This window comes from Aquarana catesbeiana, linkage group LG01, assembly GCF_042186555.1.
Source record: "Aquarana catesbeiana isolate 2022-GZ linkage group LG01, ASM4218655v1, whole genome shotgun sequence".
Taxonomy (NCBI): Eukaryota; Metazoa; Chordata; class Amphibia; order Anura; family Ranidae; genus Aquarana; species Aquarana catesbeiana.
In genome coordinates, this window is record NC_133324.1 from 17,859,814 (window position 1) to 17,931,902 (window position 72,089).

General features: G+C 48.1%; 1 protein-coding gene across 1 annotated transcript; it reads left to right on the top strand.

Moving 5' to 3' along the window:
• Positions 1–26,356: 26,356 nt before the first annotated feature.
• LOC141130358 (uncharacterized) lies at positions 26,357–39,036 on the top strand. The gene is made up of 2 exons (XM_073618130.1): positions 26,357–27,637; positions 38,593–39,036. The coding sequence occupies exon 1, from the start codon at positions 26,502–26,504 to the stop codon at positions 27,630–27,632; it is 1,131 nt and encodes a 376-aa protein (XP_073474231.1). The 5' UTR covers positions 26,357–26,501; the 3' UTR covers positions 27,633–27,637; positions 38,593–39,036.
• Positions 39,037–72,089: the final 33,053 nt, after the last annotated feature.

Genomic DNA, 72,089 nt, shown 5'->3' on the forward strand with positions numbered 1-72,089 from the left:
GCAAGTGACAATCCGCAACATGTGGCAGGTGATGTGGCGAGTGACAATCCGCAACATGTGGCAGGTGACGCGGCGAGTGACAATCCGCAACATGTGGCAGGTGACGCGCCGAGTGACAATCCGCAACATGTGGAAGGTGACGTGGCAAGTAACAATCCACAAGGTTTGGCAGGTGACATGGCGAATGACAATCCGCAACATGTGGCAGGTGAGGTGGCAAGTGACAATCCACAAGGTGTGGAAGATGACGTGGCATATAACAATCCACAAGGTGTGGCAGGTGACGTGGCAAGTGACAATCCGCAACGTGTGGCAGGTGACGTGGCAAGTGACAATCCGCAACATGTGGCAGGTGACATGGTGAGTGACAATCCGCAACATGTGGCAGATGACGTGGCATATGACAATCCGCAAGGTGTGGCAGGTGACGTGGCAAGTGACAATCCGCAAGGTGTGGCAGGTAACGTGGCAAGTGAAAATTCGAAGGTGTGGCAGATGACGTGGCAAGTGCCAATCTGCAACATGTGGCAGGTAATGTGGCGAGTGACAATCCGCAACATGTGGCAGGTGACGCGGCGAGTAACAATCTGCAACATGTGGCAGGTGACGTGGCAAGTGACAATCTACAAGGTGTGGCAGGTGACGTGGCAAGTGACAATCTGCAAGGTGTGGCAGGTGACGTGGCAAGTAAAAATTCGAAGGTGTGGCAGATGACGTGGCAAGTGACAATCCGCTACATGTGGCAGGTGACGCGCCGAGTGACAATCCGCAACATGTGGCAAGTAACAATCCACAAGGTTTGGCAGGTGACATGGCGAATGACAATCCGCAACATGTGGCAGGTGACGTGGCAAGTGACAATCCACAAGGTGTGGCAGATGACGTGGCATATGACAATCCACAAGGTGTGGCAGGTGACGTGGCAAGTGACAATCCGCAACGTGTGGCAGGTGACGTGGCAAGTGACAATCTGCAACATGTGGCAGGTGACGTGGCGAGTGACAATCCGCAACATGTGGCAGGTGACGTGGCGAGTGGCAATCCGCAAGGTGTGGCAGGTGACGTGGCAATTGACAATCTGCAAGGTGTGGCAGGTGACGTGGCAAGTGACAATCCGCAAGGTGTGGCAGGTGACGTGGCAAGTGAAAATTCGCAAGGTGTGCTAGATGACGTGGCAAGTGACAATCCGCAACATGTGACAGGTGACGCAGCGAGTCACAATCTGCAACATGTGGCAGGTGACGTGGCAAGTGACAATCCACAAGGTGTGGCAGGTGATGTGGCAAGTGACAATCCGCAACATGTGGCAGGTGACGTGGCAAGTGACAATCCACAAGGTGTGGCAGGTGACGTGGCAAGTGAAAATTCGAAGGTGTGGCAGATGACGTGGCAAGTGACAATCCGCAACATGTGGCAGGTGATGTGGTGAGTGACATTCCGCAACATGTGGCAGGTGACGCGGCGAGTGACAATCTGCAACATGTGGCAGGTGATGTGGCAAGTGACAATCCACAAGGTTTGGCAGGTGACATGGCGAATGACAATCCGCAACATGTGGCAGGTGACGTGGCAAGTAACAATCCGCAAGGTGTGGCAGGTGACGTGGCAAGTGACAATCCACAAGGTGTGGCAGGTGACGTGGCAAGTGACAATCCGCAAGGTGTGGCAGGTGACGTGGCAAGTGAAAATTCGAAGGTGTGGCAGATGACGTGGCAAGTGACAATCCGCAACATGTGGCAGGTGATGTGGCGAGTGACAATCCGCAACATGTGGCAGGTGACGCGGCGAGTGACAATCCGCAACATGTGGCAGGTGACGTGGCAAATGACAATCCACAAGGTTTGGCAGGTGACATGGCGAATGACAATCCGCAACATGTGGCAGGTGACGTGGCAAGTGACAATCCACAAGGTGTGGCAGATGACATGGCATATGACAATACACCAGGTGTGGCAGGTGACGTGGCAAGTGACAATCCGCAACGTGTGGCAGGTGACGTGGCAAGTGACAATCAGCAACATGTGGCAGGTGACGTGGCGAGTGACAATCCGCAACATGTGGCAGGTGACATGATAAGTGGCAATCCACAAGGTGTGGCAGGTGACGTGGCAAGTGACAATCCGCAGGGTGTGGCAGGTGACGTGGCAAGTGAAAATTCGCAAGGTGTGCTAGATGACGTGGCAAATGACAATCCGCAACATGTGACAGGTGACATGGTGAGTGAAAATCCGCAACATGTGGCAGATGACGAGGCATATGACAATTCACAAGGTGTGGCAGGTGACGTGGCAAGTGACAATCCACAAGGTGTGGCAGGTGACATGGCAAGTGACAATCCGCAAGGTGTGGCAGGTGACGTGGCAAGTGACAATCCGCAAGGTGTGGCAGGTAACGTGGCAAGTGAAAATTCAAAGGTGTGGCAGATGACGTGGCAAGTGACAATCTGCAACATGTGGCAGGTGATGTGGTGAGTGACAATCCGCAACATGTGGCAGGTGACGTGGCAAGTGACAATCCACAAGGTGTGGCAGGTGACGTGGCAAGTGACAATCCGCAACGTGTGGCAGGTGACGTGGCAAGTGACAATCTGCAACATGTGGCAGGTGACGTGGCGAGTGACAATCCGCAACATGTGGCAGGTGACGTGGCGAGTGGCAATCCGCAAGGTGTGGCAGGTGACGTGGCAAGTGACAATCCGCAAGGTGTGGCAGGTGACGTGGCAAGTGACAATCCGCAAGGTGTGGCAGGTGACGTGGCAAGTGAAAATTCGCAAGGTGTGCCAGCGAGTGACAATCTGCAACATGTGGCAGGTGACGTGGCAAGTGACAATCCACAAGGTGTGGCAGGTGACGTGGCAAGTGACAATCCGCAACATGTGGCAGGTGACGTGGCAAGTGACAATCCACAAGGCGTGGCAGGTGACGTGGCAAGTGAAAATTCGAAGGTGTGGCAGATGACGTGGCAAGTGACAATCCGCAACATGTGGCAGGTGATGTGGCGAGTGACAATCCGCAACATGTGGCAGGTGACGCGGCGAGTGACAATCTGCAACATGTGGCAGGTGATGTGGCAAGTGACAATCCACAAGGTTTGGCAGGTGACATGGCGAATGACAATCCGCAACATGTGGCAGGTGACGTGGCAAGTAACAATCCGCAACATGTGGCAGGTGACGTGGCAAGTAACAATCCGCAAGGTGTGGCAGGTGACGTGGCAAGTGACAATCCACAAGGTGTGGCAGGTGACGTGGCAAGTGACAATCCGCAAGGTGTGGCAGGTGACGTGGCAAGTGAAAATTTGAAGGTGTGGCAGATGACGTGGCAAGTGACAATCCGCAACATGTGGCAGGTGATGTGGCGAGTGACAATCGACAACATGTGGCAGGTGACGCGGCAAGTGACAATCCGCAACATGTGGCAGGTGACGTGGCAAGTGACAATCCACAAGGTTTGGCAGGTGACATGGCGAATGACAATCCGCAACATGTGGCAGGTGACGTGGCAAGTGACAATCCACAAGGTGTGGCAGATGACGTGGCATATGACAATACACAAGGTGTGGCAGGTGACGTGGCAAGTGACAATCCGCAACGTGTGGCAGGTGACGTGGCAAGTGACAATCGGCAACATGTGGCAGGTGACGTGGCGAGTGACAATCCGCAACATGTGGCAGGTGACATGATAAGTGGCAACCCACAAGGTGTGGCAGGTGACGTGGCAAGTGACAATCCGCAGGGTGTGGCAGGTGACGTGGCAAGTGAAAATTCGCAAGGTGTGCTAGATGACGTGGCAAATGACAATCCGCAACATGTGACAGGTGACATGGTGAGTGAAAATCCGCAACATGTGGCAGATGACGAGGCATATGACAATTCACAAGGTGTGGCAGGTGACGTGGCAAGTGACAATCCACAAGGTGTGGCAGGTGACATGGCAAGTGACAATCCGCAAGGTGTGGCAGGTGACGTGGCAAGTGACAATACGCAAGGTGTGGCAGGTAACGTGGCAAGTGAAAATTCAAAGGTGTGGCAGATGACGTGGCAAGTGACAATCTGCAACATGTGGCAGGTGATGTGGTGAGTGACAATCCGCAACATGTGGCAGGTGACGTGGCAAGTGACAATCCACAAGGTGTGGCAGGTGACGTGGCAAGTGACAATCCGCAACGTGTGGCAGGTGACGTGGCAAGTGACAATCTGCAACATGTGGCAGGTGACGTGGCGAGTGACAATCCGCAACATGTGGCAGGTGACGTGGCGAGTGGCAATCCGCAAGGTGTGGCAGGTGACGTGGCAAGTGACAATCCGCAAGGTGTGGCAGGTGACGTGGCAAGTGACAATCCGCAAGGTGTGGCAGGTGACGTGGCAAGTGACAATCCGCAAGGTGTGGCAGGTGACGTGGCAAGTGAAAATTCGCAAGGTGTGCTAGATGACGTGGCAAGTGACAATCCGCAACATGTGACAGGTGACGCAGCGAGTGACAATCTGCAACATGTGGCAGGTGACGTGGCAAGTGACAATCCACAAGGTGTGGCAGGTGACGTGGCAAGTGACAATCCGCAACATGTGGCAGGTGACGTGGCAAGTGACAATCCACAAGGTGTGGCAGGTGACGTGGCAAGTGAAAATTCGAAGGTGTGGCAGATGACGTGGCAAGTGACAATCCGCAACATGTGGCAGGTGATGTGGCGAGTGACAATCCGCAACATGTGGCAGGTGACGCGGCGAGTGACAATCTGCAACATGTGGCAGGTGATGTGGCAAGTGACAATCCACAAGGTTTGGCAGGTGACATGGCGAATGACAATCCGCAACATGTGGCAGGTGACGTGGCAAGTAACAATCCGCAACATGTGGCAGGTGACGTGGCAAGTAACAATCCGCAAGGTGTGGCAGGTGACGTGGCAAGTGACAATCCACAAGGTGTGGCAGGTGACGTGGCAAGTGACAATCCGCAAGGTGTGGCAGGTGACGTGGCAAGTGAAAATTTGAAGGTGTGGCAGATGACGTGGCAAGTGACAATCCGCAACATGTGGCAGGTGATGTGGCGAGTGACAATCGACAACATGTGGCAGGTGACGCGGCGAGTGACAATCCGCAACATGTGGCAGGTGACGTGGCAAGTGACAATCCACAAGGTTTGGCAGGTGACATGGCGAATGACAATCCGCAACATGTGGCAGGTGACGTGGCAAGTGACAATCCACAAGGTGTGGCAGATGACGTGGCATATGACAATACACAAGGTGTGGCAGGTGACGTGGCAAGTGACAATCCGCAACGTGTGGCAGATGACGTGGCAAGTGACAATCGGCAACATGTGGCAGGTGACGTGGCAAGTGACAATCCACAAGGTGAGGCAGGTCACGTGGCGAGTGACAATCCGCATCATGTGGCAGGTGACATGATAAGTGGCAATCCACAAGGTGTGGCAGGTGACGTGGCAAGTGACAATCTGCAAGGTGTGGCAGGTGACGTGGCAAGTGACAATCCGCAGGGTGTGGCAGGTGATGTGGCAAGTGAAAATTCGCAAGGTGTGCTAGATGACGTGGCAAGTGACAATCCGCAACATGTGACAGGTGACGCAGCGTGTGACAATCTGCAACATGTGGCAGGTGACGTGGCAAGTGACAATCCACAAGGTTTGGCAGGTGACATGGTGAGTGACAATCCGCAACATGTGGCAGATGACGTGGCATATGACAATTCACAAGGTGTGGCAGGTGACGTGGCAAGTGACAATCCACAAGGTGTGGCAGGTGACGTGGCAAGTGACAATCCGCAAGGTGTGGCAGGTGACGTGGCAAGTGACAATCCGCAAGGTGTGGCAGGTGACGTGGCAAGTGGCAATCCGCAAGGTGTGGCAGGTAATGTGGCGAGTGACAATCCGCAACATGTGGCAGGTGACGCGGCGAGTGACAATCTGCAACATGTGGCAGGTAATGTGGCGAGTGACAATCCGCAACATGTGGCAGGTGACGCGGCGAGTGACAATCTGCAACATGTGGCAGGTGACGTGGCAAGTGACAATCCACAAGGTTTGGCAGGTGACATGGCGAGTGACAATCCGCAACATGTGGCAGGTGACGTGGCAAGTGACAATCCACAAGGTGTGGCAGGTGATGTGGCAAGTGACAATCCGCAAGGTGTGGCAGGTGACGTGGCAAGTGAAAATTCGAAGGTGTGGCAGATGACGTGGCAAGTGACAATCCGCAACATGTGGCAGGTGATGTGGCGAGTGACAATCCGCAACATGTGGCAGGTGACGCGGCGAGTGACAATCTGCAACATGTGGCAGGTGATGTGGCAAGTGACAATCCACAAGGTTTGGCAGGTGACATGGCGAATGACAATCCGCAACATGTGGCAGGTGACGTGGCAAGTAACAATCCGCAACATGTGGCAGGTGACGTGGCAAGTAACAATCCGCAAGGTGTGGCAGGTGACGTGGCAAGTGACAATCCACAAGGTGTGGCAGGTGACGTGGCAAGTGACAATCCGCAAGGTGTGGCAGGTGACGTGGCAAGTGAAAATTTGAAGGTGTGGCAGATGACGTGGCAAGTGACAATCCGCAACATGTGGCAGGTGATGTGGCGAGTGACAATCGACAACATGTGGCAGGTGACGCGGCGAGTGACAATCCGCAACATGTGGCAGGTGACGTGGCAAGTGACAATCCACAAGGTTTGGCAGGTGACATGGCGAATGACAATCCGCAACATGTGGCAGGTGACGTGGCAAGTGACAATCCACAAGGTGTGGCAGATGGCGTGGCATATGACAATACACAAGGTGTGGCAGGTGACGTGGCAAGTGACAATCCGCAACGTGTGGCAGATGACGTGGCAAGTGACAATCGGCAACATGTGGCAGGTGACGTGGCAAGTGACAATCCACAAGGTGAGGCAGGTCACGTGGCGAGTGACAATCCGCATCATGTGGCAGGTGACATGATAAGTGGCAATCCACAAGGTGTGGCAGGTGACGTGGCAAGTGAGAATCTGCAAGGTGTGGCAGGTGACGTGGCAAGTGACAATCCGCAGGGTGTGGCAGGTGATGTGGCAAGTGAAAATTCGCAAGGTGTGCTAGATGACGTGGCAAGTGACAATCCGCAACATGTGACAGGTGACGCAGCGTGTGACAATCTGCAACATGTGGCAGGTGACGTGGCAAGTGACAATCCACAAGGTTTGGCAGGTGACATGGTGAGTGACAATCCGCAACATGTGGCAGATGACGTGGCATATGACAATTCACAAGGTGTGGCAGGTGACGTGGCAAGTGACAATCCACAAGGTGTGGCAGGTGACGTGGCAAGTGACAATCCGCAAGGTGTGGCAGGTGACGTGGCAAGTGACAATCCGCAAGGTGTGGCAGGTGACGTGGCAAGTGACAATCCGCAAGGTGTGGCAGGTAATGTGGCGAGTGACAATCCGCAACATGTGGCAGGTGACGCGGCGAGTGACAATCTGCAACATGTGGCAGGTAATGTGGCGAGTGACAATCCGCAACATGTGGCAGGTGACGCGGCGAGTGACAATCTGCAACATGTGGCAGGTGACGTGGCAAGTGACAATCCACAAGGTTTGGCAGGTGACATGGCGAGTGACAATCCGCAACATGTGGCAGGTGACGTGGCAAGTGACAATCCACAAGGTGTGGCAGGTGATGTGGCAAGTGACAATCCGCAAGGTGTGGCAGGTGACGTGGCAAGTGAAAATTCAAAGGTGTGGCAGATGACGTGGCAAGTGACAATCCGCAACATGTGGCAGGTGATGTGGTGAGTGACAATCTGCAACATGTGGCAGGTGACGCGCCGAGTGACAATCCGCAACATGTGGCAGGTGACGTGGCAAGTAACAATCCACAAGGTTTGGCAGGTGACATGGCGAATGACAATCTGCAACATGTGGCAGGTGACGTGGCAAGTGACAATCCACAAGGTGTGGCAGATGACGTGGCATATGACAATCCACAAGGTGTGGCAGGTGACGTGGCAAGTGACAATCCGCAACGTGTGGCAGGTGACGTGGCAAGTGACAATCCACAACATGTGGCAGGTGACGTGGGAAGTGACAATCCGCAACATGTGGCAGGTGACGTGGCGAGTGGCAATCCGCAAGGTGTGGCAGGTGACGTGGCAAGTGACAATCTGCAAGGTGTGGCAGGTGACGTGGCAAGTGACAATCCGCAAGGTGTGGCAGGTGACGTGGCAAGTGACAATCCGCAAGGTGTGGCAGGTGACGTGGCAAGTGAAAATTCGCAAGGTGTGCTAGATGACGTGGCAAGTGACAATCCGCAACATGTGACAGGTGACGTAGTGAGTGACAATCTGTAACATGTGGCAGGTGACATGGCAAGTGACAATCCACAAGGTTTGGCAGGTGACATGGTGAGTGACAATCCGCAACATGTGGCAGGTGACGTGGCAAGTGACAATCCACAAGGTGTGGCAGATGATGTGGCATATGACAATCCACAAGGTGTGGCATGTGACGTGGCAAGTGACAATCCACAAGGTGTGGCAGGTGACGTGGCAAGTGACAATCCGCAAGGTGTGGCAGGTGTTGTGGCAAGTAAAAATTCGAAGGTGTGGCAGATGACGTGGCAAGTGACAATCTGCAACATGTGGCAGGTAATGTGGCGAGTGACAATCCGCAACATGTGGCAGGTGACGCGGCGAGTGACAATCTGCAACATGTGGCAGGTGACGTGGCAAGTGACAATCCACAAGGTGTGGCAGATGACGTGGCATATGACAATCCACAAGGTGTGGCAGGTGACGTGGCAAGAGACAATCCGCAACGTGTGGCAGGTGACGTGGCGAGTGGCAATCCGCAAGGTGTGGCAGGTGACGTGGCAAGTGACAATCTGCAAGGTGTGGCAGGTGACGTGGCAAGTGACAATCCGCAAGGTGTGGCAGGTGACGTGGCAAGTGACAATCCGCAAGGTGTGGCAGGTGACGTGGCAAGTGAAAATTCGCAAGGTGTGCTAGATGACGTGGCAAGTGACAATCCGCAACATGTGACAGGTGACGTAGTGAGTGACAATCTGCAACATGTGGCAGGTGACATGGCAAGTGACAATCCACAAGGTTTGGCAGGTGACATGGTGAGTGACAATCCGCAACATGTGGCAGTTGACGTGGCAAGTGATAATCCACAAGGTGTGGCAGATGATGTGGCATATGACAACCCACAAGGTGTGGCATGTGACGTGGCAAGTGACAATCCACAAGGTGTGGCAGGTGACGTGGCAAGTGACAATCCGCAAGGTGTGGCAGGTGTTGTGGCAAGTAAAAATTCGAAGGTGTGGCAGATGACGTGGCAAGTGACAATCTGCAACATGTGGCAGGTAATGTGGCGAGTGACAATCTGCAACATGTGGCAGGTGACGCGGCGAGTGACAATCTGCAACATGTGGCAGGTGACGTGGCAAGTGACAATCCACAAGGTTTGGCAGGTGACATGGCGAATGACAATCCGCAACATGTGGCAGGTGAGGTGGCAAGTGACAATCCACAAGGTGTGGCAGATGACGTGGCATATGACAATCCACAAGGTGTGGCAGGTGACGTGGCAAGTGACAATCCGCAACGTGTGGCAGGTGACGTGGCAAGTGACAATCCGCAACATGTGGCAGGTGACATGGTGAGTGACAAACCGCAACATGTGGCAGGTGACGTGGTGAGTGACAATCCGCAAGGTGTGGCAGGTGACGTGGAAAGTGGCAATCCGCAAGGTGTGGCAGGTGACGTGGCAAGTGGCAATCTGCAAGGTGTGGCAGGTGACGTGGCAAGTGACAATCCGCAAAGTGTGGCAGGTGACGTGGCAAGTGACAATCCGCAACATGTGGCAGGTGACGTGGCAAGTGACAATCCACAAGGTGTGGCAGGTCACGTGGCAAGTGACAATCCGCAATATGTGGCAGGTGACGTGGCAAGTGACAATCCGTAATGTGTGGCAGATGACATGGCGAGTGACAATCCGCAATATGTGGCAGGTGACGTGGCAAGTGACAATCCGCAAGGTGTAGTAGGTGACATGGCAAATGACAATCCGCAAGGTGTGGCAGGTGACATGGCAAGTGACAATCCGCAAAGTGTGGCAGGTGACGTGGCAAGTGACAATCCGCAAGGTGTGGCAGGTGACATGGCAAGTCACAATCTACATCTGGTGGCAGACAAGTGACAATCCACAAGGTGTAGCAGATGACGTGGCATATGACAATCCACAAGGTGTGGCAGGTGACGTGGCAAGTGACAATCCGCAACGTGTGGCGGGTGACGTGGCAAGTGACAATCCGCAACATGTGGCAGGTGACGTGGCGAGTGACAATCCGCAACATGTGGCAGGTGACGTGGTGAGTGACAATCTGCAAGGTGTGGCAGGTGACGTGGAAAGTGGCAATCCGCAAGGTGTGGCAGGTGACGTGGCAAGTGGCAATCTGCAAGGTGTGGCAGGTGACGTGGCAAGTGACAATCCGTAAAGTGTGGCAGGTGACGTGGCAAGTGACAATCCGCAACATGTGGCAGGTGATGTGGCAAGTGACAATCCACAAGGTGTGGCAGGTCACGTGGCAAGTGACAATCCACAACATGTGGCAGGTGACGTGGCAAGTGACAATCCGCAATGTGTGGCAGATGACATGGCGAGTGACAATCCGCAATATGTGGCAGGTGTCATTGCAAGTGACAATCCGCAAGGTGTAGTAGGTGACATGGCAAATGACAATCCGCAAGGTGTGGCAGGTGACGTGGCAAGTGACAATCCGCAAAGTGTGGCAGGTGACGTGGCAAGTGACAATCCACAAGGTGTGGCAGGTGACATGGCAAGTCACAATCTACATCTGGTGGCAGACAAGTGACAATCCACAACGTGTGGCAGGTGATGTGGCAAGTGACAATCCACATTTGGTGGCAGGCAACGGTGGCAAGTGACACGCTCAGGGCTCCCATTGATTCTGCATTATGGTGAGTTGAACTATTTCATCTTATATTACAATGTAATAATAGAAATAATGCGCTTCAATCATCCTGACACCATAACAACCATGGTGCCTTGATGATTGATGCGCCAACAACAGCCATTTCCCTGATAAAGTGCCCCCAAAAAACATATTTTCTGGCAGGGACTAGACTCTGGATCCACATCTGGGTGAGCGGCTACACCTACACAAATGCACATTAGTACATGGAGAGATCCACATTGTTCTCTCCTACATGACAATGGAGAGTCAGAAATACCCAACTTGTTTCAAACTGTATTATTTTCTCTTCTCTTCTTCAGAGGTAAATAATTTCCTATTGTATATAATGGAAAAATCTCATTAACCTGTTCCCGACCAGCCGCCACAGTTTTATTGCCACGTGATGGCACAGGCAGGCGAATCAACGTTATGTTACATAGCTTCCTTAGGCGGCCACTAGGGACGCGCCCGCTGCTCTCCCCCCGGAGCCGTTGGGAGTGCCTGGCGGTCTCGATGACCGCCGTGCTCCCTCGATCGCTTGTGACACGGCGAGAACCGGGATCTGTGTGTGGAAACACACAGATCCCGGTTCTCTGAGGGGAGAAGTGACATATTGTTTGTTCATACAAAGTATGAACAGCGATCTGTCATCTCCCCTAGTCAGTCCCCTCACCCCTTCAGTTAGAACACACACTAGGGAACACAATTAACCCCTTGATCGCCCCCTAGAGTTAACCCCTTCCCCACCAGTGACATTTTTACAATAATGAATGCATTTTTATAGCACTGATCGCTGTATTAATGACAATGGTCCCAAAAATGTGTCAAAATTGTCCGATGTGTCCGCCATAATGTCGCAGTCCCGATAAAAATCGCAGATCGCCGCCATTACTATTAAAAAAGAAAAAATGATAATAAAAATGCCATAAATCTATCCCCTATTTTGAAGACGCTATAACTTTTGCGCAAATCAATCAATATACGCTTATTGTGATTTTTATTACCAACAATATGTAGAAGAATACGTATCGGCCTAAACTGAGAAAAATTAGCTCTTTTTTTTAAAAAAAAGGGGGATATTTATTATAGCAAGAAGTACAAAATATTGTGTTTTTTTTTCAAAATTGTCGCTCTTTTTTTGTTTATAGCGCAAAAAATAAAAACCGCAGAGGTGATCAAATACCACCAAAAGAAAGCTCTATTTGTGGGAAAAAAAGGACGTCAATTTTGTTCGGGTACAACGTCGCAGGACTGCGCAATTGTCAGTTAAAATGACGCAGTGCCGAATCACAAAAAGTGTTCTGGTCAAGAAGAGGGGGAAATTCTTCAGTGGCTGAAGGGGTTAAATACCATGTTGGTACATATAATACAAAACATAAACAATATGCATTACTAAACCTTATGTCTGTAGTGTGTTACATGAGGAGCCACATAGCTTTAAAACTAACGGGAATCCTAAAATCCAACAGGAATCCACAAGGCCATGGGTCACAAGAAAGATTGACCAAAAAATGCAACTACAGAACAACCGATTTCCTCTGTTTCCAACGGTGTTTCCTATCCGGTGGCAGATAACACACAGGGTGGTGATGGGCTCTCTTTTTCTTTTGCTCCTTCTGTGGGCGATCCTTCTACTCCCAAGTCCACTAACATTGAATGCAATAAAATTGCACAAATGCAAATTAACCCCCAGAAAAAGATTTTTTTTACACCTCTGCTGTTTTTATTTTTTGCGCTATAAACAAAAAAAAACAGACAGTTTTGAAAAAAAAAAAAAAAAAAACTATAATTTTTACTTTCTGCTATAAAACATCCAATAAAAGAAAACTTTAAAAATACAATTTCTTCATCAGTTTAGACCAATATGTATTCTGCTATATATTTGCGGTGAAAAAAATCCCAATAAGCGTATATTGATTGGTTTGCACAAACATTATAGCATCCAAAAACTATGGGATATTTTTGTGGACTTTTTACTATTTTTACTAGTAATGGCGGCGATCAGCGATTTTTAGCGGGATTGCGGCAGACAAATCTGACACTTATGCCCCGTACACATGATCACACATTGCGACAACAAAATCCATCATTTTTTTTCCGACGGATGTTGACTCAAATTTGTCTAGCATACACACGGTCACACAAATCTTGTTGGAAATTCGGAACGTCAAGAAAGCGGTGACGTACAACACGTCCGACGAGCCAAAAAAGAATTAGCCAGTGCTGCTCTTCTGCTTGATTCTGAGCATGCGTGGAACTTTGTGCGTCGGAATTGTGTACACACGATCGGAATTTCCAACAACAAAATCCGATTGTTGTTGGAAAATTTGAGATCCAGATCTCAAATTTTGTGTGACAGAAATTCCGATGGAAGATGTCTGATGGAGCCTACACACGGTCGGAATTTCCGACAACAAGCTCCCGTCGAACATTTTCTGTCGGAAAATCCCACCGTGTGTACAGGGGATAAGTGACACTTTTTGGGGACCAGTGACACCAATACAGGGCTAAAAAAAAAAAATGCACCTTCACTGGGGTTAACTACAGGGGCGATCAAAGTGTTAAGTGTGCTCCTAGGGAGTGCTTTCTAGCTTTGGGGAGGGGGGGGGGAATGAATGCACTGGATGAAAAGAGAGATTTGTGTTTCTGCTCAGAAGAAACACAAGATCACTCTTTTGCTCCCTGACAGAATAGTGGTCTGCCTTGTTTACATAGGCAGATCGCCATTCTGAATTTCTTTCAAATGATCGGCGGATCCGCTGTGTCCAACCACAGTGGGGGCAGCGCTTCGGTGGCATGCGGGCATGCACAAAATGACGTACAGGTATGTGATCTTGCTCAGCCAGGTCACCCAGCCACAGTATATATGCAATGCCTTTGTCATGGATAACAACAAATATATTGATATGTGCAATATGATTTTGAACAATAAACAATGGTACCGTCACAAATCCAGTACTATAATCAATACATTTCAGGAAGAATTCTATAGATTAGTTGATTCTGCATATTCAGATGGTGTGATCTCTAAACCCGATTGGGAGTTTGTCTGTATAACTTTTCCTCACACACCTATCTTCTACTCATTACCCAAATTGCACAAAAGCATCCATCATCCATCCAGAAGACCCATCATCTCCGGTAATGGCTCCCTGACAGAACATTTAGTCAAATTTGTAGATATCATTTAGGACCGCAGGTTTTCAGCCTCCCAAGTTACACCTACTAAACACCTACTAAACACCTACTAAAAATGATCGATGGCCTGTACATTCCAACCACCGCTTCTTCAATCACGACTGACGTTGAAGCACTACATAGTTCAATTCCGCATGGCAAAGGCTTGACAGGAATGGCAACTCAATAAATTTGTAATCACGGCGCTTGATTTCATTTTACATCACAACGATTTTGTTTTCAAGGATTCCCACTTCCTCCAGATACAAGGCGTCCTACGCCAATCTATACCCGGGGGAATGGGAACATATGATCAGGAGTACAGATGAACAGCAGAGTCACATTTTCCTCTGGTATCATTACATTGACAATATTTTTTATTTTTCATATTTTTTATGGTATGATGTGGCACTGTTTGTTCTGTCCACCAGATATCTGTGCTGATTTGTATCCGTGTTGTTAAAATTACAAGTACAGGTTTGTAATTTACATACGACTATCATATGTGGAGTGTTGGCTCCATCTAGCGTTCTTTTTTTAGTATTGCTGCAGTTCTGTTTAATTGATTTACTGTATGTGTAGTTAAGAAAGTTGTTAGTAAGCAGGGAATTCTGGGTAGAATCTTCACAGGAAGTGAAGCAGCCACCATTCTTTGAGAAGGTACTCAGGAAGCAAGACATGTATTTCTCAATCTATCGCCATCACCTCTTAGAGAACTTAAAAAGTAAGTTTTTACTCTCTCATCCTATATTGTAGATTGTTGTTTCTGTAATGTATGCAATATTGTACTTATTGGGGTCTATTTCTGTTATTTTGTAGTTTCACCTGGCTTGTTCTAATAAAACTGAGATCAAAGAAATATGGTATCAGAAGTTAATGGGACAAGAAGGTTTAGCTATCTGTCCTTGAGACAGAACACTATTGATCAGCTTCATGACTATATGAGATTCATTTTTAATAACAAATTTAATCTCCATTTCACCGTGACACATGACCTGGAACTCATTACCAAGTTTATGGACAGGAGAAATCGGGCTTATACTGCTGGCTGGAAGGGCCGATTTTAAGGCAGGGGCCTGGAGCTGCAGCTCCAACAGCCCCTATGTTAATCCGGCCCTGGGTGTCTGGCAGCAGGAAAAGGGTTGTTGTAAGCTGACTGAGGCCGAGTGCAATATATCTTACCATGCTTGTAGTAATGGCTGAACAAAATTCAGTTTACATGCTGCCTGTCTAACAAGAGACTGTACTGCCTTAACACACTCCACTAGAACCTGTTGGGGACATGCTGAATAGAGCTCAAAGAAATACGCCAAAACATCCTCCAAGAGCCACACTAATGATTCTACCTGAGCCATACTGAAGGGGGAGAAAAATCATCATTGCCTTTAGGAGTACTGGACAAAGCTATCTCCGCACACACCTGAATCAAAGGCTGAACGTTTTTAAACAGCATACTGCCCTGATCAACTAGAGAATGGGCCGGACAGATACACTCTAAAAGTTAATCTCTGGCCCACTCCTTCAATATCTGAAGGCAATAATTATTATCCATCCGTCACCAGTGAAGAAAGATAAACAACCACTTCTGAATGCATTTTAGCAAAAACAACAGAACCACGATGGCTCCTCTGTGCAGCCACATCTGGTCAGGGATAGCCTTGGTATCATGTCATAAACCAGTGCAACCAGAACTGTGTGGACTGCAACAGAGTGAACCAAACGCATGTAAAGTAAAAAGTAATCTAATTTATTATAAGAAAAGTAAATAAACAAAAGTAAATGCACCTCCAATATGACAAACAGTGATTAAACAGCAACCAACCCCAGTGACACACAACAAGTAACTGCCTAAACCAAAAGTATATACAGGAGTAAGATGTAATCGTAAACAAGCCAGGGTCATGGGAGATCAAGCAGATTGGGCTGGGAACAAGACAGGACAGGGAGAGGGTAACAGGAGACAGGGGGAACAAGCAGGAGGGATCAGGATGTAGGGCAGGGGTTCAGGAACGGATACTGGATCAGCAAACACAGGTCAGGGCTCACGGAAAATACCAAGGCAAATGTGTGAGCATCTGCCGGGTAGAAATACACCTCCTGCAATCAGTCTCAGGTGACGCCAGACTGCAGGGATTGCTGGTGGACACCAGTACTGCGGGCCAAAGATCTGACAGTGCCACCAGCAGGTGAAACCTTTTCTGATAGTACACCCCCTCGAAGTAGCGACCTCCAGACGCTCCAACTAGTCGCAGCTGTAAAAAGTCTATGGCATCAAGCCGAGCAGCAGGCAGAGGCACATCAAGCTGGGCATCGGGCAGAGGCGCATCAAGCTGGGCAGTGGGCAGAGGCACATCAAGCTGGGCAGCGGCACATCAAGCTGGGCAGCAGGCAGAGGAACATCAAGCTGGGCAATGGCACATCAAGCTGGGCAGCGGGCAGGGGCATATCAAGCTAGACAGTGGGAATCGGATCATCCGACTGGAGAGCAGGTGCTGGAACATCAGGCCAAACAGCAGACACTGGAACATCAGGCTGGGCATCAGGAAATGGATCATCAGGCTGGACATCAGATCATCAGACTGGACAGCAGGCATTTGAACATCAGGCCGGGCAACGGCACTGGAACAGCAGGCCGGATAACGGGCACTAGAACAGAAGGCCAAAAAGCAGACACTGGAACATCAGTCCAGGCATCAGGAACTGGATCCTCAAGCCGTACATTGGGCATCAGATCATCAGACTAGAAAGCAGGCACTGGAACACCGGGCCGGGCAGCAGGCACTAAAACAGCAGGCCGGATAACGGGCACTAGAACAGCAGGCCAAACAGCAAACACTGGAACATCAGGCCAGGCGTCAGGAACTGGGAACCTCAAGCCGGACATCAGGCATCAGGTCATCAGTCTGGAAAGCAGGCACTGGAACACTGAGCCGGGCTGCGGCATTGGATCATCAAGCATCGGATCATCGGACTGGAACGCAGGCACTGGAACATCAGGATGAGCATCAGGAACTGGATCATCAAGCCGGACAATGGGCACTGAAACATCAGGCCGGGCATCAGGAACTTGATCATCGACCTGGGCATCATGCATTGGGTCATCAGACTGGACAGCAGACACTGGAACATCAGGCCAGGCAGCAGGCACTGGAGCGACAGGCTGAACAGCGGGCACTGGAACAAACGTCTGGGTAGCGGCAGCAGTGAGCTGGGCATCGGGAACTGATTCAGCAAGCACCGTATCAGCAGGCTGGGTAACGGGCACCGGAACTTCAGGCTGGACCGTGGGCACCAGAACTTCAGGCTGGACCGCGGGCACTGGAAGTTCAGGCTGGACCGCGGGCACCGGAAGTTCAGGCTGGACCGCGGGCACCGGAACATCAGGCTGGACCGCAGGCACCGGAAGTTCAGGCTGGACCGCGGGCACCGGAACTTCAGGCTGGACCGCGGGCACCGGAACTTCAGGCTGGACCGCGGGCACCGGAACTTCAGGCTGGACCGCGGGCACCGGAACTTCAGGCTGGACCGCGGGCACCGGAACTTCAGGCTGGACCGCGGGCACCGGAACTTCAGGCTGGACCGCGGGCACCGGAACTTCAGGCTGGACCGCGGGCACTGGAACTTTAGGCTGGACCGCGGGCACGGAACTTCAGGCTGGACCGTAGGCACCGGAACTTCAGGCTGGACTGTGGGCACCGGAACTTAAGGCTGGACCGTGGGCACCGGAACATCAGGCTGGACCGTGGGCACCGGAACATCAGGCTGGACCGTGGGCAATGGAACATCAGGCTGGACCGTGGGCACCTGAACATCAGGCTGAACAGCAAATGATGGAGCATCAGGCCGGACAGCAGGCAGAAGGTTGGCAGGGTTAGGTGGGTCATCAGGTTCAGGACCATCAGAGGCTAGCCTGACCCCATTGGCAATCATGGAGGCAGACTGGAGCGGATCGGCTGGCATGGAGGCAGACTGGAGCAGGTCGGCTGGCATGGAGGCAGACTGGAGCAGGTCGGCTGGCATGGAGGCAGACTGGAGCAGGTCGGCTGGCATGGAGGCAGACTGGAGCAGGTCGGCTGGCATGGAGGCAGACTGGAGCAGGTCGGCTGGCATGGAGGCAGACTGGAGCAGGTCGGCTGGCATGGAGGCAGACTGGAGCAGGTCGGCTGACATGGAGGCAGACTGGAGCAGGTCGGCTGACATGGAGGCAGACTGGAGCAGGTCGACTGGCATAGAGGCAGACTGGAACAGGTCGGCTGGCATGGAGGCAGGCTGGAGCTGATTGGCTGGTGTGGACACAGGCTGGAGCAAATTGGCTGGTGGGGACGCAGGCTGGAGCAGATTGGCTGGTGTGGAAGCAGGCTGGGATAATGGCAGGATCGTATGGGTTGGGAAAAATTTCAGTTTCTTCTTTGGTTTAGCCACTGAAGTTCTGTAAGAGACTGCAGGGCTGTAAGTAAAGGGTGCAGCTGAATAAAGAGAAGAACTGGAATGTGTTAAGGACTGGAGCAGGTCGGCTGGCATGGAGGCAGACTGGAGCAGGTCGGGTGGCATGGAGGCAGACTGGAGCAGGTCGGGTGGCGTGGAGGCAGACTGGAGCAGGTCGGGTGGCATGGAGGCAGACTGGAGCAGGTCGGCTGGTGTGGACGCAGGCTGGAGCTGATTGGCTGGTGTGGACACAGGCTGGAGCAGATTGGCTGGTGTGGACACAGGCTGGAGCAGATTGGCTGGTGTGGACGCAGGCTGGAGCAGATTGGCTGGTGTGGAGGCAGGCTGGGATAATGGCAGGATCGTATGGGTTGGGAAAAACTTCAGTTTCTTCTTTGGTTTAGCCACTGAAGTTCTGTAAGAGACTGCAGGGCTGTAAGTAAAGGGTGCAGCTGAATAAAGAGAAGAACTGGAATGTGGGAAGGAAGAGGGAACAGTGGCTAGGGGGAATTTTTGTGGGATTGTTGCAGGCAGCAGAGAAGAGGCAGATGGGTTAAAGGCAGGATAGGTGCAGCAAGTGGAAACAGGGTACTGATATTTGGTTGGAAGCAGGGTATATTGGGCTGTGACTGGGGTTGCCGTGGGTGATGGAGAGAGAGATATTAGCAGGAAGGTGTCTGCAGGGCCAGATTAAGAGCATCATGGGCCTGGTGCTGAGGATTTTGGTGGGCCTTTTTATGGAAACAAAATGAAAATGCAAACAATTTTTCGCTAAAACGAATTAAATATACTCTCACCAGTAATACCAGCCATGCAGCCTCTGAGCAGCAGCAACACCACCAATACCACCTGCTATGCGGTCTCTCACCAGCAGCAACATAGGGAGACCACATTTCCAAAATGTCATTCAGAGACAACCCCCTCTTCCCAAAAAAAGATGAGGGTGGGGGATGTAGTCTCGGGATTGGCGGGGAAATCGGCGGTGGAGGTGATTTGCCAGGCAAATGGCTGGTGTTAGTACTTAAAATCAATCATCCTGACACCATGCTTGATATGGTGTCAGGATGATCAAATTCCATTATTTCAGTTACTACATTGTAATATATAGTGAAATAGTTCAACTCACCATCATGCAGAATCAGTGGGACCTGAGCTTGTCACTTGCCACCAGATGCAGCTTGTCACTTGCCACTAATAGCCTGCCACCAGATGTAGCGTATCACTTTCCACAGTTACCTGCCGCTAGATGCAGCATGTCACTTGCCACCAGCAGCCTGCCACCAGATACAGTGTGCCACTTGCCACCAGATACAGTGTGCCACTTGCCACCAGATACAGTGTGCCACTTGCTGCCCACAGCCTGCCACAGATACAGTGTGCCACTTGCCACCAGCAGCCTGCCACCAGATACAGTGTGCCACTTGCCAACAGCAGCCTTTCACCAGATACAGTGCACCACTTGCCAACCACAGCCTGTCACCAGATACAGTGTGCCACTTGCTACCGACAGCCTGTCACCAGATACAGTGTGCCACTTGCCACCAGCAGCCTGCCACTAGATACAGTGTGCCACTTGCCACCAGATACATTGTGCCACTTGCCACCAGATACAGTGTGCCACTTGCCACCAGCAGCCTGCCACCAGATACAGTGTGTCACTTGCCACCAGCAGCCTGTCACCAGATACAGTGTGCCACTTGCCACCAGCAGCCTTCCATCAGATGCAGTGTGCCATTTGCCAACCACAGCCTACCACCAGATACAGTGTGTCACTTACCTACCACCAGCAGTCTTCCACCAGATAGTGTGCCATATGCCACCAGCAGCCTGCAATCAAATACAGTGTACCACTTGCCACCAGCAGCCTGCCACCAGATACAGTGTGCCACTTGCCACCAGCAGCCTGCTACCAGATACAGTGTGCCACTTGCCACCAGATACAGTGTGCCACTTGCCAACCACAGCCTACCACCAGATACAGTGTGCCACTTACCACCAGCAGCCTTCCACCAGATAGTGTGCCACTTGCCACCAGCAGCCTGCCACCAGATACAGTGTGCCACTTGCCACCAGCAGCCTGTTACCAGATACAGTGTGCCACTTGCCACCAGCAGCCTGCCACCAGATACAGTGTGCCACTTGCCACTAGCAGCCTGCCACCAGATACAGTGTGCCACTTGTCACCTGCAGCCTGCCACCAGATACAGTGTGCCACTTGCCACCAGCAGCCTGTCACCAGATACAGCGTGTCACTTGCCACCAGCAGCCTACCACTCCCTCCAGGACTCTTCCAGGATGGGTAGAAGGGACAGGGCCAGCATAGTCAGACAAATCCCTGGAGCCCCCAACCCTCCTGATCAGGGATGGTATGGCTGTGTGTAAAATGAATGCCAGGAGTATTGATCAGACCAACTTTTATAGAGGGGGGGTGTGTACAAGCCTTTGGGCTCACACTGGTTTGCTGCAGTTTGGGCGCACTGCTTGTGTATCTGCAGTTTTAGCTTGCAGTCCTATTGATTTTGGTGCGCTTTCAGAAAAAACATGCAACCTAATAGAAATCAATAGGACTGTGGGTAAAACGCAGGAAAACTGCGGATACACCAGCAATGGGCCAAAACACAGCAAAGCAGTGTGAACATACCTAAAAGCACAAGGAGCCAAGTCTACATATTGACTGCAGTTATAAGAGCCATTGCTGAAGATAAAGGTAAAAGAGGGGGAGAGAAGGGAGATAAGAGTCCAGTCACTGAGCTCACACTTGGATGGTTGGAAGCTTATCACTCAGATATCTGTTCACCTTCTATCTGCCGCCTGCAGCTGCTCTGTTCATCATTTCCCCGCCCACACACAGAGAGAGGAGAGAGGGGAGGGGGAAGGCAGAACCATTTGTGTAGGGGGGGGAACTGTGCACTGTGACACTGTAATAACCACAGTGAGCCAACACAGATGCAGCCAGACACCCCTCCATTTACACACAGCTTCTCCTGTCCCCTAGAAGTTTATGGACAGGAGAAATCGGGCTTATACTGCTGGCTGTGAGGGCCGATTTTAAGGCAGAGGCCTGGAGCTGCAGCTCCAACAGCCCCTATGTTAATCCGGCCCTGGGAGGGGGAGGCACCTTTACACTGCTCAGAGCCGCTCAGACAGCCCGCAGCTGCGAGAGAAGAAAATTTTGGGTGCAAAGGTGTTGCCCTGGGCCCTGCCGGTGTGACCCGCACCCCCCTTTGCAATGCCACTGCAGCTCGCCTCTCTCTGCTCTAACCTGCTCTGTCACCGCGCTGCTGCCTAAACCTGTCCCTCTGTCATCACTTCAGTCGCGGAGGGGGTGCTGGCCCAAAACCCCCCCAGTATGTGGCACCTGGGGCGCCCCTCTCCCCCCGAACTTGGTACGCCAACTGCCCGCTCCCCTTCCCCCCAAAAGGTGCCAAATATGGCAGTGGAGTGGGCATAGGGTGCAAGCAAGCATAGCTTCCCCTTTTGGGTGGAGCTCCGCTTTAAGTTGTAGTAGGCAGTGGACAGGGTGCTGATGCCGCAATGCTTTTCAGGCGTGGCAAACTTGACCCAACTTGTAGCGATGTCTTCAGCCGAACACTACACATTCATGTCAAGGGGAATGCGCCTTGTGCAATGCATGCGGTTGCGGTGCATTAGTTGGTAAAATGGGGCTAAGGTTGGCTGTGAGGAGGACTCACCGTCTGTCAGTAGCCTCTGAAGCTCAATCCAAATGTGGATTGGGCTTCTGGGACAAGGAAGATTTAGACACATGTCTAAATTTACCCTTAGGCTACTTTCACACTGAGGCGTTTTACAGGCATTTTTGCGATAAAAATAGTGCCTGAAAAGTGCCTGTAAACTGCCTCTTCTGCATCCCCAGTGTGAAAGTCCGAGTGCTTTCACACTGGGGCGGTGCACTTGCAGGATGGGAAGAAAAGTCCTGCAAGCAGCATCTTTGGGGTGGTACAGGGGTGTATACATAGCTCCTAAACCATCCCCTGCCCTGTGGCGCTTTTTGGGCATTTTTAACCCTTTCCCCGGCTGCTAGCGGGGGTTAAAAGTTCCCCACTAGCGGCCGAAAAGCGCCGCTATAACAGCGGTAAAGTGCCGCTAAAACTAGTGGCGCTTTACCGCTAACGCCCACACTGCCCCAAATGACGGCTACAGCGCGGACCTCAATTTCCGAGAGGCCGTCACAGAACATCCTCCCCTGTGCACGCGCACCCTGCAGGGCGCACGGTGTGCGCGCTGTGATCCCCGAGTCACGGAGACTCGGATGATCACAGATCTGAGTAAGGGGCCGGTCCCGGGCCCCTTACCATGTGATCAGCTGTCAGCCAATGACAGCTGATCACATGATGTAAACAAAAGCTCGGTGATCGGTTTCGTTTTCTCCTCACGCGAGGAAAAAAAAAGCCAATCACCGACTTATGTCAAAGGGACATCGGTCCCGACGAGGAAGGAGGCACATATGCCTCATTTGTGCCAACAAGTGCCATCTGTCATTGCCACCTGCCAGTGCCCACAGTGCCACCTATTGATGCCCACAAGTGCCACCTATCAGTGCCCATCACTGCCACCTATCAATGCCCACAAGTACCGTCTATCAATGCCCACCAGTGGTGCCAATCAGTGCCACCTAGCAGTGCTGCCATCAATCAGTGCCCATCACTGCCACCTATCAGTGCCCATCACTGCCACCTATCAGTGCCCATCAGTGCCGCCTCATCAGCGTACATGAAGAAAAAATTACCTGTTTGAAAAAGACAGAATTTAAAAAAAATATATATATATTTTTTTTTATATTTTGTTATAAAATTTTGCAATTTTTTTAACAAAAACTAAAAACCGCAGAGGTGATCAAATACCATCAAAAGAAACTGTTAAGTGGGGATGGTGCTACGCTAATCCTAAAGTGAGCTGCAATATCTCGATATACTAGGATGTAATGGGTAGGGGCTTGCTTGCTGCCTGTGGTGGGGCAACGGGCGGTAATCTAGATAATACTAAAGAGGTATGCCTCTATGTACACGTGCAAGCAATAGGTGCATAGAAAATACAACATAAAGAAATCCTAAAGATAATGAGTGTGTAGAATGGTGATGTCCGCCAAAAAAGACAGTGTGCATAACAATCTCAATTTTGACTACAGCGTACGAAGATAATGAAGACTCTCCTCAGGTCCGGAGAGAGAGAAAAATTAAAGTAGAAAAGTAAAGGATGAACTACAAAATCTTAACAAATAAAAAATTTCCACTGAAATGGTAAATCCTAGTATAAAGTGCTAAAGGAGTAATTAATATACAATAAATAGTGATTCTTATAAATAAATAAAAAGATGATACAACAACTCAGTAATTAAAAGCGAAAAAATGCCATAAGATACAGTGTTACATTGAATGTCTAAAGTGATCTTCAAGCAAATAAAGTGTCCAGCGCCAGCAGGGGGTGCTCCAACTTGAAATAACACAGTTCAATAACAGTGGCTTAGTGCAACATAAAAGAGCGACTTCAATGCTTCAGTTTGTGCTTAATAAACAAAAAACGTGCAGATGGCAGCTGGATTAAAACTATAATGCTTTAAAAGAGTGGTGGATGTGCAGTGTACAATGGGATCTTATCCATGCAACAATCCTCTAATGATAGGTAGTGGCCCCTTACCTCACTATACTGAGGTTACAGCATAGATCAAACAGCACTTGTGATGTCTCCTGTGCAGGGGGGTCCTAGAACTGTCATTAACCAGACCTCAGATCCATTGGGGGCATCATGGTAAATAGAGAGATGAAGGTACCATAGTGTAGTAGTTTAAGTATAAGGCTTTATTTCACATAAGCAATGTACAGGGTACACACATAGTTAAAAAACGAGCAGTACAGTGTATCCAAACGAGCGGCGAGCTCATACACTGCTGACAGTGGGCGGTGCCTGTCCCTACGCGTGGCGTCACGTGGCTTCATCAGGGGATGAAAGCTTCATGCATCAAAAGAAAGCTCTATTTGTGGGGAAAAAAATGATAAAAATTCCATTTGGGTACAGTGTTGTATGACCGCGCAATTGTCATTCAAAGTGCGACAGCGCTAAAAGCTGAAAATTGGTCTGGACAGGAGGGGGGGTTTAAGTGCCCAGTAAGCAAGTGGTTAAATACTTTTTTTTGGGGGGGGGGCTTAGGGGAGAGATCAGGGGGTCTATACAGACCTCTAATGTCTCTTTTTTGAAACAGAGAAAGGGACTTTCTCTGCAACCTGAGCTGCACTGTATTTGAATGAATAGGGAGTCTGTATAGACTTCTATGGATTCATAAAATGAAACATTGTTTCATTTACAAACTGACAATAGTAAACATAGTTATTGTCAGTGATGAAAGAATTCAGGAGCGATCTGTAATGATCACTGGGATGCATTCTTTCAGGAAAGGAAGGGGGGTGGTAAAACACATGTTTACCAGCCCCCCCCACCCCACAACACCCCCGACCCCCCTCTATGCTGACCGCGATCTGTCAGCGGCTGCAGGGAAGGAAAGGAGAGCCGGTGTTCAGTCGAGAAGTGCCCCCCATTGAATAGTGCCTGGGATGTACTGCGCATGCGCAGGACAGAACAGCACAACAGCTGATTTGCTGATCAGCTGGCCTGATGTAACCACGGCGCATGCGCCCATCTTAGAAGGTATCTCTGAATGGGAAATACCATTTCACGGGCATAATTGAAACCTATACAAACAGCGGGGGAGACCGTAGTTCTCAGATTGTGCATTGCTGCTGCTGGAGGGTGGCTAGTGGCCGTGTTGAAGAGCTGGTCTTGTCTGTGTTGCAAGCCGACCTTTCACACAGCAAACCCGCCCAACACAGACAAAAGCGGACCATCAGCACACTGTAAAGCTGCCCTGTAACAGCGAGGCACAATGTGACAACTACGGCCCCCCCCCCCCCCCCGCTGTTTGTATAGGTTTCAATTGTGGTTGTGAAATGGTATCTCACATCGAGAGATGCTGCCTTCGATGTGCGCTTGCGCCCTGGTCACGTCACTCCAGCTGATCGGCAAATTAGCTGAAGTGCGGCTGCGTCCTGCGCATGCGCAGGACTTCCCAGGCACTATTCCATGGAGGGCACTTCTTGACAGAACACCGGTGTTGCGTCGAGAACGGTTTACACCGGCAAGTCCCCCTTACCAAAAGTTGGGAGGTATGCTCAAACCCATGCTAGACCTAATTCCAAACCTCATTCTGAAGCCAAAACTGATATAAAACATCACTTTAAAACGTATAAAAGGGGATTTCTACACAAAGTAGACAGATCAAAGCTTCAATATTTTAGAGCTATGAACCCAATAAAAGTGGTCAACGAGGTCACCCATACCCATATCTCCCAACATTTTGAGACGGGAATGAGGGACACCTACTAGCAAACGTATGAAGGCATAGGACACTCCCCCCTGCCACACCCCCTTAAAGGAGAATTAACCAAAACAAAAGGTTAGTTAAATCCACAAGAGCTTTTTTTTTTTTTACGACTACGATTCCTTTATATTGGCTTTTAAAAATGCAGCAATTTAGAAATCAGATGAAAGGTTTAGCACTGGGAAACGCTTTTTGAAAGATAAAAAGTGCATTTTATATAAATCTATATGGATCAGACCAAAATGAGGGACAAATGAGGAGGAATGAGGAAAAGAGGGACATTGCTCCAAATCAGGGACAGTCCCTCGAAATCATGGACAGTTGGGAGCTATGCATATCTAGGGATGCCAAAACAGACACAATTGTCACAGGAATGCCTGATGTCATTATGAAACCCTGCTGCTGATCACACAGGACGCTCATTCGTTCCTGCATAGTCATCTAGATCTGGGTGTAGCCTGTACTCTCCTGTATATAATCCCTCACAGTGCTGGAACACATACATAGACAAGGTGCAGAACCTTCAACAGGCAAAGATCAGGCATGGCAGAGAACATTGGGAATGCAGAGCCAGGGACATCTACTGGCCAGACAACAGATCACTACCATTATGAGCCTAAAAGTTTTTTATCTCATGCAGAAGTTCGCGATAAAAAAAAAAAAAATGAGAGAGAAAAAGAGAAAGAGAAAAAGAAAGAGAAAAAGAAAGAGGAAAAGCGTATATACTTTTACTTAAAAAACGTGGAACGTCACCATTTTGAACATATGCAGGTACCAATTCCAGTCTATAATGTGAAGCATGTCGCCACAAACAGAGGTTTGGATGGAATTTTGGATGAAGAGGGATTTAGAATAGTAGATGATACAGAGAGAGAAAATAACTCTAAATGTATACCTAAAACGAGTCCTGATTTCCAAGAGCTATTGTACTGGAGTGCAGACATCACCTCAAAAGATCTTAAGAAAGCCCGGCAACAAGCATATGAGAAAGTGAGCAATGTCATTGTCCCATCCGATGCCAAAATGTTTTCAGGAGAATTAAGAGAACAATTTGGCAACTCTCCGGCTTTTAAGAAATCTGTTTCTCGTTATGGTAACTTCAGGTTTTCCTTCCCATTACGTGACCTTCTATCTTTTTACAAAGATCAGCACTGCGGAGATGGAGAACCTCAGATGAAGATTCTGGGTACTGAGCTCTTCAAGCAGGAGATCGCTCATTATATTGTAGTGCATAGTCCTGACACTGACAAGTTTGATGACTTCAACAAGGTGCCCACTGTCCACAGAAGCTCTGATCCTCTGCCCTTTGTGTACCGGATGGATGGGACATTGTACTGGAGACCAGAGTCCACCTCCGACCCTCTTAAAGTAATTGTTACTGAAGATGGTGATGTCCGTAAGGAGTGCTTCGAGCCCTGTCGTTATTTTACCCGTGATGGTACCTGCTTCCATATTGATAAAGGAATCTACAGTGTGTGGAACTATCTGGTATTGGCTTTTCATCTCCCTAACGGCCACCTGAAGATTCCTAAGGAGAAGCTTATAAAGAACCTGACTGCCTGTGATGCAGATGAGAAGAATTATTTGAAAAGAAATCCTCTGCATAAAAAGGAGGCAGAGAAGATCGTCCAGGATTTAAGAGAAGAAGTTGAAAACAGAACATGTTCAAAATAGATCAGGTAACCTCTTCACCTACATTATTTCTATTGATCTCTTTTGTTATCTTATGTGATTCTTGAGATTCATTATACTTTATTTTTTAGCTAACAAAAGGTTGCTATGTGTTGTAAGTAGTGCTGAATCAGCAAAATCACCAGTTTTCAAATGTTATACAATGGTAAATGCAGTTCTGTCTGATCTGTGGAGAAATGCAATTCATTAATCCAGACAAAAGAGGTTTGGGGGGGGGGGATCTTCTGTCTATCACAATGCAGAGCCACAAAAGGAGGTTACCGGGCTAACTGCTCTGCATTACAGCACTTCAAGCCTTATGTAGTTCAAGTTTTCTGCTGCTCCTGGAGCAACGATGTGCCTGAGCCTAACATACTGCCAGAGTGGGTCTTCATAGAGTATATTTTGTCTAGTATGCCAGATAGTTCATTTATTGGCACCAAGAAGCCATACATTTAGAGTACAGTGTATAACCTGATCTGTTTCGCTGATTTTAAAGTTCAGGTTTATCTTTAGCTTAGATTTTGGCTTCCCTGGTTCCCCCTCCCCTTATGCTACTGACATTTATAATTAAACCTGTTTTCATTACCTACCTTATTTTAGGCCCAGTGAAAGTCTCTGTTTTTTTCTATGCAACGCAAGCAGATCATGGCTGGTGGGAGGGGCTGGCAGGGTGCACACAATGGGCTGGATTTTGGAAGGATTTGTTAGAAGGCTGGCCGCAGGCTAGCCTGACTTTGTAGAAGGAGTCTGAGGTAGGGTTGCCACCTGTTCGGGATTCACCTGGACAGTACGGGTTTTGAACCATGTGCCCGGGCACATTATTCATTTCAGACCCGCCAGTGGCTCCCTGTGCCATCAGTGCGGCTGTGTCTCCTCGATTTCGGGTCTGCAGGCCGCAGCGATTTCTGCTCCTGCTCAGCTGTCAGACTCAGAGTGCAGGACGGGAGTCAGGACGCAGAGGCGGAGCCTCCATATTGCTGGCCGGGTGCTCTCCTCGAATCCTCTGGCTGGCTGCAGAAGGGACAATGAGGTGGGCAGAGCCTCCCCATTACCTGCTGCTCTGGAATGTGTACAGAGATCGCGCTGGGACTGGAGCCAAGCTTGTAAGGTAAGTTTTTGCCATGACAGGATTTCAAAGTACTCTCACCTCTCCCCCCCACCATACACTATACATACATACACCACACCATACACCATCCATATATACAGTCCCCCCTCCCCCCATACACCATCCATATATACAGTACCCCCCCATACACAATCCATATATACAATCCTCCCCCCCATACACCATCTACCATCCATATATACTGTCCCCCCCATACACAATCCATATATACAATCCTCCCCTCCATACACCATCCATATATACAGTCCCCCCCTCCATACACAATCCATATATACACTCCTCCCTCCCCCCCTAACACCATTCATATCTACAGTTCTCACCGGGTGACACCATCCACTGCTCTACTGACACCTTCCACTGCCCTACTGACACCGTCCACTGCCCTACTGACACCGTCCACTGCTCTACTGACACCGTCCTCTGCCCTACTGACACCGTCCTCTGCCCTACTGACACCGTCCACTGCTCTACTGACACCGTCCACTGCTCTACTGACACCGTCCACTGCCTTACTGACACTGTCCTTTGCTCTAATGACACCGTCCACTGCTCTACTGACACCATCCACTGCTCTAGTGACACCGTCCTCTGCCCTACTGACACCGTCCTCTGCCCTACTGACACCGTCCACTGCCCTACTGACACCATCCACTGCTCTAGTGACACCATCCACTGCTCTAGTGACACCATCCACTGCTCTACTGACACCGTCCTCTGCCCTTCTGACACCGTCCACTGCTCTACTGACACCATCCACTGCTCTACTGATACCATCGACTGCTCTACTGGCACCATCCACTGCTCTACTGACACCGTCCACTGCCCTACTGACACCGTCCACTGCTCTACTGACTCCGTCCTTTGCTCTAATGACACCGTCCACTGCTCTACTGACACCATCCACTGCTCTAGTGACACCGTCCTCTGTCCTACTGACACCGTCCACTGCCCTACTGACACCGTCCACTGCCCTACTGACACCATCCACTGCTCTAGTGACACCATCCACTGCTCTAGTGACACCATCCACTGCTCTACTGACACCGTCCTCTGCCCTTCTGACACCGTCCACTGCTCTACTGACACCATCCACTGCTCTACTGACACCATCCACTGCTCTACTGGCACCATCCACTGCCCTACTGACACCGTCCACTGCCCTACTGACACCATCCACTGCTCTACTGACACCGTCCACTGCCCTACTGACACCGTCCACTGCTCTACTGACACCATCCACTGCTCTACTGACACCATCCACTGCTCTACTGGCACCATCCACTGCTCTACTGACACCGTCCACTGCCCTACTGACACCGTCCACTGCTCTACTGACTCCGTCCTTTGCTCTAATGACACCGTCCACTGCTCTACTGACACCATCCACTGCTCTAGTGACACCGTCCTCTGTCCTACTGACACCGTCCACTGCCCTTCTGACACCATCCACTGCTCTACTGACACCATCCACTGCTCTACTGACACCATCCACTGCTCTACTGACACTATCCACTGCCCTACTGACACCATCCACTGCCCTACTGACACCATCGACTGCTCTAGTGGCACCGTCCTCTGCCCTACTGACACCATCCACTGCTCTAGTGACACCATCCACTGCTCTACTGACACCATCCACTGCTCTACTGACACCATCCACTGCCCTACTGACACCATCCACTGCCCTACTGACACCATCCACTGCTCTAGTGGCACCGTCCTCTGCCCTACTGACACCGTCCACTGCCCTACTGACACCATCCACTGCTCTACTGACACCATCCACTGCTCTACTGACACCATCCACTGCCCTACTGACACCATCCACTGCCCTACTGACACCATCGACTGCTCTAGTGGCACCGTCCTCTGCCCTACTGACACCATCCACTGCTCTAGTGACACCATTCACTGCTCTACTGACACCATCCACTGCCCTACTGACACCATCCACTGCCCTACTGACACCATCGACTGCTCTAGTGGCACCGTCCTCTGCCCTACTGACACCGTCCACTGCCCTACTGACACCGTCCACTGCCCTACTGACACCATCCACTGCTCTAGTGACACCATCCACTGCCCTACTGACACCATCCACTGCTCTACTGACACCATCCACTGCCCTACTGACACCATCCACTGCCCTTCTGACACCGTCCACTGCCCTACTGACACCGTCCACTGCCCTACTGACACCGTCCACTGCCCTACTGACACCGTCCTCTGCCCTACTGACACCGTCCTCTGCCCTTCTGACACCGTCCTCTGCCCTTCTGACACCGTCCACTGCCCTACTGACACCGTCCACTGCCCTACTGACACCGTCCACTGCCCTACTGACACCGTCCACTGCTCTACTGACACCGTCCACTGTCAGAAATCAGTCATTGTTCGCAGCATTTCTGTCGTAGCTTTTTGATCATGGCATTTAGTTTGTAGCAGTTCTGTCGTAGCATCTTCCTGTCATAGTTTTTCCTGTCGTAGCATTTCGTTCGTAGCTTTTCTGTCGTAGCATTTCCTGTCGTAGCTTTTCGTTCGTAGCTTTTCGTTTGTAGCATTCCTGTCGTAGCTTTTCCTGTCGTAGCTTTTCCTGTCGTAGCTTTTCCTGTCGTAGCAGTTCGTTCATAGCTTTTCGTTCGTAGCATTCCTGTAGTAGCTTTTCCTGTCGTAGCATTTCATTCGTAGCTTTTCGCTCGTAGCATTTCTGTAGTAGCTTTTCCTGTCGTAGCAATTCCTGTCGTAGCATTTTCTGTCGTAGCATTTATGTTAGCTAGTGCTCACATCCAGGGTCTGTCACGTCTATGGATCCATGCGGGCTGAGGTTTCGTTTTTAATTGATTGTCATCCCACAATCTTCTCACCTGTATACCATACGTCATACATGCACGTTCACCATTACACACTTACTACTACCCACCACGGTCTGCGGGTACCTCAGCCCTGAGTGTTCATTTTTAATTACCTATATTGGCACTGCAGGTTGCTCGGGTTTGCTTACTGTATACACTAGGATGGTGTTGTCATTAGGTTCACATTCACGCGCTGTTGGTCTTGTCATTTCGGCACCTACATCCTCATACTTGTCAGGTACGAAGGGGTGTTGTTGTTTCGTGGGCTGGTTGTCTGTTCTCATTTCTCTAGTTTGTGTTTCCTTAGATTGGGGCAAGTCGCGCGTTTCGGAAGCGGCAAATTCGCATTCATCTCTCCAACGCCGCAGGGGGGTTCAGTGCATGATAGCACCCCATCATTAAGGGGTGGGATCATACCAAACTCATAGCTGAGTTTTATCACTGGTGTACCCCTTTCCCGGCCTCAGCTGGGGGGGGCAGTACTTTTTAGGTTGTTATGCCCAACTCCGTCCTAACCTCTTCCATCCACCAGCGCAGAACATGTTTCTATGCATGATTCTTTAATGCGGTACTCAAGGCAACTCTTAATGTCCATGCTACAATTGTTAGACAGGATGGAGGGGATCATAGCCCCCTAGGCTAGAGCAGAGGTGTCAGCTGCGACCCCGGCTCCTGCTCTTCTCAGTGCTCCGGCAGGTGAGGTTGGAATTTCTTCACATTGGCATGTAGAACTGGGGGCAAGCCTGGTCACAGGTGATCAATCTGGCCAATGGTTCTTTATCCGGAGTATTCTGAGGGCTTCTACCAAGGTGGGAAGGTAGGTTTCATAGGTTCATATCTCTGGCTTTCGCTGCATATTGCCTCTGCAATTTGGCCTCATCTGCCAACACTATCAAGTATCTATCAGGTGACCAGCATTTCGGGCCCCTACAAACTCCTGTCAGTCTGTCCTTTTTTGCAGCTCACCCTCTCTAAGCCATGATAAAGGGTATTCAGAGAAGTCAGGGATGTTCTCTTTGGCACGGCTACCAGTTACCGGCCAGGTTTTCGTGGTGTGTCAGACTTCCTGCCTCCTACCCTTGGCGCAATTCCCGGTTAGTGCTCTAGGCAGTTCCCTTTTACTACGCTTGCAACTTCCCCATAATTAGAATAGATGGACAAGCCAGGGGTTCGTGGTTATATTACGGTACCACAGTAATGGTGTCGGATTAAATTATATGTCCTTCTCTGCAATATTCCTCTGGTCAGCTCGTTCTCCCTTTCCCCATGCATCCTTTCACTACAAACAGTTCAATCTCATGTCCAGGTTTTCTTGCCAAATTAGGCTCAAATCCTAAACCCTTTTTCTGGATATTCGTCAGGATTGGAGGCAACTTTCGTAGGTCACGAACAGGGGGTCCCTTCTTTTATCATCAGGTACATGGGTCGCTGGGGATCCTCCTGTTTTAGCAGTTACATACGTAACCCATTTTTCTGTAGTCATCTGGGCATTTGCTATTTTATGGACTGATGGTTGTTGCTGGCCTTTCATTGAGGCTTTCACATCACATCTACATCGTTTCTCTTTTTGCCCTCTTTTAGGCATACTGACCAGCTAGGCCAAGGCACACCTCAGGTCTTGGTAGTTAGGATTATCGCATTTCCAAGTGAAGACCCTGACTACAAGTTAGAAGGCTGGCCGCAGGCTAGCCAGAATTTGTAGGAGGAGTCTGAGGGCTATATATCCCTCCTCCTCCTCTGTCAGATCCTTTGTCGGCTCATTTCTGGGTTCCCACCCACCCATTCCCCCATACTTTCATCATTTCATTTACATTTTCATACATATTCATTCAGGGTATGCCCTCTTTTAGGCATACTGGCCAGCTAGGCCAAGGCACACTTCAGGTCTTGGTAGTTAGGATTATCGCATTTCCAGGTAAAGACTCTGACTACAAATGCAAATATCAAAGTGCAGGAGTATGGCAGTGTGGGTGGGGCTAGCTGTATAGCTGTGGCTTGCACTATGAACAGTAAGGCACGTATACATTTCTATCATAATCCCATAAAATAATGCAAGAATTATGTATGGCAGGGTGCTTATGGACTGCTTCTTTCAACAGGTACCCTTGAGGCTGGTAGCTTCTGGCCTGGAAGTAGGGGTGCTGTGCTGGCAGAATGGTGGGCAAAATGGCACCTTCTAGATAAAAGAATGAATCAAAAAGGTCCTTCCCAAATGCTAAATTGTCTAATCTTTCCTTTCTACTCAATAAACTTTCCCTAGGCTAAACTCAATCTTTTTTCGAACCAGCGGATGTCTGTCCCTATCTACAATCTCCCCACGCTGTGGGTTTGCCACAATGACCCAGCAGGGGCTATATATAGACTCTGTGGGTCCATGATGGCTACTCAGATCTGGGGAGATGGCTGCCAAAATCTTAGACACAGGCTCCCCCAAGATGGCTACCAGGAGTCCAGTGCAATAGACAAGTGAGAAGAACACAGAGGGCACACCAGCATTAGTGATAGAAAATACATTCATAGAAAAACACATTTTATATGTTCTTAGCCAAAATAGCAATAGCAAAAGCTCTGAAAAGTTCTGTGGTGGACTTGGCTGTTGTGAAAAGTAAACATATCTAGATAATTCCCAATGAGAGAATTGTTAGTGTATTGCAAGAAATGCAAAGAAAGAATGGAGAAAATTTGGAAGCCCTGGATTTGTTGCATGCGATCTCCATTATAAAATCCATTGATAGGATGGTAAGGGAGGGGAGGGAGGGACAGGCTATTCTTGAACTTCTTGAACTTCTTTCCTTCTTTTTCATGCATTATTCTTTTCCTGTTTGAGACCCTACTGTGTGAAACTGCACTAGACCACGACACCTAAGCTTTTTTTCTGCACAACGTCTCATGGGCTAGGTCTTTTGGCCAAGACTGGAGCAAGTTTTGCTACCAGGTCACAAGGCTTAGCCTCTGCACCTGCCCAGGTACCTTTTTATTTTTGTTTACTATATTTATTTTGTGTGTGTGTGTGTCACCATGCACTTTTGTATAGCCAGGTGCTTGGCTAAGAATGGAGAGTGAGAGAAACACTGGCTGCAGCTGCTTGCTGTAGCTGCTGCCCTGCACTGCTGAACTAGTTAACAGCTATATCAGCAAGTGGAGGAAGCTGCTGAGCAGGAAGAGTTCAATAGATTGAGTCAGGCAGCACTACATTGTGGGAACTGTAGTCCTAAGGGGAGACTCTACTGTGTAATAAAGACCTTTGATACTACATTCCCCAGAGAGGAGATTGTTAGGAGGAGGGGAAAAAGCTGCACTTTCTCAAGCTGTACAGGACACAGCTTCCTCTTGCCATTAGGGAGCCCAGAGAGTGCATATCAATGTCCAGTGTGCACCTCCACTGCTGCATATTGGCGGCCTGAGTGGGATCTGGAGTACTGAGTTTCGGGATGCCAACAGCCAGGGTCACCTGGGTGCAGAGCAGAGAGTGGATTAATTGCTGCGTGTGACCAGAAGGGTGAGCTGCAATATCACTGGGAATGGTGAACAGCCGCTGTGAGGATTTATTATTTTCTGCTAGAGAGACTGACCCCTTTAGGAACTGACCATACAGCCATCTAGTAGCTTTATTTGCTGTCTACAAGCTTGACTGTGACTATTCTCGTGTACACCAATGGTACAACTGGGCCACAACCCTAGCTGGCTGAAGAGTTATGACGAAAGACTACCCCTTTACAGCTGCTATACGGAAACCTTCTAAAAAGTTTAAGCACTGTTTGGAGAACTAACATATGGCGATCTGTGTAAGGAATGTTAGACCTCTGCAGTTAGAGGGGAACCAAAACACCAGGGATGGTGATGAGCAAAAGAACAAACAACAAAATTTGATAAAGGGCCACGCCCAAAATGCATTGTCATGACTACAGCCTGCTGACAGCTTTCCATCTGCTCTATCTCTGCATCTGCACTCCATCCCAAGCCTCATTGTGGTGAATCGGTCCGACATCGCTCTGTGTTGGTGATGTCACAATCAGCGCGCCACCTGACTTCACCAGCTGCACCATCCGGCGGTTTGGAGTCCACTTTCTGGTCCATTGGGGGCCTCTCCACATCACTTACCCTTACGAGTTCAACCAGTGGTCTTTCATCCCTTCCATTGGGTGGTTGCCCATTCAACATCTGGCGCCTACACGTCTTTTGGTCACCCCCCAGCACTGGCCCTGATATGCCGGAGTCAGCCTGCCAAGGTTTGTGTGAGATCAAGGTTCACAATCAAGCATGATGTTTAACATTGATTGTCTGTCAGCCATATTTTAACCCTTTCCATTCTTGGAATCCTTTGACTTTGATTATACAATAAATCTTTTTATCACAAACCGTGGCATAGAAGTTTTTATGATTTTTCTGAGGTATGCCTCAAGTGGTTTCTAGCCATCATCCCCGAGTGCTGGATTAAGAGGAATCTTTTGTTACACAGAAATCGTCACCTATTGCTCATACTAAGAGGTACCTCTCAGGGGGCATTGCACCATATCTTAACCATTGTCTGAGAGTGCACTGTGTTATTATACACATTAGAGTTAAAGCTTATATGCACTGTTTATTACTGACTTTGCTGTTTCATGAGTTAATCTCAGTCTGGTGGTTCAGAACTCTATTCTAGGTTACCTCGGCATAGTGATTATCAGTGGTGGGTGGTTAGTTTGCAGATTAGGGGCCGGGCGCATGGATTAGGGGCGTGATGCCCCTGCGCCCCTAATGGATGGGCCGCCACTGGTGATTATACTGTCTAGCGCATAGTTTCTAAACTTTTTTTCAGTCAAGGCATGCTTAAAAACCTAGAACTAGTGGGTTTTAAGAGGAGTTTTTCAGCTGTAAAAATGCTCTAACTTTGATAAAGGCTGAAAAACGCAGCTTTTTGGCGTTTATTAGCGTTTTTGAGCCATAAGCTTTTTTTGTGAGTATAAATTTGCTAAAAAAACAGCTAAAAAACGCTACAGCTAAACAACGATGAAAAACTAATTCTACAGCTTTCTACAGCTAACGTTACTGGCATTTTTATAACGTCCAGTGTGCATGAGGCCTAAAAATGACGGATAGTCTCAAGGCACCCCATTCTAAAATGTAAAAGCTATTCTAATAGTTTTACACAATGCAGCAACATCCACACGTAGGACACCCAACATTAGAGGTGAATTATTCTTCCAAAGCATGTACACTTTTGCAAACTGGTACTGACTAGTATTCCAATATTTCTCTTCTCCCTCAGTTTTTCTCCATCACTCAGCTAATGTAACCCCAATGCTGATGGAGAGGGGCAGGGGAGGGTGGAACAAGGTTGCCATTGGTTATTAGGGCTTCGGCAGCTAGAAGCTTATAATAGTGCACAATGAAAACCTGTGGCTTTGTGTGCTTCATCCACACGTCGGCTTGTATACAATTTTTAGGTATTTTGCCAAGGCACCCCTGTAGAAACCTTAAGGCACCCTGGAGGAAAAATGCTAGTCTAGAGGACTGTGTCTCAGTCTAACATCTATGTGTTCATTTATGCTCAAACCACCATTTATTCTAACCTGTACCAATACATTGATTTCATTTACCACTAAACGGTCTTGTGTCTATTTCCTGATATTAATTCATTACGGAGCTGGTGGATGAGACCTTGTGCTCCACAACCTTTCACTTGAGGATGGGAGGATGGGATAAATAGGGATTAGGTCTGGAGACATGCTTGGCCAGTCCATCACCTTTACCCTCAGCTTTTTTAGAAAGGCAGTGGTCATCTTGGAGGTGTGTTTGGGGTTGTTATCATGTTGGAATACTGCCCTGCGGCCCAGTCTACAAAGGGAGGGGATCATGCTCTGCTTCAGTATGTCACAGTACATGTTGGCATTCATAGTTCCCTCAATGAACTGTAGCTCCCCAGTACCGGCAGCACTCATGCAGCCCCAGACCATGACACTCCCAACACCATTCTTGGCTGTAGGCAAGACACACTTGTCTTTGTCCTCCTCACCTGGTTGCCACCACACATGCTTGTCACCATCTGAACCAAATAAGTTTATTTTGGTCTCATCAGACCACAGGACATGGTTCCAGTAATCCATGTCCTTAGTCTGCTTGTCTTCAGCAAACTGTTTGCAGGCTTTCTTGTGCATCATCTTTAGAAGAGGCTTCCTTTTGGGAGGACAGTCATGCAGACCAATTTGATGCAGTGTGCGGCGTATGGTCTGAGCACTGACAGGCTGACCCCCCACCCCTTCAACCTCTGCAGCAATGCTGGCAGCACTCATACTTCTATTTCCCAAAGACAACCTCTGGATATGACGCTGAGCACATGCACTCAACTTCTTTGGTGGACCATGGAGAGGCCTGTTCTGAGTGGAACCTGTCCTGTTATACAGCTGTATGGTCTTGGCCACCATTCTGCAGCTCAGTTTTAGGGTCTTGGCCATCTTCTTATAGCATAGGCCATCTTTATGTAGAGCAACAATTCTTTTTTTCAGATTCTCAGAGAGTTCTTTGCCATGAGGTGTCATGTTGAACTTCCAGTGACCAGTATGAGAGAGTGAGAGCGATAACACCAAATTTAACACACCTGCTCCCCATTCACACCCGAGACCTTGTAACACTAATGAGTTACATGACCCCGGGAAGGGAGAATGGCTAATTGGGCCCAATTTGGACATTTTCACTTAGGGGTGTACTCACTTTTGTTGCCAGCAGTTTAGACATTAATGACTGTGTGTTGAGTTATTTTGAGACGACAGCAAATTTACACTGTTATACAAGCTGTACACTCACTACTTTACATTGTAGCAAAGTGTCATTTTTTCAGTGTTGTCATATGAAAAGATAGAATAAATTATTTAGAAAAATGTGAGGGTGTACCCACTTTTGTGAGATACTGTATACACTACACTTAGTACATATGGTCCCCACTTTCATCTTCTAATAATATTTTCCATTTTGTTTTTTGTTTTTTTTTTCATTTTAGGTGGAAAGTCGAATAACCAAGAGCTGGACGGTAATCATCAAAATAACTTCTGAAATTTCAACTTCTGTTTATGTGGATGGGGAACCTTTTATGCTTATTATTATTATACAGGATTTATTTAGCACCAGCAGTTTACACAACGCTTTATCCTTAGATGACATAACTATTTAACTATGATTTTGTTGTATGACTATACAGAATGTGATTATAGAGTGTGACCAAAATTGTACCTGATAGAGAGAATATCTTCTTTATTACTCCAAGAACCCTGCAAATATGAAAAAAAATGTAGAATTAATCATTAAACTAAATGTCTATATTATGTTGCTTGTTTAGTTGTTTTTTAAATTTTTAGTCAAATTTTTATGTTTTGTATTTGTATAATAAATCATTGTTTGTTTTTTAAAAGAGTGATCAGCAAAAATAAATAAATACATAACCCTATTTCTTTTTTTTCTTCCTTTTTGTTGTCTACTGGTAGGTGTATCAGCTTTGATCCATATTAGCCTTAGAGTATATGTATCTGTTGTGAGACAGAGTGTAAGCTCCTCTGATACAGAGACTGATGTGACTGGCTCAGTGTTCTCTGTACAGCACTGAGGTATATGTCAGAGCTATATAAATGTATAATAATAGTGTGTGGTTGTGGGGGGACATTAGAGTGTAAATTTTTGTTTATTAAAAATTTTACAAACATAATAAAAACATATTTACATATATACAAAATAAATAAAAATATATAAACAAAAATAACTTACATCAGCATAGCAAAAACATAAAGAAAACTAAATATATCAACCCGAACAAAGCCATAACCTCCACCTAAACACACCCTCAGGCTAAGGAACACATGCATGCAGCCTTTTTTCAAAAATACAATCTTATATAAAAATCTAGGGGACGTGAAAGGACAGAAAGAAAGCTGCACACCCTGAGACTGACAAACAGCAGCTACGGAGACCTGACATTCCTCCACGCCTTTGTCCAGGCCCCCGGCCGCCACCTATCCTTCTCAAGACCCCAAATCTTCCCAACCTCACCCAGAATGTTGTGCACCACCACCTCGGCAAGAAGAACTTTTTTCCAAATGGAAACCTGACACTGTGCATTCCATGTGAAGAAACTGACTACTAAGCTAACTGGAAAAAATGTCTCAAAATCAAAATCCCGATGTGTCTCAAAGGCCCCGTACGACCACTCCGCATAACTCAAGCGGGAAAGGAAAGGGATACCCAGAGCTCGACCCACCCTCTTGTAGACTTCCATATTGAAGGGGCTCTGAAGTAAGAAGTGGTCCATTGTTTCCTCCACCCCACCACATTCCACTCTTGGACAACCACAGTTTTCCGCATAGCGATGCTTCAGGTTGCCCTTTACATAGAGTCTGCCATGAAACGCGTGCCAGGCCAAATCCCAAAACTTTAAATAGATTCTCTCTAGATTGAGCAAACACAGATCCTCCCTCATAACAGGGCCTGGGCAATCCCCCAAGGCCAGTGGCTTGCTAAAGGCAGATTAAACAACCCTTCTCTCTAGGGCCTTCCTAGGAAGAGACTTATTTTCCTCCGCCGTCACTCGCCACTGCCAAAGCATTTTTAGGCACGGGGCAACATAGGTGGGAGCTCACCATGTCGGACCCCCAGGCTTTTTACTGGCCCACCATTCTCCCAGCTTAGCAGAAAAGGCCTAAACCAGGACTGAAAAATGCCGACCCACCCTGGCGGTTCCTATGCCAGCATGCTAGCAAAATTATGTTTCAAAGACATCAGAAAAAAAAAAAACACCGGGTTGACCATACCTAGGCCACCCATCTGCCTGGGAAGGTAGGTTACAGACCTCTTAACGAGATTCAGTTTGTTCCCCCATAACGGTTGGAAGAAACAGCTGTAGATTCTTGCATAGAGAGACACTGGCAAAACACAGACAAAGCTGACATACAGAAATACCGGGATCAGGCAAGTTTTAATCAGGTCAATCCTTTCCCTGTAAGAGAGTTTCCAATCCTTCCAGGTGGCAACCTTGGCATCGGTATCTTTTAGCTTGCTTTCCCAATTTGCGAGGCCATAGGGACCAAATTTGATGCCTAAAACTTTAATTTCCTGTCTGGGTTCTAGAAAGACGTCCGGAAGCTTGAAGCCATCGCCTTCCTCACCCATCCAAAAAACTTCACTTTTATCCTGATTGATCTTTGAGCCAGATGCCTCAGCATACTGCTCCATCACTGAGACTGCCTCCTCTGTCCCAGAGATGAAAACAGACACGTCACAGCATAGGCCATGACCCTCAGAGCAGTGGCGTTGCTATGGGGGTGCGGCCCGCACCGGGTGACACCCACCAGAGGGGTGACACCGGGGCCACGCTAAACACTACTATAGCTTGCAGCGGAGCGGTGTGTGCAGGGCATCCAGCAGTGCGAGGGAAGCTGCCTATAACACTCTACCTTCAGGTTAAGCTGTCACTCGGGGATCTCCAATATCACCCGAGGCAGCCGAAGTTGGTGGGCGGAGCTGGGGGTGTGGCCATGCCGCCTCCTCCACTCCTCCCACAGACCCATTCACACTGGCTGATCCCGCAGCTGAAGGAGTTAGAGGCCAGGACACAGCAGACCCACCCAAGTTTTCATCTGCAGGCATGAGGCATGCTGTAAGTTACTGCACAGCACACTCTCACTGCATAGAGTCCTAACCTGCCCTGGGCCGCCAATTCTTAATTCTTGAGGAATCCTTACCCTTTGACAGAAGAATCACAGCAGATTGTCGCATGGAGGGAGAGAGCAAACCCTCTCTCAGACAGCCATTAAAAACCTCCACCAAATATGGGGACAGAGTAACCTTAAAGTGCTTAATAAACTCAGCTGTCAATCCATCTGCCCTGGATGACTTCTTAATGGCAAGCTTATCAATAGCCTTAACCACCTCATCTGCTGTAATGTCCTCTGTCAAACTCACAAGAGAACTGCCATTTCCCAGTCCTGGAATAGAATCCAGAAAACTTGATATGCCTGCCCGATCAAGGTCCCTCCTGCCTAGGAAGTCAGCATAATATGACCTGGTGGTTTCCAGGATCCCCGACTTGGACTTTGTCAAGGAACCTGTACTCTCAACCAGGCCTACAACTGACTTAACTGCTCTACCTTGTTTGCAATTCTGGTAAGGGTCGGATAGTGATATTTCCCATAATCCCTTTCCAGAACTAAAGAGGCATGCTTGTCATATTGACACTCCCTGAGCAGGAGTTTAACCTCAGAGATCATCCCCGGATCCCCATTATTTGACACAAGCCTATCAAGATTCTTCCACAGATGCTGGTAGGTGACATACTTATCAAGTTGTTTATTTCTTCCTATGGCCTTGAAAAACCCAACAATCCTTCGTTTTGTAAGCTCCCACCACTCTGACCTACTGCTGCAAATGTCCATGATTGATACCTGTGCCTGAAAAAACCTTCACATCATCCAGGAGTGTCGAATTTAGTTTTCAGGTACCCTTCCCCCTAGGTGGTGTATTGGGGCTATTCAGAGTCACAGACAGAATACACTGATCGGAAAACTTCACCGCCTGACATAATGGTCCTGAGAAGGCAGAGTTCCCCTTTAAAAAAAAAATCTATTCTACTCTAACTACTACGTCCAAATCCTCTGAAGAAGACCCGTGGGGTCGAAACGCGTCAGTATTCACTCACTATTTACTCACTATTCTATTCTATCGCTTGAATATTGTATATCATCATTTTCAGTTTCACTTGTGTTGTTGCCCATATATCACCTGTACCACGGCTCATATTTTAACTATTATTGTCATTTTTTGAGATTATGCTATTAATAAAGTTTATACAATTTTAAACCACACGCTATCATGTTTTTACCTTTTTGCTGCCTAGAAAACCCCACATGGGGGACATCTCCCCTTTTTTTGAATCATCCTGATAGCGGTTCCCACTCCACTGAAGGTGGTGACCATTATATTGCCAGCATAAAATTAGTAAGGGCTCATAACATGGTCTTATTTTTGCTCAGCAGGTTTGATGCTGATATTTTCTTTTTGCAAGAGACTTGGTTGTCTAGTTTGGCTAATATTCATCTGGCGAAGAAAGAGTGGAGGCACGTCCCCTCCTTTTGATCTCTTGCGGCTGAGCCTTACACTGGAATTGCTGCACTTTTTTCCAGCATGGTAAGCTGTCGGCGGATTATTGAAGTAGAAATGGGGAGATGCGTGGTCTTGGACATCTACATATGGGGGCAGCCCATATTTTAACCATTATTGTCATTTTTTTAGATCATGCCATTAATAAAGTTTATACAATTTTAAACCAAACGCTATCATGTTTTTACATGTTAGAAAAGTTTTAAATGTTTATTGTGTGACTATTAGAAAAACAATAACCCTGAGACTTTTCTTAAGATGACTTCTGAGCACATTGTTGTATTAACTTGCTGTATCGTTTGCTTTAACTAACTCCATAGTAAGTTGTAGGATGATTAGGCTTAACCATATATGGTAGCACAAGAATGTACAGGAAACACTAATTGGCAAATAAAGTACCATTTTGTACCAGGCACGCTATGTGTGTTTCCTCAGCCAATAGAAGCGTTATCTCTATATTATTGTAGGTATTAGGAAGGGGGATGTTCATCTCTTTGTATGATTCTTACTGCATCTTTTGACTTGTAAGCATCATCCATTTGTGTGACACATCTGAAATAAATTGTCTGCTTTTCAATACACCTGGAGTTCGACTGATCACAAGAGGAGAGTAATCCTAACATTTTGGTCCTCCGAGCCGGAAACCAACAAGTGCATTTCGGGTCAGATGGTCCCGACAAAAACTTTGGTGAGTATTGGACCTCAAAGCTCACTGAGAATTAAAAGTCCCCCCACTCAACGTTAGTGGTGAAATAGGGGCGGGGGCCTGAGACCCAGATCCACTGTCTGGTTTCGAACTTCGTGATCCAGTCCTCCTGGTGTTTGAGAGGTAAGATAATTTAACTTATTCTTAATATTCTCTAAGAGTCTTTTCTTCTCTTTCTGTTTGATTAATGTGTTGTAATTGCCGACACTGGTATTGATTGTATAATATCTTAATAATCCAGTGTGCGAAGACAGAGACACTTGGGAGCGTTGTCTAAGGTAAAAAATAGCGTTACCCGCTGTCCAGGACAGATAAAAAAAAGATTTGAGGTGTACCGCACGTCAGAGGGTGAATGCCTGACGTCATCGTTGGAGGTGGATTGCCCGACGATGTAAGCGCTTAAGTGATCTAGGAAGATCACAAGACTAACTTTCTTTTGTGTGTTTAGTTTCTCCTTTCTCATGGTTAACCTTTCTGTTGATGCTGTAACCTTGTTGAAAAGAAAAAAAAACAACAGTACTGCAGAGACAAGTTAATTATTTTTTGATTCTCCCTATAGTGTGGGGAGTGATGATATTTTTACACTTCTTGTATTCCTATTGTTACCGTGGGCTGAGGGTCACTATACCAGTGTTTTATAGGTAAATGAGAGACCCATCTGGCATTGACAATGGGGAATAGTCTCTGTAAAAGAATGTTTTGTGCCTGCTTATGAGGCTGCTGTGTTCCTGATGTGCCAAGTGGGAGACTGGAACTCCTCTTTAAGGACACAGGGCTTTATAGGGAAGTTTGGATTAAATAGTAAACTAACTGTAAAAGTGTCAGGATTTGATGGATACATTTAAATTGTTAGGACCCAAAGATCAAAAAAGGTATGGGTTGATAATTGGAGTTTAAATAACCAGCAAAAAATCTCTCTTCACACCTCATGTTCTGTGTGCTTGTAAAATTTGTGTTGTAGCCTGCTTGCCTATCAGTGACAGATTGGGAGCTGGCAGAGAAGCAGGAAACTTTAGAAAAGCTTAAAGAGATACTTGGTTTAATTGTCTTATGGCTTCGCTCTGTAAGGCAGCCAACACCTTGCTAGCCAATGTATTAAGCAGATAAATATGTAAAATACCAGGTGACATTGCATTATATGGCCCATGGGGATTGGACCAGAGACGGCATCTTGGATTACTGCACCGTCTCAGGTACCACTGGACAACATTGTCTGGGAGACTGTGCTACATCTGGGCCGTCTGCTCGGGGACAACCCTCGGTCGGACTCATAGGAACAGTTGGCGCTGCAACTTCAGGTAAAGGTGATCCAAGAGCCATATCACTGATGGGTCTAGCAAAAGAGAATTAGACCAGACGCAAATGTGATCTAAATGTTTAACAAATATTTGAGAAGCAGAAAAATAGCTAAGTATGACTGAGTAAAAAAATAAATAAATAAGTGCGAGAAATCATCACAGGGAGATTAAAGCCTTCAGTTTTTCTCCCCCTCCCCTCGTATGAATCTCCTGTATTACAGGAGGGAGTGAATTGCTCCTCCGTTTCAAATTCCTGTGTGAGAGACTGTGTCTGTAAAAAAAGTTAACTCTTGACCAGCTATGACAAAACAGAAGGGCTGTATTGTAAATATTGAAACTGAGCATAAAAAAAAAAAAAAAAAAAAAAAAAAGGTACACTGATAACACCAGGCTGCTTTATTATTTTAGCATGCCATGGTGTTAAAGGAAGCACATGGCAGAAATTGTTGGTGGTTTTGAGGAGGTAGATGGGAGACATGGAGGTGGATTACATTGTGGAGTGAACAGAATGTTGTGGAGTTGTCAAGTGGTTTGATGAATGTGAGAGAAGAAAAGGCTGAGAATGTTGTGATTACTTTAAATGTGTCCAGTCCAGAGACAGTATGTGACTGAGTGCTAATTTTACTGCCATAAGGTAATAGGGATTTGAATGGGCTTTGCTAAGAGAAGCGTGCCGCAGTTTTGAAGTCCAGAGAGAGGAGAGAAGGGAATATACAGACTTGGTGCTTTTTCTCAGAAACAAGAAAATGCAGATTGCCTGACAGACATAGCAGAAGAGAGAGGGAGAGGATGGTGGATGACTAGTAGGGCAGCATTAACCCTTTGAGCACACAGAGGTTAATTTGTGCATCTGTAAAAATATTAGGATTTTCGGTGGGAAAGAAAGTCCAAATAATAGTCTTAAAGTAAATATTTCTTGGATATGTTACTTTTAGAACTTCCAGATTTTCAACTGTAAAGTATTAATGATGCAATGCTGTTTATATTTAGGTACATTTATAAAATTAAAAGGCTAAGTTCTGAATTAACCACTTGCCGACCGCCTAACGTATATATACGTCGGCAGAATGGCACGGGCAGGCAGAATCACGTACCTGTACGTGATCTGCCTCCCGCGGGCGGGGGGTCCCATCGGATCCCCCCCCGGTGCCAGCGGCGGTCGGCATCTGACTGGGAGCGTCGGGAGGCGAGGGGGAGACCATCCGATCGTGGCCCCCCCCTCGCGATCGCTCCCAGCCAATGGGAATCCTCCTCTGCCTGTGTGTCGTTTCACACAGGCAGAGGATGTGATGTCATCTCTCCTCGGTCTGGCAGTTTCCGTCCAGCGCCGAGGAGAGAAGACATGTAAGTGCACACAACACAAACACACACAGTAGAACATGCCAGGCATACTTTACACCCCCGATCCCCCCCCCGATCGCCCCCCGATCCCCCCCCAATCACCCCCCCCCCTGTCACAAACTGACATTAGCAGTATTTTTTTTTTTTTTTTCTGATTACTGCATAGTGTCAGTTTGTGACAGTTACAGTGTTAGGGCAGTGAGTATTACCCCCCTTTAGGTCTAGGATACCCCCCTAACCCCCCCTAATAAAGTTTTAACCCCTTGATCACCCCCTGTCACCAGTGTCACTAAGCGATCATTTTTCTGATCGCTGTATTAGTGTCGCTGGTGACGCTAGTTAGGGACGTAAATATTTAGGTTTGCCGTCAGCGTTTTATAGCGACAGGGACCCCCATATACTATCTAATAAATGTTTTAACCCCTTGATTGCCCCCTAGTTAACCCTTTCACCACTGATCACCGTATAACTGTTACGGGTGACGCTGGTTAGTTCGTTTATTTTTTATAGTGTCAGGGCACCCGCCGTTTATTACCGAATAAAGGTTTAGCCCCCTGATCGCCCGGCGGTGATATGCGTCGCCCCAGGCAGCGTCAGATTAGCGCCAGTACCGCTAACACCCACGCACGCAGCATACGCCTCCCTTAGTGGTATAGTATCTGTACGGATCAATATCTGATCCGATCAGATCTATACTAGCGTCCCCAGCAGTTTAGGGTTCCCCAAAACGCAGTGTTAGCGGGATCAGCCCAGATACCCGCTAGCACCTGCGTTTTGCCCCTCCGCCCGGCCCAGCCCAGCCCACCCAAGTGCAGTATCGATCGATCACTGTCACTTACAAAACACTAAACGCATAACTGCAGCGTTCGCATAGTCAGGCCTGATCCCTGCGATCGCTAACAGTTTTTTTGGTAGCGTTTTGGTGAACTGGCAAGCACCAGCCCCAGGCAGCGTCAGGTTAGCGCCAGTACCGCTAACACCCACGCACGCAGCATACGCCTCCCTTAGTGGTATAGTATCTGATCGGATCAATATCTGATCCGATCAGATCTATACTAGCGTCCCCAGCAGTTTAGGGTTCCCACAAACGCAGTGTTAGCGGGATCAGCCCAGATACCTGCTAGCACCTGCGTTTTGCCCCTCCGCCCGGCCCAGCCCAGCCCACCCAAGTGCAGTATCGATCGATCACTGTCACTTACAAAACACTAAACGCATAACTGCAGCGTTCGCATAGTCAGGCCTGATCCCTGCGATCGCTAACAGTTTTTTTGGTAGCGTTTTGGTGAACTGGCAAGCACCAGCCCCAGGCAGCGTCAGGTTAGCGCCAGTACCGCTAACACCCACGCACGCAGCATACGCCTCCCTTAGTGGTATAGTATCTGATCGGATCAATATCTGATCCGATCAGATCTATACTAGCGTCCCCAGCAGTTTAGGGTTCCCACAAACGCAGTGTTAGCGGGATCAGCCCAGATACCTGCTAGCACCTGCGTTTTGCCCCTCCGCCCGGCCCAGCCCAGCCCACCCAAGTGCAGTATCGATCGATCACTGACACTTACAAAACACTAAACGCATAACTGCAGCGTTCGCAGAGTCAGGCCTGATCCTTGCCATCGCTAACAGTTTTTTTGGTAGCGTTTTGGTGAACTGGCAAGCACCAGCGGCCTAGTACACCCCGGTCGTAGTCAAACCAGCGCTGCAGTAACACTTGGTGACGTGGCGAGTCCCATAAGTGCAGTTCAAGCTGGTGAGGTGACAAGCACAAGTAGTGTCGCGCTGCCACCAAGAAGACAAACACAGGCCGTCGTGCCCATAATGCCCTTCCTGCTGCATTCGCCAATCCTAATTGGGAACCCACCGCTTCTGCAGCGCCCGTACTTCCCCCATTCACATCCCCAACCAAATGCAGTCGGCTGCATGAGAGGCATTTTCTTTATGTCCTCCCGAGTACCCCTACCCAACGAACCCCCCCAAAAAAGATGTTGTGTCTGCAGCAAGCACGGATATAGACGTGACACCCGCTATTATTGTCCCTCCTGTCCTGACAATCCTGGTCTTTGCATTGGTGAATGTTTTGAACGCTACCATTCACTAGTTGAGTATTAGAGTAGGATACAGCATTGCACAGACTAGGCACACTTTCACAGGGTCTCCCAAGATGCCATCGCATTTTGAGAGACCCGAACCTGGAACCGGTTACAGTTATAAAAGTTAGTTACAAAAAAAAGTGTAAAAAAAAAAAAAAAACACATACAAAAATATAAAATAAAAAAAAAAAGTTGTCGTTTTATTGTTCTTTCTCTCTCTATTCTCTCTCTCTATTGTTCTGTTCTTTTTTACTGTATTCTATTCTGCAATGTTTTATTGTTATTATGTTTTATCATGTTTGCTTTTCAGGTATGCAATTTTTTATACCTTACCGTTTACTGTGCTTTATTGTTAACCATTTTTTTGTCTTCAGGTACGCCATTCACGACTTTGAGTGGTTATACCAGAATGATGCCTGCAGGTTTAGGTATCATCTTGGTATCATTCTTTTCAGCCAGCGGTCGGCTTTCATGTAAAAGCAATCCTAGCGGCTAATTAGCCTCTAGACTGCTTTTACAAGCAGTGGGAGGGAATGCCCCTCCCCCCCCAACGTCTTCCGTGTTTTTCTCTGGCTCTCCTGTCTCAACAGGGAACCTGAAAATGCAGCCGGTGATTCAGCCAGCTGACCATAGAGCTGATCAGAGACCAGAGTGGCTCCAAACATCTCTATGGCCTAAGAAACCGGAAGCTACGAGCATTTTATGACTTAGATTTCGCCGGATGTAAACAGCGCCATTGGGAAATTGGGAAAGCATTTTATCACACCGATCTTGGTGTGGTCAGATGCTTTGAGGGCAGAGGAGAAATTTAGGGTCTAATAGACCCCAATTTTTGCAAAAAAGAGTACCTGTCACTACCTATTGCTATGATAGGGGATATTTACATTCCCTGAGATAACAATAAAAATGATTAAAAAAAAAAAAATGAAAGGAACAGTTTAAAAATAAGATAAAAAAATAATAATAATAAAGAAAAAAAAAAAAAAAAAAAAAAAAAAAAGCACCCCTGTCCCCCCTGCTCTCGCGCTAAGGCGAACGCAAGCGTCGGTCTGGCGTCAAATGTAAACAGCAATTGCACCATGCATGTGAGGTATCGCCGCGAAGGTCAGATCGAGGGCAGTAAGTTTAGCAGTAGACCTCCTCTGTAAATCTAAAGTGGTAACCTGTAAAGGCTTTTAAAGGCTTTTAAAAATGTATTTAGTTTGTCGCCACTGCACGTTTGTGCGCAATTTTAAAGCATGTCATGTTTGGTATCCATGTACTCGGCCTAAGATCATCTTTTTTATTTCATCAAACATTTGGGCAATATAGTGTGTTTTAGTGCATTAAAATGTAAAAAAGTGTGTTTTTTCCCCAAAAAATGCGTTTGAAAAATCGCTGCGCAAATACTGTGTGAAAAAAAAAAATGAAACACCCACCATTTTAATCTGTAGGGCATTTGCTTTAAAAAAAATATATAATGTTTGGGGGTTCAAAGTAATTTTCTTGCAAAAAAAAAATATTTTTTTATGTAAACAATAAGTGTCAGAAAGGGCTTTGTCTTCAAGTGGTTAGAAGAGTGGGTGATGTGTGACATAAGCTTCTAGATGTTGTGCATAAAATGCCAGTACAGTTCAAAACCCCCCCAAATGACCCCATTTTGGAAAGTAGACACCCCAAGCTATTTGCTGAGAGGCATGTCGAGTCCATGGAATAATTTATATTGTGACACAAGTTGCGGGAAAGAGACAATTTTTTATTTTTTTTATTTTTTTTTGCGCAAAGTTGTCACTAAATGATATATTGCTCAAACATGCCATGGGAATATGTGAAATTACACCCCAAAATACATTCTGCTGCTTTTCCTGAGTATGGGGATACCACATGTGTGAGACTTTTTGGGAGCCTAGCCGCGTACGGGACCCCGAAAACCAAGTACCGCCTTCAGGCTTTCTAAGGCCGTAAATTTTTGATTTCACTCTTCACTGCCTATCACAGTTTCGGAGGCCATGGAATGCCCAGGTGGCAAAACCCCCCCCCCCCCAAATGACCCCATTTTGGAAAGTAGACACCCAAAGCTATTTGCTGAGAGGTATAGTGAGTATTTTGCAGACCTCACTTTTTGTCACAAAGTTTTGAAAATTGAAAAAAGAAAAAAAAAAAATTTTTTTTTCTCGTCTTTCTTTATTTTCAAAAACAAATGAGAGCTGCAAAATACTCACCATGCCTCTCAGCAAATAGCTTGGGGTGTCTACTTTCCAAAATGGGGTCATTTGGGGGGGGGTTTGTGCCACCTGGGCATTCCATGGCCTCCGAAACTGTGATAGGCAGTGAGGAGTAAAATCAAAAATGTACGCCCTTAGAAATCCTGAAGGCAGTGATTGGTTTTCGGGGTCCCGTACGCGGCTAGGCTCCCAAAAAGTCCCACACATGTGGTATCCCCATACTCAGGAGAAGCAGCTAAATGTATTTTGGGGTGCAATTCCACATATGCCCATGGCCTGTGTGAGCAATATATCATTTAGTGACAACTTTTTGTAATTTTTTTTTTTTTTTTTGTCATTATTCAATCACTTGGGACAAAAAAAATGAATATTCAATGGGCTCAACATGCCTCTCAGCAAATTCCTTGGGGTGTCTACTTTCCAAAATTGGGTCATTTGTGGGGGTTTTGTACTGCCCTGCCATTTTAGCACCTCAAGAAACGACATAGGCAATCATAAATTAAAGGCTGTGTAAATTCCAGAAAATGTACCCTAGTTTGTAGACGCTATAACTTTTGCGCAAACCAATAAATATACACTTATTGACATTTTTTTTACCAAAGACATGTGGCCGAATACATTTTGGCCTAAATGTATGACTAAAATTGAGTTTATTGGATTTTTTTTAGAACAAAAAGTAGAAAATATCATTTTTTTTCAAAATTTTCGGTCTTTTTCCGTGTATAGCGCAAAAAATAAAAATGGCAGAGGTGATCAAATACTATCAAAAGAAAGCTCTATTTGTGGGAAGAAAAGGACGCAAATTTCGTTTGGGTACAGCATTGCATGACCGCGCAATTAGCAGTTAAAGCGACGCAGTGCCGAATTGTAAAAAGTGCTCTGGTCAGGAAGGGGGTAAAACCTTCCGGGGCTGAAGTGGTTAAAATATGTGTTTGGGGGGCGTGGCCGGGATGTGAGCCGGGAAAGACGTGTCTCTCTGGAGCTCCGTGCACATCCGTCTTAAACATCTATTTCTCCCACTGTCGCAGACCGGGACCGCAGCACAATACCTCCGGAGGGGCTCTGGACATTGCTGGGAGCTTGGTCATGTCCTCAAAAGGTCGGGGTAAGTCCCTGAAAGACCCGAAAGTACAGCGCTCGGGGAAGGGGCGGGCCGCAGATTCTCCCGGCGCCATCTTGCCCAAGACGTCCGGAGCTCAGCACGGACAGGAGCAGGGACGGAGCCCGCGCACAGTGCCTGCAGCTATGCAATCTCCGGCTGAGGAACAAGAAGGGTCGCTCCATGATAATCTCATAGCCGCAGCACCTGACACAATAACAAAACCCATCCTGGAAGCCATAGAAGGCTTTAAAACCATGCTGATGGTGCGGGTGGAGCATATGGCATCAGAATGTACACTGATCCGCCATGATCTAGACAAAATTAGAGGGCGGCTAACAGAGGCAGAGAATAGGATTGGAGAGGTGGAAGATCAGCAGGGGTCGCAGGCTGCTCAGATAGCGGATCTACACGCTGCAATGAGATCCCTGGTTCATAAAGTGGACGACGCCGAAAACAGACAAAGACGCAACAATATCAGGGTGGTAGGCCTTCCGGAGGGGGCTGAGGGCACGCGCCCTGCCACATTTGCTGAAACGCTGTTCAAAACCCTGCTGGGCCTGCCTGACATGCCTCCAACATATGTTGTTGAAAGGGCTCATAGAGTCCCCACCGGCCGCCGCCCAGAGGGTGCACACCCTCGACCATTTCTGGTGAGATTCTTAAATTTCCGTGACAGAGATATGATATTAGCAGAGGCCCGGAAACATCCAGAACTGCCATATGAAAACACCAAAGTAATGCTTTTTCCGGATTTTTCGGCTGAGGTGCAGAAACGTCGCAGATCCTTCAACGAGGTGAGACGCAGGTTGAGAGAGAAGGATATCAAGTATAGCATGTTATATCCCAGCAAGTTGCGGGTAACGCACAAAGGTTCGGTCCATTTCTTTGACACCCCAATGGAGGCCAACGACTGGATTGATGGACTATGACTTGATGAGATCCCTCAACATACACCACCTGTTGTCCATCTTACATACTGCAAGAAGGGGGCTTCTAAATGCCTTATTGCTTGTGGCCCCTCCATACCCCGCTCATTTTCCTTCCCTTTTGTTTGCTTTTTCATTTTTTATTTTTGTAAGGAGGGGTGAGAAGGAGGAGGGGGGGGAATTCCAAATCAAATCCCTATCGTAATCCGGGATGAATGTTGCACAACCTACCCCACGCATTTTATCGCCTTTGATTGGTTCCGGAGTTTGTCGCTGCCTTGATAGTAATTAAACTCCTAACTGTGTAAGAGGGGGGGAATATATAGCCTCCGACATGAAGGCACGGAGCACAAGAGACATGAACACGAAGTTTTTCTAGACTGACGGACTCAGGTTTTTTTCTAACTTTGCTTTTCAGGTTGTTTTTGACCTTTTTTCACGGTCACGCTTTCTACATGATCAGAAACAAGTTACGGGTAAATGCTCGGTGTATAGTTCTTATTGTTTTTTGTTTTTCACCGCAGCAAGGGGTTATGCAGGGTATGAGTTGTTTTTTCTTTTCAGGAACGTGCAGCGACCCAAGTGGGGTGTGGGGAGATGGTACCAAACTTATGCACAGACAGGGTGATGACATAGCCTGGTCGCGCCTAAGAAATGTTATGCTACATGGTAATTTTTATGATGTGATAATCTAGAAATATGGCAGGGTCTATGGTGAACATAGTATCTTGGAACGTCAGGGGCCTCAACGATAAATTCCGCAGGGCCCTGATGTTTCAATACCTGAAGCCACTTAAACCACAATTAGTGTTTTTGCAGGAGACGCACCTAGATGGGAACAGGATTCTGTCGCTTCGCAGACCCTGGATCCAGCGAGCGCTCCATGCAACTTACTCCACATATGCTAGAGGGGTGGCTATTTTAATTAGCAAGTCACTACCATGCACAATCCATAATGTTATATCTGACCCAGGAGGTCGGTATTTGATAATCGTGGCTGATCTCTTTACACACGGGATGGTATTGGTCAATGTTTATGTCCCTCCTCCCTTTCGGGTTCAGATACTGTATGATCTGTTGGGTAAGCTGGCCCCCTTTATGCATCTCCCCTTGCTGATAGCGGGGGATTTTAATGCAATTCTGTGTGCCGCGATGGATTCATCTAATGCATCTAGGGCGGCATCGATTGATTTGGCTACATGGGCAGATAAGGCATCCCTGACAGAGGCATGGCGCTGGAAGAACCCAACCACAAAGAGTTTTTCATATCTATCTAAAACACACAAGTCTTCTTCCCGGATTGACTTAGCATTTGCTAATTCACTCATGTTACAGCTGATAAAGGGTGCAAACTATTTGGCCGGGGGCCTATCAGATCATACACCACTCTCCGTACATCTGAGTCTGCCTTCCAGACTTAGAGGTGGAGCTTGGAGACTGAGCCCGGGCTGGATAGAGGTAGAGTCAGTGGCAGCACAGGTGACACCTTATGTCTCTAGTTACTGGGAGGATAATATGGGTTCAGCATCTTTGCCCATTGTGTGGGATGCCTTTAAGGTGTGCATGCGGGGGCAATACATATCAGCCATTAAACAAGCAAGGAAAAACTTTAATAAAAAAACGCAAGAGTTACAGGAGGCAGAGAGGGCATGTGAAGCAACACATGCCAAAGATCATTCAGAGGTCACATACTCGGAGCTCTTGGAGGCGCGACGGGTGTTGGCGTTGCACCTCACAGAGTTGACACATACCTCCTGGACAAGGAGGGCGGAATCCATTTTTGAAAAAGGGGACAAGAATGGGAAACTATTGGCCATTTTGACTGCGGAGCAGAGACTTCAGACAAATATACCATGCATTAGGAACAAACACGGTAATCTCCTTACAGATCCCAACGACATCTTAGAAACATTTGTAGACTACTATAGAACCTTATATACTCCCATACCTACTTATAGCTCACAGGAGTTGGAAACATTGTTAACTTCTCTAGAAATTCCTATGCTCTCAGATTCTGATAGAGCTGACCTGGAGGCTGAGATCACTGAAAAAGAGATCGAAACTGCCATCAAATCATTCCCACCGCAAAAATCACCAGGGCCTGACGGTCTATGTATTGAATGGTACAGGGCAAATATAGAGACCTTGGTCCCACGACTAAAAAATCTATATCTTTTCTGTCTTAAAAATGAGATCCTGCCGGAGTCACTGCTGGAGGCTCAGGTTATCCTGTTACCTAAACCAGGGAAGGATCTCTTGGAGTGCTCTTCATATAGACCCATAGCATTATTGAATCAAGACCTTAAGATCTTAACCAAAATTTTGGCCACTAGACTCTCTAAAGTAATCACTAGCTTAGTATCCATAGATCAAACAGGCTTTATTCCACAGAAATCCACAGACACAAACCTACGCAGGCTTTTTACAAACCTACAGATTGATCATGTCAATAAAGGGACTAGGGTGGTCTTGTCCCTAGATATGGCTAAGGCCTTTGATTCTGTAGATTGGAACTATATGTCAGCAGTGTTACACCACATGGGGTTTGGGGCAACATTTAGGACATGGATATCACTACTTTACAGTAAGCCAAAAGCAGCAATTAAGTTGTGAGTCTCTGTTTCGCAGCCATTCAGGGTAGGCAGGGGAACGCGGCAGGGTTGTCCCCTGTCGCCGTCCCTGTTTGCCTTGGCAATAGAGCCGCTGGCTATAGCGCTTCGTAAATCCCAGGATGTACAGGCATTACGAGTGGGGGACATCCGCGAGTGTACTGCTCTGTACGCGGACGACATACTTCTCTTCCTACAAGACCCAGGTCTGTCTCTGGAGGGAGTATTTAAAATACTGGAGGAATTTTCGAGTTTCTCAGGGTTGTGTGTGAACTGGGAGAAATCCAGTGGGATGGCCATTGATTCTGGGGCAAGGGCAGTGGCAACACAAAGGGTCCCCATAACCTGGGTAACACAGTTCAAATACCTAGGCATCAATATAACGCCTAAAGTGAGTGACTACATGTCAATGAATCTTATGCCGGCATTGGCAAAAACTAAGGTACAGTTGGAAGCATGGAAGCACTTACCACTCTCGCTTATAGGGAAAGTCAACCTCATAAAAATGAAGGTGCTTCCGGTTTTCCTGTATTTTCTCAGGAACTCCCCAGTCTGGGTCCCGGCAAAGTTTTTCAAAAAGATAAACAGTTTATTTGGGTCTTTTATCTGGTCCGAAAAACACCCCAGAATAGGCCTTAGGACGCTGCAGGAGCCCTGGGGGCAGGGAGGGCTCGCTCTCCCAGACCTATTTAAATATTTCATTGCTGGACAAATGGTTGTGGCCAGAAGATGGTTGATGCGTGATGACGGGGACGCGGCAAATGTGCTGGAAGCAGCCCATTTGGGGTCCTTTGAGAGCCTTTCATTATTGCTGCATAGAGAAGCATCGGCTACGTCATCTCTGACTAACTCAATGCGAGTAACAATCCGAGCATGGGTCAGAGTGAGGGCGTTGATGAAGTCTCCATCTGATGTGTGGTCCCCAGACACTCCGCTGTGGTTCAATCCCAAACTCCCACATTTGAACACAATTCCTGATCCAATCATATGGGCCAGAGTTGGTATAAAACAATTGAAACATATAGTGGGTGGTAACAAACTTCTTACTTTTAACCAGCTGAAAGACAGGCACAAATTGCCTAACTGGTACTTTTTCCGCTACTTGCAGCTTAGCCACGCGTTTAAGTCGCAATTTGGATCATATCCTCTGGTTATAGGTACACCTCCCATTGAATCATTATTGAGTGAGGAAAATTTAAAGAAACCCTTATCGGAAGTATACAAAGGGCTATTTGTTGACACACCAAAAATGCTTAATAAGTGCAGAGACACTTGGAGTGCCTTGGTCCCGGATTTTGGGAGAGATGACTGGGATGATATGTGGGACCACACATTCGGAGTTTTGGTATCAATTAGAGACAGACTTATCCAGTTCAAACTGTTACATAGGATTTATTATACTCCGGCGAAGCTAGCGGGCATATATGGCACTGGTACAGGTGAGTGCTGGCGTTGTGCGTACAGCCCAGCGGACTTTGACCACATTTTTTGGCATTGTCAGGAGATCAGGGGGTTCTGGACGGGGGTAACTAGCACTGTCCAGTCCTTGCTGAAGATGCCGGTTCTTCTCACAGTGTCGGTCTGCCTGCTGGGCTTGCTGGAAGGTATTGTACCACGGAGAGCTCAGAGAACATTGATTTCTATTGTTTTGTTTTATGCACGTAAAGCCATAGTAAGCTATTGGAAGAAGTCCGAGCCGCCAACGGTACCCTTTTGGAAAGATATGATTAATAAGGTTCTCCCTTTATATAAAGCTACATATTTAAGCAGGGGCTGTCCTACAAAATTTGAGAAGGTGTGGCAGTGTTGGACTGATGCTAATGAGACTCTAGCATAATGACTAAAGGTATTACGAAGTGAGGGATATTTTGGTAATAATTGAATATAGGCGTGATTAGGTAGAAGATTCTTCTTTTTGTATGTATGTTACAGTAAAATATTGTATCAATGTGAGTATAAGGGTACTATCTCAGACACCATGATATAAAAATGTGTTTCTGTAACTGGTAGGGTCGCTGCACGGGATAGGGGGAGAGGGGAAGGGAGGTTAAGGGGGGGAGGGGAGGTCAAGGGAGGGAGGGTTGGGACTGCAAGAATGTTATGTTTGGTATGTATGTTTTTACAAAACTGTGAATAAACATAATTTTTCAAAAAAAAAAAAATATGTGTTTGGGTTAAATTAAAAAAAAAATGTTTTGGGACCAGAGAATAAGGGGAACAATACAAAAGGGGATTCATGTTTTATTCAATTCTGCTAAAATGTCGGGGTCTGAGAAAAATATTTTTATATATATTGAATATATATGTCAAATAATGTAAATGCCACTAGGAAACATTTTATGTCTGCATACTTGGTGGACTTATATTTGAATAAATGAAAGAATATTGTTTTTAACAACTCCAAAGTAAGGAAGGCTTTCTTTGGTAGTTTGATCTGTGATCCTGCGCTCATTCATGTTAGATAAAGAGTATCTATTTTCCCAGCCCCAATTCAAGTGCAGATATGACACCCCCCCCCCCCCTCCTTCTACACAACTGAAGAATGAGGCGAGTTCCTTTTTATGGGGTGGGTGTCTAGTGATTATATGAATGGGTACAAAATTGAACCTTTAGAGGTATTTTAGAGTTTAGAACATTAAATTAAGGTATTGGTATGAAATAATGTAGACTACACAGTCCTTAGAGACAAAGAAACAATATTGGAAAACAAAAGGTTGCACAAGTATAGATAACATTTACATGTCACCTGATTGAAGACCGGTATTGCCAAAATCCTTATTTAGATATGCAGCAGTATTGACACATGGAGTAACACATGTGTCAAACAGGGGGGTGACTGAGATGTTAAATAAGGTATAATAAGCCTATGGCTTCACTAACTACTAAAAAACTTTTTCCTCTCAATGGATTATATGTGCAAGATACAATGATTAGGGACCGCAATATCCATTCCAACACATTTGCATGGATTTTATTGAATTGGACGAATGTGAAAGGAAGAAATATTGTTTGCTAATCATAGACACCCTGACCAAATGGGTGAAGAATTCCCGACAGGAAGTGCAGATGCACAGACAGTGATAATGGACCCTATTTTGTAAATAAATCTATACAACATTTGAGAGAAGTGATGGGAATTTAAGTGAAATACCATTGTGCCTATCATTCCCAATCAGCTGGATTGGTGGAAAGACATAATGGCATTCTAAAAAGTAAACTGAGGAAAGCTATGGAAGAAACAGGTAAAAATTGGATGTACTGCCTACTAGTAGCTGTGACCAGTATGCATATCACACCCACAAAAGAAGGTTTAAGCCCATTTGAAATGATACATGGAAGGCCATATAAGATACCCTTACAACCAAATGAAACACCTACTGAGGAGTCTGAGCACACACTAGCAGAATACATGTCTAGGATGTTAAGACAAAGACGTACTAATGATTTTTGTTCTGTCCTAGAAGGTCCAATTTGAGAAGATGAAAAGGTGCATGTGGGAGATTGGGTCTTAACAAAAAGTAATAAGAAAAAGCAGTGGTACTCCCCAAGGTGGGATGGCCCTTTCAAAGTCCTCCTAACTACCCCTACTGTGATAAGGATTGCAGAGAGGTCTACCTGGATTCACCAGTCCCATTGCAAAAAAGTTTTACAGGTAGAGCAGGGCCAGTTGGCTACAAGAGGTTCAGAAAGTCCGGCTACAAAGGGAGGTCTCACACAAGGTGGGACTTGTCTCAAACCGGTGAAGTCTCCCCTACCCTATCCACTGGAACTCTGTAGCTGGTTAGGATGAAAGGGACAGTAATTATCCTTGGGTTACTGGTGACTCTAGGAGAGGTGTCCATAAGAGGGGGGAGATGTTATGGAAGAGTGGAGGAACCTTTGGATTGGGAAAGAAAAGGAAAAGCATTGAATCTAACCTTTATAGAGGGAATAACTAGCACTATACTGGTAGACGTCTGTCAGAGTGCAGATTGTGGGGATACAACTGGGGCTAGAGGACTTCTATAGGCAGATGAATACATTTGCTGGCTCTGGGATGGGGCAGGATGTCAAACATGGGATCAAGCCCTGTGGACCACAGCACATCAAGATTGGGGGTATAATCTACCAGGGCCTAAAAAGAATGGAATAAAGGAAAGACTCATAATTACAAAAGCGGCCAACTCCTCCTGCACACATAGTAAGAACTGTAACCAATTATTGATAACATTAAAGGAGTCGAGGAAGGAAAATCAGTGGTTGTACTCTATGGGAGAATGGGTGTCAGGAACTCACCCCTCAGGCAAATTTTTCCTCAAGGTATTACCACCTAATAAAATCTGACAACAGGAAAAGGTAGATTATGGAAGTGTAGGCGTGGCGCTATTTCCCTTCAAATTAAAAAATATATATATATAAAATATTAGGGGAGGTATGCCTCAAATAAAATGACGTGTGATACATCCTCTGTCTGTTGGTCTCAAAATGTGTTTGAAAAAAAAAACTAATAAAAATATATATAAGTACCAAACATCTAAACAAATGCAACTACTTTATGTATTAAACCTCTGATGCAGTAAACTACTTTTATGTTGCACTCCCTGGGGGCAAGAATTAAAAATAACCTATACAAGTGATAGTGTTACACCCCCTGTTGATGGATATCAGAGTGTGTGTGTTGAAGGTGCTGAACTTCGGATAGGGTATCCAACTGGTGTGCTACACCCTCTGGAGTCTGCAAACTAAAATCCATGATCTACAATATCTGGAACTGTAGAAATGCAGTGATCTAATCCCTAGTTGGCAAAGTGATAAATATGGATGTCTGCTGTATCAAAAATCTGGTATGTGAATAAAAATCCAATTATGCCAATAGATAAACTTTAAGCAGAAGTGAAAAATAAATTAAAAAAAGAAATAAACAACAAAAATGTGAATGCACAATTCAATATACGTCTCTGTGTTACACCACAGTAAGACCACATTCAAAACCAAAACAAATGATGAAATTGTTGCAAACACTAAATTATTAGTAGATAAGTCCATACAATAAATAAAGTGACGTGCTTAAAAAAAAAAAAAAAAAAAAAAAACAGTGCTTCATCAAAATGTGGTGCTAATTATCCTTTAAAGTGACAGTGGTGCCAGGTGATATTATTCGTGTTGATAATGTGATTGCACTCACCAGATGACATTACCCCCCAGGAGTGTTATGCCTTCACAGTGTGAGCTACTGGGTTTTGCTGGGCAATCTGAGAAACGTTTTGCTGGCTTTACCACCGAGATGTCACATAGGGGAAAGAGTAATGCCCATAGTGTGATATTGTTTAAAAAGGCTTTATTTGATAAAAAGTTTAGGAAATATACTCACATGATAAAACAAGAGCCGGCGCTGTGTAAACAACAATCGCCGCTCAGACCGGAAGCGACGCCATACTAAAATAGAAGTTCTGAGTAAAACTATAAGATTTACTAACCTAACATAGAAGATGCCATAGCTTTGGAGACAGGATACCAGGGGAAAAAATGAGTGGTTAGAATGGTTGAGGTACACGGTTAAAACTTAAAAAAAAAGGAAAACTGTTTAGTTTGTGCCAGAGCAAGACTACATTTAGCAACTATTCCTTTTCCTCTAGATCACAATACAGATTCAGGAGGTTTAAAATGTATGTTGTGATTGTATAATAAGAGCTATAAACCTGAAACAAATTCTACCTGTCACACGTTGAGTTTGTTGTTTCCCCCAGTACAGAGACCTCAGATACCTCCAGCGGTTACTGCTTATCCGGGCAACTTTACTTGTTTTGCACTCCCAGGGAACTGTAGCGGGGTGGATCTTGGATAACTATTGTAGGGAGAGGATTAACATGGGCAATGGTGACTGGGTTGAACATGACATTCAGAGAGCTGATGTCTGGTGGATGAGTGGGGATAAGAAACTGTAAGCTAGAATACTGGCCAATGCACTAGGGGATTGCGCTATGGTCCAGCTGGCTATGCCCCTGAGGATCCTGTCAGAACACCCGTGGACTAAGAGTCACCAACGGTATTGAAAGGACACCTCCCCCATAGGGTCATTTGACTCTCGGATCTACATAGATGAGATTGGGGTTCCTCATGGAGTGCTGGATGAGTTTAGGGCCAGGAATCAGGTGACAGCTGGGTTTGAGTCTCTTCTCTGGTGGGTGACTATAGATAAAAATGTATATATATATATATATATATATATATATATACACACACACACACACACGTACACTATAACCAACAACGATTTGTAAACTATACTAGGGAACCTGTGAAGGGCCTAACAGAACAGTTGGCCACCACATCTCTAATGGCATGGCAGAACCGAATGGCCTTAGATATGGTCCTAGTTGAAAGAGGAGGGGTATGCAAAATGTTTGGTAGCATGCGTTGCACCTTTATCCCTAATACAGCTCCTGGAGGGACCGTGACCAGAGCCTTGGAAGGACTGACTGCTCTATCGAATGAATTAGCGGAAAACTCAGGTATTAATGATCCATTAACAAACTGGCTTGAAGGATGGTTCGGTAAGTGGACTAGACTTATCACATCATGTTTGATCTCAATTGCTGTGGCTTTGACCGTTTTGGTCACTTGCGGATGCTGCTGCATTCCCTGTATTCGAGGACTTTCACAAAAACTGACTGAAACCGCAGTCTAAAGAACGATGTATCAAGCCCTTCCTACCTCTGAGGAGACCTTTGTGGACATTGAAGCTCAACTTAATGACCTACAGACCGAAAGTGTATAACACTGGGACTATCATCGAAATGTGTTGAGATAAAATAGTCACACAAGAGGAGGGAATGTTAGAAAAGTTTTAAATGTTTATTGTGTGACTATTAGAAAAACTATTAGAAAAACAATAACCTTGAGATTATTTTTAAGATGACTCATTGTTGTACAGACTCATTGATGAGCACATTGTTGTATTAACTTGCTGTATCGTTTGCTTTAACTAACTCCATAGTAAGTTGTAGGATGATTAGGCTTAACCATATATGGTAGAACAAGAATGTACAGGAAACACTAATTGGCAAATAAAGTACCATTTTGTACCAGGCACGCTATCTGTGTTTCCTCAGCCAATGGAAGCGTTATCCCTATATTATTGTAGGTATTAGGAGGGGGGATGTTTATCTCTTTGTATGATTCTTACTGCATCTTTTGACTTGTAAGCATCATCCATTTGTGTGACACATCTGAAATAAATTGTCTGCTTTTCAATACATCTGGAGTTCGACTGATCACAAGAGGAGAGTAATCCTCAGGCTCGGTTCACACTAGGACGACTTGTCAGGCGACCTAGTCGCCTGACAAGTAGCGTCCCGTTCTGTACTATGGAACCGTTCTAAGGGGAGCGACGCAAGTCGCTCCGCCTTAGAAAAAGGTTCCTGTACTATTTTGGGGGCGACTTGGGGCGACCTGCATAGACTTCTATACAGAAGTCGTTTTGCAAGTCGCCCAGGCAGTCGTGTGCAGGTCGCCTCGGTGAGGCGACCTGCAAGTCATGCCGCCCCTAGTGTGAACCGAGCCTAACAGACGGAAGCACTCAAGCGGAGTGTGGGACGTTCCGTGACAATGTAGTTTCGGGGTTGGCGGGGAAATCGGCGGTGGAGGTGATTTGTCAGGCAAATGGCTGGTGTTAGTACTTAAAATCAATCATCCTGACACCATGCTTGATATGGTGTCAGGATGATCAAATTCCATTATTTCAGTTACTACATTGTAATATATAGTAAAACAGTTCAACTCACCATAGTGCAGAATTAGTGGGACCTGAGCTTGTCACTTGCCACCAGATGCAGCTTGTCACTTGCCACCAATAGCCTGCCACCAGATGTAGCGTATCACTTTCCACAGTTGCCTGCCGCTAGATGCAGCATGTCACTTGCCACCAGCAGCCTGCCACCAGATACAGTGTGCCACTTGCCACCAGATACAGTGTGCCACTTGCCACCAGATACAGTGTGCCACTTGCTACCCACAGCCTGCCACAGATACAGTGTGCCACTTGCCACCAGCAGCCTGCCACCAGATACAATGTGCCAATTGCCACCAGCAGCCAGCCACCAGATACAGTGTGCCACTTGCCACTAGCAGCCTTTCACCAGATACAGTGGGCCACTTGCCAACCACAGCCTGTCACCAGATACAGTGTGCCACTTGCTACCGACAGCCTGTCACCAGATACAGTGTGCCACTTGCCACCAGCAGCCTGCCACTAGATACAGTATGCCACTTGCCACCAGATACATTGTGCCACTTGCCACCAGATACAGTGTGCCACTTGCCACCAGCAGCCTGCCACCAGATACAGCGTTTCACTTGCCACCAGCAGCCTGTCACCAGATACATTGTGCCACTTTCCACCAGATACAGTGTGCCACTTGCCACCAGCAGCCTGCCACCAGATATATTGTGCCACTTGCCACCAGATACAGTGTGCCACTTGCCACCAGCAGCCTTCCATCAGATACAGTGTGCCACTTGCCAACCACAGCCTACCACCAGATACAGTGTGTCACTTACCACCACCAGCCTTCCACCAGATACAGTGTGCCACTTGCCACCAGCAGCCTGCCACCAGATCCATTGTGCCACTTGCCAACCACAGTCTTCCACCAGATATAGTGTGCCACTTGCCACCGGCAGCCTGCCACCAGATACAGTGTGCCACTTGCCACCAGCAGCCTGCCACCAGATACAGTGTGCCACTTGCCACTGACAGCCTACCACTAGATACAGTGTGTCACTTACCACCAGCAGCCTTCCACCAGATAGTGTGCCACTTGCCACCAGCAGCCTGCCACCAGATACAGTGTGCCACTTGCCACCAGATACAGTGTGCCACTTGCCACCAGCAGCCTGCCACCAGATACAGTGTTTCACTTGCCACCAGCAGCCTGTCACCAGATACATTGTGCCACTTTCCACCAGATACAGTGTGCAACTTGCCACCAGCAGCCTGCCACCAGATATATTGTGCCACTTGCCACCAGATACAGTGTGCCACTTGCCACCAGCAGCCTGCCACCAGATACAGTGTGCCACTTGCCACTAGCAGCCTGCCACCAGATACAGTGTGCCACTTGCCACTGACAGCCTGTCACCAGATACAGCGTGTCACTTGCCACCAGCAGCCTGCCACTCCCTCCAGGACACTTCCAGGATGGGTAGAAGGGACAGGGCCTGCATAGTCAAACAAATCCCTGGAGCCCCCACCCCTCCTCATCTGGGATGGTATGGCTGTGTGTAAAATGAATGCCAGGAGTATTGATCAGACCAAGTTCTATAGAGGGGGGGTGTGTACAAGCCTTTGGGCTCACACTGGTTTGCTGCAGTTTGGGCGCACTGCTTGTGTATCTGCAGTTTTAGCTTGCAGTCCTATTGATTTTGGTGCGCTTTCAGAAAAAACATGCAACCTAATAGAAATCAATAGGACTGTGGGTAAAACGCAGGAAAACTGCGGATACACCAGCAATGGGCCAAAACACAGCAAAGCAGTGTGAACATACCTAAAAGCACAAGGAGCCAAGTCTACATATTGACTGCAGTTATAAGAGCCATTGCTGAAGATAAAGGTAAAAGAGGGGGAGAGAAGGGAGATAAGAGTCCAGTCACTGAGCTCACACTTGGATGGTTGGAAGCTTATCACTCAGATATGTGTTCACCTTCTATCTGCCGGCTGCAGCTGCTCTGTTCATCATTTCCCCGCCCCTATGTTAATCCGGCCCTGGGTGTCTGGCAGCAGGAAAAGGGTTGTTGTAAACTGACTGAGGCTGAGTGCAATATATCTTACCATGCTTGTAGTAATGGCTGAACAAAATTCAGTTTACATGCTGCCTGTCTAACAAGAGACTGTACTGCCTTAACACACTCCACTAGAACCTGTTGGGGACATGCTGAATAGAGCTCAAAGAAATACGCCGAAACATCCTCCAAGAGCCACACTAATGATTCTACCTGAGCCATACTGAAGGGGGAGAAAAATCATCATTGCCTTTAGGAGTACTGGACAAAGCTATCTCCGCACACACCTGAATCAAAGGCTGAACGTTATTAAACAGCATACTGCCCTGATCAACTAGAGAATGGGCCGGACAGATACACTCTAAGGCTGGGTTCACACTGGTCCGACAAACGCTCCGACATTGGGAGCTCATGTCGCATGACGTGTGAAATTTAATGTTTCCCTATGGGAGCCGTCCTAACTGGTCCGACACAAGTCGTTCCGACTTTAGAAATGCTCCCTGTACTACTTTGGTCCGACTTTGATCCTACTTCAGCCTATTGACTATCATTGAAGTCGGATCAAAGTCGGATTGCCGTCTTGCATGATCCGACTTTGGCACGCGACTTGTGCTCAGATGTTCTTGAGGGGGAACTCCGCGCCAAATTTTAAATAAAAAACCGGCATGGGTTCCCCCTCCAAGAGCATACCAGGCCCTTGGGTCTGGTATGGATCTTGAGGGGAACCCCCTACGCCGATGAAGGCGGCGTGGGGGTCCCCCCCAATCCATACCAGACCCTTATCCGAGCAAGCAGCCCGGCCGGACAGGAATGGGGGTGGGGACGAGCGAGCGCCCCCCCCCCCTCCTGAACCGTACCAGGCCGCATGCCCTCAACATGGGGGGGTTGGTGCTTTGGGGGAGGGGGCGCGCTGCGGCCCCCCCACCCCAAAGCACCTTGTCCCCATGTTGATGAGGACAAGGGCCTCTTCCCGACAACCCTGGCCGTTGGTTGTCGGGGTCTGCGGGCGGGGGCTTATCGGAATCCGGGAGCCCCCTTTAATAAGGGAGCCCCCAGATCCCGGCCCCCCACCCTATGTGAATGAGTATGGGGTACAGCGTACCCCTACCCATTCACCTAGGAAAAAAGTGTCAATTTAAAAAAAAACACTACACAGATTTTTAAAGCATTTTATTAGACAGCTCCGGGGGTCTTCTTCCGACTTCGGGGGTCTCTCCGGTTCTTCTCCACGCTCTCCGGATCTTCTGCCGGGCTCCTCCGCTCTCTTCTGCTCTTTTGCCGCTCTTTTGCTAAAGCGGAGGAGCCCGGTCTTCAATCTTCTGCCTTCTGCCTTCTGCCTTCTGCCCTCTTCTCCTGATGTTGACACGACGCTCTCCCCGGCTGGAATGCTCTCTGTGCGCTCTGCTCTGACTTATATAGGCGGTGACCCCGCCCCCTTATGTCGTCACAGTCCCTGGGCATGCTGGGACTGTGACGGCATAAGGGGGCGTGGTCATCGGGTGATGACCACGCCCCCTAAAACGTCACAGTCCCAGCATGCCCAGGGACTGTGACGACATAAGGGGGCGGGGTCACCGCCTATATAAGTCAGAGCAGAGCGCACAGAGAGCATTCCAGCCGGGGAGAGCGTCGTGTCAACATCAGGAGAAGAGGGCAGAAGGCAGAAGGCAGAAGGCAGAAGATTGAAGACCGGGCTCCTCCGCTTTAGCAAAAGAGCGGCAAAAGAGCAGAAGAGAGCGGAGGAGCCCGGCAGAAGATCCGGAGAGCGTGGAGAAGAACCGGAGAGACCCCCGAAGTCGGAAGAAGACCCCCGGAGCTGTCTAATAAAATGCTTTAAAAATCTGTGTAGTGTTTTTTTTTAAATTGACACTTTTTTCCTAGGTGAATGGGTAGGGGTACGCTGTACCCCATACTCATTCACATAGGGTGGGGGGCCGGGATCTGGGGGCTCCCTTATTAAAGGGGGCTCCCGGATTCCGATAAGCCCCCCGCCCGCAGACCCCGACAACCAACGGCCAGGGTTGTCGGGAAGAGGCCCTTGTCCTCATCAACATGGGGACAAGGTGCTTTGGGGTGGGGGGGCCGCAGCGCGCCCCCTCCCCCAAGGCACCACCCCCCATGTTGAGGGCATGCGGCCTGGTACGGTTCAGGAGGGGGGGGGGCGCTCGCTCGTCCCCACCCCCATTCCTGTCCGGCCGGGCTGCGTGCTCGGATAAGGGTCTGGTATGGATTGGGGGCGACCCCCCACGCCGTTTTTTCGGCGTAGGGGGTTCCCCTCAAGGTCCATACCAGACCCAAGGGCCTGGTATGCCTCTGGAGGGGGAACCCATGCCGGTTTTTCATTTAAAATTTGGCGCGGAGTTCCCCCCTAAAGATTCATACCAAACACAGTGCCGGCATTGGCGGGGATCCAAGTCGGATCCCCGTTCATTGAAAGTCGGACACATGCCGGCTTCATGTCGCAGGGCAAAGTCGGATCCAAAGTAGGACGGCTGTCGTGTCGCACCAGTGTGAACCCAGCCTGAAAGTTAATCCCTGGCCCACTCCTTCAATATCTGAAGGCAATAATTATTATCCTCCGTCATCAGTGAAGAAAGATAAACAACCACTTCTGAATGCATTTTAGCAAAAACAACAGAACCACGATGGCTCCTCTGTGCAGCCACTTCTGGTCAGGGATGGCCTTGGTATCATGTCATAAACCAGTGCAACCAGAACTGTGTGGACTGCAACAGAGTGAACCAAACGCGTGTAAAGGAAAAAGTAATATAATTTATTATAAGAAAAGTAAATAAACAAAAGTAAATGCACCTCCAATGTGACAAACAGTGATTAAAGGGGTTGTAAAGATAAACATTTTTTCACCTTAATGCATTCTATGCATTAAGGTGAAAAAACTTTTGACAGTACCGCCGCCCCCAGCCCCCCCGTTTTACTTACCTGACGCCTCGAATCTTCGCTGCTCGTCCTCATTGCAGCTCAGCCTGGTCGCTGATTGGCTGCAGTGGATGGATTGAAAGCAGCGCAGCCATTGGCTCGCGCTGCTGTCAATCACATCCGATGACGCGGCGCACCGGGGGGCGGGGCCGAGTGATACAGCGAGCGGCTATAGCCGCCGGCTGTATCACGGGAGCGCGCCCGCAAGCACTCACCACCATGCGAGGGAGCTCGCATTAAGGTGGTAAATGCTTGCGGGGAGGAGCTGAAACAGCCGCCGAGGGACCCCAGAAGACCAGGTTCGGGGCCACTCTGTGCAGAACGAGCTGCACAGTGAAGGTAAGTATGATATGTTTGTTATTTAAAAAAAAAAAAAAAATTACCTTTACAACCCCTTTAAACAGCAACCAACCCCAGTGACACACAACAAGTAACTGCCTAAACCAAAAGTATATACAGGAGTAAGATGTAATCGTAAACAAGCCAGGGTCATGGGAGATCAAGCAGATTGGGCTGGGAACAAGACAGGACAGGGAGAGGGTAACAGGAGACAGGGGGAACAAGCAGGAGGGATCAGGATGTAGGGCAGGGGTTCAGGAACGGATACAGGATCAGCAAACACAGGTCAGGGCTCACGGAAAATACCAAGGCAAATGTGTGAGCATCTGCCGGGTAGAAATACACCTCCTGCAATCAGTCTCAGGTGACGCCTGATTGCAGGAGATGATGTCGGCTCCAGACTGCTGGGATACACTTGCTGGTGGACACCAGTACTGCGGGCCAAAGATCTGACAGTGCCACCAGCAGGTGAAACCTTTTCTGATAGTACACCCCCTCGAAGTAGCGACCTCCAGACGCTCCAACTAGTCGCAGCTGTAAAAAGTCTATGGCATCAAGCCGAGCAGCAGGCAGAGGCACATCAAGCTGGGCATCGGGCAGAGGCGCATCAAGCTGGGCAGTGGGCAGAGGCACATTAAGCTGGGCAACGAGCAGAGGCACATCAAGCTGGGCAGCGGCACATCAAGCTGGGCAGCAGGCAGAGGAACATCAAGCTGGGCAATGGCACATCAAGCTGGGCAGCAGGCAGAGGCATATCAAGCTAGGCAGCGGGCATCGGATCATCCAACTGGAGAGCAGGTGCTGGAACATCAGGCCAAACAGCACGCACTGGAACATCAGGCCGGGCATCAGGAAATGGATCATCAGGCTGGACATCAGATCATCAGACTGGACAGCAGGCATTTAAACATCAGGCCGGGCAGCGGCACTGGAACAGCAGGCCGGATAACGGGCACTAGAACAGCAGGCCAAACAGCAGACACTGGAACATCAGTCCAGGCATCAGGAACTGGATCCTCAAGCTGTACATTGGGCATCAGATCATCAGACTGGAAAGCAGGCACTGGAACACCAGGCCGGGCAGCGGGCACTGGAACAGCAGGTCGGATAACAGGCACTAGAACAGCAGGCCAAACAGCAAACACTGGAACATCAGGCCGGGCGTCAGGAACTGGGATCCTCAAGCCGGACATCAGGCATCAGATCATCAGTCTGGAAAGCAGGCACTGGAACACTGAGCCGGGCTGCGGGCATTGGATCATCAAGCATCGGATCATCGGACTGGAACGCAGGCACTGGAACATCAGGATGAGCATCAGGAACTGGATCATTAAGCCGGACAATGGGCACTGAAACATCAGGCTGGGCATCAGGAACTGGATCATCGACCTGGGCATCATGCATTGGGTCATCAGACTGGACAGCAGACACTGGAACATCAGGCCAGGCAGCAGGCACTGGAGCGACAGGCTGAACAGCGGGCACTGGAACAAACGTCCGGGTAGCGGCAGCAGTGAGCTGGGCATCGCGAACTGATTCAGCAAGCAGCGTATCAGCAGGCTGGGTAACGGGCACCGGAACTTCAGGCTGGACCGTAGGCACCGGAACTTCAGGCTGGACTGTGGGCACCGGAACTTAAGGCTGGACCGCGGGCACGGAACTTCAGGCTGGACCGCGGGCACCGGAACTTCAGGCTGGACCGTGGGCACCGGAACATCGGGCTGGACTGTGGGCACCGGAACATCGGGCTGGACCGTGGGCACCGGAACATCGGGCTGGACCATGGGCAATGGAACATCAGGCTGGACCGTGGGCAATGGAACATCAGGCTGGACCGTGGGCAATGGAACATTGGGCTGGACTGTGGGCACCTGAACATCAGGCTGAACAGCAAATAATGGAGCATCAGGCCGGACAGCAGGCAGAAGGTTGGCAGGGTTAGGTGAGTCATCAGGTTCAGGACCATCAGAGGCTAGCCTGACCCCATTGGCAATCATGGAGGCAGACTGGAGCAGATCGGCTGGCATGGAGGCAGACTGGAGCAGATCGGCTGGCATGGAGGCAGACTGGAGCAGATCGGGCGGGTTGGAGGCAGACTGGAGCAGATCGGCTGGCATGGAGGCAGACTGGAGCAGATCGGCTGGCATGGAGGCAGCCTGGAGCAGATCGGCTGGCATGGAGGCAGACTGGAGCAGGTCGGCTGGCATGGAGGCAGACTGGAGCAGGTCGGCTGGCATGGAGGCAGACTGGAGCAGGTCAGCTGGCATGGAGGCAGACTGGATCAGGTCGGCTGGCATGGAGGCAGACTGGAGCAGGTTGGGTGGCATGAAGGCAGACTGGAGCAGGTTGGGTGGCATGGAGGCAGACTGGAGCAGGTCAGCTGGCATGGAGGCAGACTGGAGCAGGTCAGCTGGCATGGAGGCAGACTGGAGCAGGTCGGCTGGCATGGAGGCAGACTGGAGCAGGTCAGCTGGCATGGAGGCAGACTGGAGCAGGTCGGGTGGCATGGAGGCAGACTGGAGCAGGTCGGCTGGCATGGAGGCAGACTGGAACAGGTTGGCTGGCATGGAGGCAGACTGGAGCAGGTTGGCTGGCATGGAGGCAGACTGGAGCAGGTCGGCTGGCATGGAGGCAGACTGGAGCAGGTTGGCTGGCATGGAGGCAGACTGGAGCAGATCGGCTGGCATGGAGGCAGACTGGAGCAGGTCGGCTGGCACGGAGGCAGACTGGAGCAGGTCGGCTGGCACGGAGGCAGACTGGAGCAGGTCGGCTGGCATGGAAGCAGGCTGGAGCTGATTGGCTGGTGTGGACGCAGGCTGGAGCAGATTGGCTGGTGTGGACGCAGGCTGGAGCAGCTTGGCTGGTGTGGAGGCAGGCTGGGATAATGGCAGGATCGTATGGGTTGGGAAAAACTTCAGTTTCTTCTTTGGTTTAGCCACTGAAGTTCTGCAAGAGACTGCAGGGCTGTAAGTAAAGGGTGCAGCTGAATAAAGAGAAGAACTGGAATGTGGTAAGGAAGAAAGAACAGTGGCAAGGGGGAATTTTTGTGGGATTGTTGCAGGCAGCAGAGAAGAGGCAGATGGGTTAAAGGCAGGATAGGTGCAGCAAGTGGAAACAGGGTACTGATATTTGGTTGGAAGCAGGGTATATTGGGCTGTGACTGGGGTTGCCGTGGGTGATGGAGAGAGAGATATTAGCAGGAAGGTGTCTGCAGGGCCAGATTAAGAGCATCATGGGCCTGGTGCTGAGGATTTTGGTGGGCCTTTTTATGGAAACAAAATGAAAATGCAAACAATTTTTTGCTAAAACGAATTAAATATACTCTCACCAGTAATACCAGCCGTGCAGCCTCTGAGCAGCAGCAGCACCACCAATACCACCTGCTATGCGGTCTCTCACCAGCAGCAACATAGGGAGACCACATTTCCAAACTGTCATTCAGAGACAACCCCCTCTTCCCAAAAAAAGATGAGGGTGGGGGATGTAGTCTCGGAGTTGGCGGGGAAATCGGCGGTGGAGGTGATTTGTCAGGCAAATGGCTGGTGTTAGTACTTAAAATCAATCATCCTGACACCATGCTTGATAAGGTGTCAGGATGATCAAATTCCATTATTTCAGTTACTACATTGTAATATATAGTGAAATAGTTCAACTCACCATTGTGCAGAATCAGTGGGACCTGAGCTTGTCACTTGCCACCAGATGCAGCTTGTCACTTGCCACTAATAGCCTGCCACCAGATGTAGCGTATCACTTTCCACAGTTGCCTGCCACTAGATGCAGCATGTCACTTGCCACCAGCAGCCTGCTACCAGATACAGTGTGCCACTTGCCACCAGATACAGTGTGCCACTTGCCACCAGATACAGTGTGCCACTTGCTACCCACAGCCTACCACAGATACAGTGTGCCACTTGCCACCAGCAGCCTGCCACCAGATACAATGTGCCACTTGCCACTAGCAGCCAGCCACCAGATACAGTGTGCCACTTGCCAACAGCAGCCTTTCTCCAGATACAGTGCGCCACTTGCCAACCACAGCCTGTC

Excerpts from the sequence above, each read along its gene's own strand:
- LOC141130358 (XM_073618130.1), top strand. The coding sequence starts at position 26,502 with ATGGCAGAGAACATTGGGAATGCAGAGCCAGGGACATCTACTGGCCAG.